The sequence below is a fragment of the Setaria viridis genome, chromosome 8 (assembly GCF_005286985.2).
Source record: "Setaria viridis chromosome 8, Setaria_viridis_v4.0, whole genome shotgun sequence".
Taxonomy (NCBI): Eukaryota; Viridiplantae; Streptophyta; class Magnoliopsida; order Poales; family Poaceae; genus Setaria; species Setaria viridis.
In genome coordinates this window covers 33,470,175-33,538,517 of record NC_048270.2, presented here as the reverse complement: position 1 = coordinate 33,538,517, position 68,343 = coordinate 33,470,175, and the positions used below count along the sequence as shown (strand labels likewise).

General features: G+C 47.8%; 7 protein-coding genes and 2 non-coding genes across 13 annotated transcripts in view; 4 read left to right on the top strand and 5 right to left on the bottom strand.

Annotated features, from left to right (window-relative positions):
* LOC117833273 (ABC transporter F family member 5) overlaps positions 1 to 1,733 on the bottom strand; it is a 4,023-nt gene extending 2,290 nt beyond the window's left edge. The window contains exons 1-3 of the mRNA XM_034712714.2: positions 759 to 1,733; positions 205 to 546; positions 1 to 74 (exon numbers count right to left, since the gene is read on the bottom strand). The exon at positions 1 to 74 is cut by the window's left edge and continues 67 nt beyond it. Of these exons, the coding sequence (XP_034568605.1) occupies positions 1 to 74; positions 205 to 546; positions 759 to 1,610 (1,268 nt within the window). The 5' untranslated portion in view covers positions 1,611 to 1,733. The remainder of the gene's footprint in view (positions 75 to 204; positions 547 to 758) is intronic.
* A 26,263-nt stretch (positions 1,734 to 27,996) lies between these two features.
* LOC140220053 (MEIOTIC F-BOX protein MOF-like) lies at positions 27,997 to 30,296 on the top strand. Its single transcript, XM_072295500.1, has 4 exons — positions 27,997 to 28,164; positions 28,468 to 29,612; positions 29,691 to 29,840; positions 29,919 to 30,296. Exons 1-4 carry the CDS (start codon positions 28,119 to 28,121, stop codon positions 30,120 to 30,122), a joined length of 1,545 nt encoding a protein of 514 aa, XP_072151601.1. The 5' UTR covers positions 27,997 to 28,118; the 3' UTR covers positions 30,123 to 30,296.
* Positions 30,297 to 30,442: 146 nt separating this feature from the next.
* On the top strand, positions 30,443 to 33,255 carry LOC117867057 (uncharacterized). 2 transcript variants are annotated; one of them, XM_072295501.1, is made up of 5 exons: positions 30,443 to 30,983; positions 31,279 to 32,104; positions 32,210 to 32,518; positions 32,606 to 32,743; positions 32,821 to 33,255. In XM_072295501.1, the coding sequence occupies exons 2-3, from the start codon at positions 31,287 to 31,289 to the stop codon at positions 32,376 to 32,378; spliced, it is 987 nt and encodes a 328-aa protein (XP_072151602.1). In that variant the 5' UTR covers positions 30,443 to 30,983; positions 31,279 to 31,286; the 3' UTR covers positions 32,379 to 32,518; positions 32,606 to 32,743; positions 32,821 to 33,255. The 2 variants fall into 2 exon arrangements, with proteins under 2 accessions (XP_072151602.1, XP_034607273.2); XM_034751382.2 differs by having other exon boundaries at positions 31,279 to 32,518.
* An 833-nt stretch (positions 33,256 to 34,088) lies between these two features.
* Positions 34,089 to 35,933, top strand: LOC117867058 (uncharacterized). The gene is made up of 2 exons (XM_034751384.2): positions 34,089 to 34,233; positions 34,534 to 35,933. The coding sequence occupies exon 2, from the start codon at positions 34,542 to 34,544 to the stop codon at positions 35,442 to 35,444; it is 903 nt and encodes a 300-aa protein (XP_034607275.1). The 5' UTR covers positions 34,089 to 34,233; positions 34,534 to 34,541; the 3' UTR covers positions 35,445 to 35,933.
* A 3,363-nt stretch (positions 35,934 to 39,296) lies between these two features.
* LOC117833887 (uncharacterized) lies at positions 39,297 to 40,913 on the top strand. The gene is made up of 3 exons (XM_034713484.2): positions 39,297 to 39,535; positions 39,648 to 40,013; positions 40,609 to 40,913. The coding sequence occupies exons 1-3, from the start codon at positions 39,515 to 39,517 to the stop codon at positions 40,660 to 40,662; spliced, it is 441 nt and encodes a 146-aa protein (XP_034569375.1). The 5' UTR covers positions 39,297 to 39,514; the 3' UTR covers positions 40,663 to 40,913.
* A 199-nt stretch (positions 40,914 to 41,112) lies between these two features.
* LOC117834889 (U6 spliceosomal RNA) lies at positions 41,113 to 41,213 on the bottom strand. The gene has a single exon (XR_004635844.1). It is a non-coding gene; the product is annotated as a U6 spliceosomal RNA (small nuclear RNA).
* Positions 41,214 to 44,426: 3,213 nt separating this feature from the next.
* On the bottom strand, positions 44,427 to 48,068 carry LOC117833398 (disease resistance protein RPM1). 2 transcript variants are annotated; one of them, XM_034712868.2, is made up of 3 exons: positions 45,396 to 48,068; positions 45,134 to 45,302; positions 44,427 to 44,953 (listed from the first exon to the last, which is right to left on the bottom strand). In XM_034712868.2, exons 1-2 carry the CDS (start codon positions 47,899 to 47,901, stop codon positions 45,157 to 45,159), a joined length of 2,652 nt encoding a protein of 883 aa, XP_034568759.1. In that variant the 5' UTR covers positions 47,902 to 48,068; the 3' UTR covers positions 44,427 to 44,953; positions 45,134 to 45,156. The 2 variants fall into 2 exon arrangements, with proteins under 2 accessions (XP_034568759.1, XP_034568758.1); XM_034712867.2 differs by having other exon boundaries at positions 45,134 to 48,061.
* A 1,566-nt stretch (positions 48,069 to 49,634) lies between these two features.
* Positions 49,635 to 49,737, bottom strand: LOC117834888 (U6 spliceosomal RNA). Its single transcript, XR_004635843.1, has one exon. It is a non-coding gene; the product is annotated as a U6 spliceosomal RNA (small nuclear RNA).
* A 4,644-nt stretch (positions 49,738 to 54,381) lies between these two features.
* On the bottom strand, positions 54,382 to 61,041 carry LOC117833573 (peptidyl-prolyl cis-trans isomerase CYP23). 3 transcript variants are annotated; one of them, XR_004635504.2, is made up of 10 exons: positions 60,838 to 61,041; positions 56,952 to 57,065; positions 56,687 to 56,835; positions 56,318 to 56,390; positions 56,149 to 56,238; positions 56,005 to 56,044; positions 55,812 to 55,894; positions 55,671 to 55,708; positions 54,916 to 54,960; positions 54,382 to 54,766 (listed from the first exon to the last, which is right to left on the bottom strand). XR_004635504.2 is itself a non-coding variant. In XM_034713128.2 (10 exons), exons 1-8 carry the CDS (start codon positions 60,967 to 60,969, stop codon positions 55,688 to 55,690), a joined length of 702 nt encoding a protein of 233 aa, XP_034569019.1. In that variant the 5' UTR covers positions 60,970 to 61,041; the 3' UTR covers positions 54,382 to 54,766; positions 54,916 to 54,940; positions 55,671 to 55,687. The 3 variants fall into 3 exon arrangements, 2 of the variants coding, with proteins under 2 accessions (XP_034569019.1, XP_034569018.1); XM_034713128.2 differs by having other exon boundaries at positions 54,916 to 54,940; XM_034713127.2 differs by lacking the exon at positions 54,916 to 54,960 and having other exon boundaries at positions 60,838 to 61,040.
* Between the last annotated feature and the right edge of the window lie 7,302 nt (positions 61,042 to 68,343).

Genomic DNA, 68,343 nt, shown 5'->3' with positions numbered 1-68,343 from the left:
GGGAATCTGATCTTTAGCTGCTTCCGTTGGAAAGGTTTCTCAATCAACCCTTCCTTTTCAAGCTTCTCCAATTTCTGTTCAGATAAAGTCGTTAGAATCCACACAAAAATGTAAGCAGAAACATACAAAATAGCAGCTGAAAATGTAATATGATAGGCCACAGTGATTTGATGCAAGCCTCCACTATGAAATCCAAGCAATTACCTTTTGCTCACTGGAGGCACGCCCCGCGTTAACTCCAGCTCCAAGTCTGTTTATCAGTTCCTTTGTCTGTTCAATCTCCTTCTGCTGCTTCTCCCACGCAGCATACTGTGCCTCGACCGCTATCGCCTTGGCTAGAATGTACTCTGAGTAGTTACCCTTGTATGTCTTGGACACACCAAATTCAGTTTCCACTATCTTGGTACACAACTGATCAAGAAAAGCCCTGTCGTGAGATATGATGACCATCGGCACATCCTGAGTCTTCAGATAGCTCTCCAGCCACTCAATGGTGTCCAAATCGACATGATTTGTAGGCTCATCAAGTAGCAGCAAATCAGGATCCTGCAAAAAATCAGATTTTAGTAAACATAGAACAGAACAATACGCTTGAGAAAAAAAATCTAAACTAGAAGCAATTGCTGGATGACAACTCTATTGGAATTCATCACCAATTGGGTGCCACAATGCAATTCCATTTCCACCCAGCACAACTCTTCACATTGTAATATTGTAACAGCTGCAATTGTGGAATGCAAAAGGTCGAATTCTTATACCTGAAGAAGTATCTTGCCGAGGGACATCCTCATCTGCCACCCGCCGCTGAAGGACGCGACGAGGCGGTCGGCGTCCTCCGACGCGAACCCGAGCTCCGGCATGAGCTTCTGCACCTTGACGTCCACCATGTCGAGGTCGACGTCCTTCGACCGCCGCTGCAGGAGGTCGAGCTCGTCGAGGAGGCGGCCCATGAGGTCCATGTCCTCGGTGGCGCCCTCGAGCGCGGCCTGCACCTGCTCGAGCCGCCGCTTGACCTCCATCTCCTCCTCGAAGGCGCTGAAGAACTCCTCCCTGACGGTGCGGGAGGCGGAGACCTCGAACTCCTGGCTGAGGAAGGCGATCTTCATGTTCTCCTTGGCCTTGACGACGGTGCCGCCGTCGGGCTCCTCGAGCCCCGCGATTATGCGGAGCTGCGTCGTCTTGCCGGCGCCGTTCACGCCGACGAGGCCCACCTTCTCGCCGCGCTGCACCTCCCAGGACACGTCCTTGAGCACGGTGACGCCCTTGTAGGACTTGGAGATGCCCTCCAGCCGCACCCCCGACGGGATGCTCGACGCACCGCTGCTGCCGCCCGACCGCTTCTTCTTGGCGGCGCCGGCGGCGGAGGGGTCGGAGGATGAGGAGAGGAGGGAGGAAAGGTCCTGGTTTTTCGCCTCTTCCGTAGTGGTGGTGGTGGTGGAAGTTGAGGGGGAGGATGAGGTGGTTAGGCGGCAGTGGAGGGGTGCATGGCGGCGGCGGCGGAGGCGGCGGGAGATGGGGACGGAGCGGGACGGAGAAGGAGGGGAGGGGAGGAGGGCGGAATTGAGGCGGAGGGAGCGGAGCTTGCAGGAGAGGATGTCCATGGCGGCCATTGGAATGCTTGGTGGAGGCGGGGCCTCTCCCTCTGCTCTGATTCTTGGCTGGGTTGGGTGGAGGGAGAGAGGCCACACAGCACGAACCCACAACCAGGGGAGTGTATGGGTGAGGAAGGAGGTGGGGTAGAAGAAGAAACGGTTTTTTTTATATATATTAGTCAAATTTATTTGCTGGATGATTTTCAGGGTTTAATTTGACTTCAAATTTTTTCTGCCCCTCAAATTTTCTTTTATCAGTCTAGTTTCTTTCATTTTGTTTTTAAATGATACTATTGTTTGGGTCGAAATTCTATTTTTCCTTCCATGATTTACGGCTTTTTTTATTTTTCTTTTTGCAAAAGATGCTTTTTTAAGTTGTTGTCATGTGGTCTCAACATTTTTGGAGGTGGAGCATAGAAAATTTCTCCAAAATACATGACGTTGATGCTTTAGCTTGCAAACTAAAAATGGTTGCCGTACAGATGTCGCTCATATGACTTTTTTTTCTAAGTTGCTTTTAGAACCAATATTTTGGGCTAAATATATGTAGCGGGAAATGGTTTCTTAATATTATTAAATAGCTCTAATTTCTGTAGTTTTTATTCATAAATTCTTCTTTGTTGTATGTTTTGTTGGCAGCCTTATATTAGTATATTCTTCTTCGTTATATAACTCTTTTTCATAAAAGGGTTTAAATGGTTTTTTTTAGAAATTTCCTTTAATACCATTGGTTCCAGTACATTGGTACAGCATGTAGATCCTTATTATTGATATTGATCAGTTCACATACAAAGAGAGTATGGATGATGAATGAGAGGGGTAGAAGAAGAAAACGACGTTGTATCAAAACAATTTTATTAGATGCATTTTAAGGTTTAGGGATTTAACATTCAACCTTTTAGGTGAGAATGCAAAAGTTTCATAGTATAAGAACGTTCTCAAATTCAGTTTCTTCAGTTCTAGTTTCGTGTAGATATTTGTGTTTTCTATGGAAGCCTAGCATCAATTTCTTCTAGAGAAAGGGAACAAGAGAATAGTTTTTTTTGTTGGAGGTTTCTATTTGCTAATTTTGTGTGGTCTAAATGTTTTGGGCTGGTAGCGTACGAGAATTTTTTTCTCTGCGATGTTCCCTACAAGTACAAAGATCCAAGATATGGTCCCCAATATGCCATACTTTAAACAAAAAGTTGTGATTGTTAGGGAAAGAGGTGTTTACCTCCTCATTGCTCTTCTTGAAAAGTGGATTTCAAAATTTTACATTTTGTTTTGTTTTTGTTTTCTCATATAATTTTTTTGTTGTATAAGCTAATAAGCCCCCAAGTTGTTTGGAAAAAAGGGAGGTACATGCAGTGTATTCCTTATAGAGTTCCCATTGGTTGCTGCTTGATACATTTTTTTTTAGCAAATGCTCGGTACATTTTGGAAGGACACAATGCATACTAGCATCTCAAATTACAAATTTGGTAAATTTTGATAACAGCTAAATAGTGGGAGTATCTAGTACCATAGAGAAAATGACTTTTTCTAATAGGACATTTTGCTTTTATAAATCCTCGCTATACTTACTTGTTTTGGCAGCAATCTCCGATGGGCTGAAAGTCTGAAACACTCTTGTGGCCTAGGTTCATTCGCGGAGTGCAGGAAGAAGACGACGACAAGGCCGCGGTGGGCCACCCATCCGACCGGCCGGGGGGGCGCTGGGCCCAGGGCGGAATCGTGCAGGGGCTTCCCGGCCACTGGCAGCCACACACGTGTCCCTCGCTAGCGCACCGGAGATAAGCAGCCAGCCACCCGGTCTTCTTCTAGCTTGCTGTTTCAGTTTCAGCTGGTGATGCCGTGATGGACAATTGGACATAGCAGTTAGCAGCAATTGGCCAATTGGGCAACCAAGTCATTTGGGGAAAATTCTGACGATGAGAAGGTATCTACAACGATATTCGTTTATGGCTGTACGGATGGATGATCCATGAAAGAGCATGGCTATGGCCGAAAACCAGTTGCAGTCAGCAAAAAAAGAAAGGGAGCCAAAGCATTCCTCAGGCGTCAGTGACTCTGCAGATCTTCAGAGCCGGTCGATTCAGAATTCAGAAAACGAATGAACGAACTGGCAGCGTCTTGCTCACTTTTGTGATGCACGGGGTCCAGGCCAGGGCAGTTTGGAGCTTCCGCGAGGAGGTCGCCGGAAGGAACGGTCTGGAAGGGAGGAACGGCCGGAGCACGCCGCGGCGTGGATCGGAGCGGCGGCGGAGGCGGCGGTTTCTTGCCGGCCCGAACAAGCGGCCGCGCATTGGGGCTCCGACAGCTGGGGGATGAACACGAGACAATGAGAGCTGGGGCGGCCGGCAGGGGAGGAAGGAGGAGGGGACGCCCGGCGTCAGGTGGCGCTCCGGCGAGCCGCCGCGTGGGGGATTGGGTCGCGGCACAGGAATTTCGAAAAAGACCCCTTAATATTTTTAATATTTCCGAATAGGCTCTTGGATCGCGACTATTAATCGCGATCCGAATATTTATGAAATACCCCCTTATTTGCCATATAGCCTCCTGATTTGAATCAGGATCAATAAATCACGATCCGAGTATTTATAGAATGCACCCTACAATTTCCGTATAGCCCCTACTTCGGATTGGGCCCTCCTCCCGCCCATCCTCCGCCGCCGTTGCCATCCTCCGACCACGCCGGTTTGCGGTAATCCAGAGCCCCATTCATCTGACCCACCAATCCTTCGACTCAAAACTTAGCCCCCAAAGGATCCCCATCCATGGGCTCTGGCAGCTCCGTCTGATCGGACGTCGGAGGCCGCCACGAAATTTACGCCGCATCTGAGTTCGCATCTGAAATGGCAACGACCTCACCTATGCCGTCGAGTCCGCGACGTGTTCGTGGTGACTCCAAGCTCCCCAGGATCTAGGCATCTTATGGAGGGCTCCTTCATTTTCCGGAGCATTTGCAAGGTTGATGACAGCGATGAGCACCACCAACATTCTATTCTCGGAGGAAAGCCGACCCCGCATCGCTTGTTGCGGCCAACTTAGGCGGCGCCTGAGCTACCGCGCCGCCAGGCCCTTTACCACCTGCCCCCCTCGCTACTACCTGAGCAGGCCGCGCGAAAGCCCTCACGGCTGCAAGGAAGGCAGCAGCGATGCTTCTCCCGAAGCTTAGCGCCGGTTGCAGGAGGTGCGGCGGTCTATGGCGGCTGCCGCCGGCGTCGGCCCGTCAACATCGAGATCCAGCACCTCCGGGGTTAGATCCGGTGCCTACATGGCCAGATCTACGCGAGGGCGCCCCCCATGGCGGCGTTGATTCTGGCCCCGGGGATAGTAGCGGCATGTGCTTCCGATGAGGCCATGGCCAGATGCTCCCTCGGCCAACTGGTGCGGCGGGCTGCGGAGCAGTGCGTGAAGGGCTGTGTGGAGCGGCGGTGGTGCCCGAGGCCTAATCTGCGGGGGTACCAAGTAAACTGCCGTGGTCCGCGCGGGTTTCAGGGCAGTCACGGCTTGCTACAGTTGGGCTGCGCGGTGGCTGTGGGAGGCGGCATCCAAAAGGAGGATGCGCGCGGAGGAGGCCCTGCGGTGTGGGGAGCAAGCGGCCGGGCTGCAGCGGCGGAGGCGATTTGTTGGCAGTGGTGCATGGGGACGCCTCGGCTGTCATGGGCCACTGCGGGCGGTGAAGACCGCGCGTGGCAGCAACCGCGCGCGCCGACGATGTGGTGAGGCATCGTGGTGGGGCAACCGAAGGTGGTCTACACTGGGTGTAAGGAGGCACGGCGGTGGTGGTGCCCTTGGGAGGGCTTCCATGGTTGTCGTCTAGGGAGTACTGGGTTGTGTACATGTAGTGGCTAGGAGTGGGATGCTCTGGGCGAAAGCCTTTGCTGGCGATCTTGCTAGTGGCGATGGCGTCACCATAGGGTGTCGTTCTCCACGTTGGGGGTGTCATCTTGGAGGTCCATTCTTGTCTGCTGCACGGGATTCTTTGGGTGAAAATCTTATCCAGATTCTGGATGAGCGACAGCAGCGCCACTGGTGTCGACCCCTCCTTGGAGGCGTCGTCTCTAAAGACCCAACTCAACTTGTGGTATTGCTGGTGGCGCATTGACCATGGGAGGTTGCAGCCGGTGGTGGCAAGGTGTCATGGTGTAGGACGGCAAGCTTGACGGGGGTTGCTAAGCTCACGTGGAGGCGATCGCAGGTCTTTCAACGGCAAGGGGCTATCGCATTGTTTGTCGGGCTAGTTGCTTGCAGCGGACCGCGGTGGCTGGCGTTGCTTGGCAACTGTCAGTGCGGCGTGGAACTGCGTTGAAGGACGGCGCTTGTAGCAACAACATCGTGGGACGACTAGGCTTACAATGGACTGTTGCTGGTCGCTTAGCTTTGCTGGGCTACTCCGGTGTGGTACATCGTTAAAAGACGACACAAGCAACTACTTTGGCTTGCTGACACGGTGGCGAAGGCTATGTGCGCGGGTGGAGCAACAAGGTGAAGTCGACCTGCGATGGCGACTTGGATGTTTGATGGGGATCTTGGGAAGCGGGGCAATATTGCTCACCATTCTGATGGTGATAAAAAAATAGATCTGTGACATGGAGTACTGTGGCGGGCGTGGCGAGGCCCCCGCACGCAGTGTTTCTTCGAGGCGACGAGAGCGAGGTGGAGTCAAACGACGGACGTGGCGAGACCTCCGCACGTTTGTGTTATCGTGGTGGCTACTGCGAGGCAGCCTGCGAGAGGTTCGGATCTGGTGGTATCACTTTGTCGGATGGAGTGTGATGTTGCAGTGGCACTACGACGAAGGGTCCCGCATGGCGGTGACCTTCTCGGTACGGTGCAATTTTCTCTCGGTTCCCTGTCGATACGGGTCACGCCTGGAGGTTTCAGCGACTACATGAGAGTGAGAATGTTGGTGGGTGCCGCGATTAGACTTTAGCTTACCGTTGTCGAGTGGAGTGGTGCGGCCGTGTTGATGTCCCAATCCAACCGGTCGGGTTTGACGATTTTTCGAGTTGAGTGGTTGCCCGCGTTGATGTCCCAATCCAACCAGGCGAGTCTAGTTTAGTTTTCCTTTTCTTTTCCCTATTACCTTCTAGGGTCGTAGTTTTGTATTTTTTTCTACTATATCAATTAGAAATTTTTATCTTGCGCAGAGTCGTTAAAAAATGAGCACCACCACGTGCTGGTTGCTCGGAGGTCAGAGCAGAACACAAACTGAAGATGAAGCGGCCGATATGCAGGGTCTATTTTGAAAGCTTTGTATTCGATCAGTTCCTGATTTACAAAAGCGAGAGATTGCTGGGGATCTTGAGACAGGCAGCACGTATGGGGAGAACTCGAAATTAGTGTATAATTTAACTTGCACATTGGTAAATGCCTTTGTATGTTCTGAGCCATGTCTTTGCATATGTTGCTCACAGGGATAAGCTTGAAAATGAGCATGTTATACTATAGTACAGGCCAAAGTTGTATCTGAGCCCAATTTCTGAATGGAGGCCTTATGGCCGCAGCAGCAAGCTGACAATTGCGCATGAAAAACTTGGAAGGTGCAGAGCGTTGGAAAGGATTGTTGCCCCGCTTTGAATTCCCCCATCGAGACTACCCAGATTTGCATTAAACAGTGCATCTGAAATCGGAATTGGTCATAGCTGTGAATTTTCAGTGTGAAGATTGTCATCCAGGTCCTCTGAAAACCCTGTGCATATATGACCAATATGCCTTGCAAGTTATTAAGTATGCTGTGAAACCATTAACTTGAAGTATTGATGAAGGCCTGAACTCCAGCTCAAAGCAGGGGCTTGGCAAGCACTTTCTGCAAAACAACCATTGACATGCCACTCATTAGGAAGTCCTGAACATGTAGGGATCTCCATAGGTTCATTAGGAAATTAAGAATTCCTGCTGACTGCTACGGCCATCACCACCTGAAACTGGAGCGGCAAGTTGTCACAACCATCTTCGTGCACGGGTGATCCGTAGCTTGAGAGGATGACTGGAAACCAGCTGCAATAATCGCAAAAGAGAAAAACGAAACCAAGCATCAGTCAGGCGTCGATGGCTCTGCAAATCTTCAGAAAACGAGGAGCGAACAACTGGCAGTGTCTTGCTTCGCTTTTGCGACGCATTGGGGGTCCACCGCAGTTTAGAGCTCCGGTGAGGACTCCGGAAGGAACGGGCTGGAAGCAGGGAGCGCGGCGGCGGCGGCGCTCCGGGGAGCCGCGCGCGCCCCGCGGCGTGGAGCGGAGGAGTTTCTTGCCAGCTTGGGCAACGACCGCGCATTGGGGCTCCAGCCACCATCGTCTCGCACGAGCTGCGGAGGAAGGCAGGAGGGAAGGAGAGGCACCCATGGGACCCTCCCCCCGGCGTCAGGCGTCGCTCCGGCGAGACACGGCGCGAGGACTGAGCCGTGATCCGAAAGTTTTTAAAAAACACCCCTGGGTATTTTCATATAACTCCCTGATTTCGATCGCGACTATTAATCGCAATCCGAATATTTACTAAATACCCCCTATCTTTTGTAAGTAGACCGCTAATTTGGATCGCGATTAATAATCGCGATCCGAATATTTGCAAATAGACCCCTAATATTTACGTATACCCCCCTGCTTCGGATCAGGTCTTCGTCCCGCCCGTCCTCCGCCGCCGCCATCCTCCGGCCGAGCCGGGAGCGCCAAAGCTCCATTCACCGGCCCACCGATCCCCCCGCTAAAATCTAGCCCCCAAAAGATCGCCACACATGGCCATGTGCTCCCGCAGCTCCATCTGGCCAGACGTACGGCAGAGGTCGTCGCGACATTTGCCGCGCGTCTGAGCTCGCACCGATCTCCGATCATGGCGAACTCCGGCGGCGCCGAGCCCGCGACGTGTTCGTGGAGACGCCGGGCCCGCAAGGCATCTGATGGAGGAGGGTGCCGGCATGCCGAACGCTACAGCAGGTTTGTTGTGTTCTTCCGGAGCATTTGCAAGGCTGATGAGCACCACCTGCAGGTTGCTCAGAGGTCAGAGCAGACCACACAGTGGCTAACTGATTCCAATTTGAAATCGTGAAGTAGCTGGAGCCTGGAGATGAATTCGATCAGGCGTGAGTGATTTTGTGCAGTGAAGACTGAAGATGAACCGGCCGATATGCCGGCCGGGTACAATTCTGAAATGTGTAAAGCCTGAAATCTCTGTTCTGTTTCTGATTTACAAAAGCCAGAGATGGCAGGTATGGACAAGCAAGCTATACCTTCAGATAAGGAGCAAGTGTCGAAATGGGCAAAGACCCTGACAAAATTGCAAGAATCTGAATGCAGTATTGAAGTAGAAAGGGCACATTGCTGGGTTGGCAGGGTGTGCATGGAAGAATTGTGCAGATTCGAAGAAGTTGAGACATGATGGTACACAAATTTTCAGTAGCGAGTAAAAATAGCACTGTCAAAAACATATCTGGTGTCTTGATTTTGGTTGGACCACGTTCCCTCTCTGTTCGTTTTCTGTTATCCTTTTGTCTTGAATGAGTACGTTTTCGTGGTTCAGCTCATCTTATCACACCCTTGTTTCGGTAAAAATCTGAAAGTAGCAACTACCTGTTCTGGGGTGAGATACCTTTTCCATGTTGCAAACTGAATCTTTACTTTGATCACACCCTTGCCTTCACTGCATGTCTTGCCGTCGTGTCGAATCAGATTGTCTGCTAAATTACCCATAGTAGCCGATGATGTCAATGAACTAAATATGAAACGAGCAACAAACTAAACTACTGTAGCTGATACAGGGGCTGCTAGCTAGTGCAGATCATAGGTACACTAGTAACACCCAATCAACATACAATGTACCACTAGCAGAGATGGAGTCACCAAGAGAGCATGCTGAGATGAATATGAGCTCCTCACTGCTCCCAGCCAAGTACAGGATGTCTATCAGTTGTGCAAGAAGAAGCGCATCAGTACTGATCTACCGATACATCTCTGAAACCTTTACCCCATGGTCCATTAGTGTATAATCTAAACTTGCCCATTTCTAAATGCCTTTTGTATGTTCTGAGACATAATACCACAACGGTAAAATCATCCAAAGATAGATAATATCAGAGAAAATTTATATATGAGAAATTAATTTGATCTCAATTGATTCTGTGTTTAGGCACCACACATTTACTCAAATCAGCAAGAGAAGTAGACGCCAGGGTGGATCTTTAGGTATACATTCCTACCGACACAAAATCCACGTGTGGAATTTCCATTTACTCCAAAATGGATATATATCTTAGATTTACACAAAATTGATTCTATAACCTTAAACACAAATTGACTGACCAGGACCTGAACACTGCTTTGATCAGAACAGCTCCAACACATTTAGAAATTACAATGTAGACCCATACAACTTGTAATACAGACCCTTACCAAGACAAACTTGATCGAGTTATCAAGATCAGACAAGCTATTAATTTTTTTAAAAAAACAAAAATTTGTATTCTAGCATCATCTTATATATGTACTTAACCGTTCATTATTACAGTCTATGGATGCGTTGTTGAAAACATGCTCTCAAAAAGTGATACCAACAAAAAAAAATGCGGTCAATCAAACTCTAATCCTATTAGATGATATCCATCCATTACATATGTTTGTTTGCAGTGGTTTGTAATCAATTGACACTGTAATCGAATCTCTTACCTAGATAATATCTATACAAGTTTGTTACCCCTCCTCCCCACCGTAATCAGATACACATTATAATCTAATTATGTTACTAGAGTGCAACCAAACAAAGAGGGTAGTAATCACCCATTCTACCGCCAAATTCATTGTAATCTGATTCCCTTTGCGTTTATGTTACCTTAGCACGGACCAAATACTATCTATATTTTAACCCTTACCGGGTACAGGTAGCCAGTTATTTTCGACAATTTTGTTGAAACCTCTAAATGTAGATAGACTAGCACGCCTCGCCGTGAAGCTTCGTACAAAGGCGCAGCGAGTTTGTTGATTTGGAAACATCGATCAAAGACGCCATCATATCTTTGCAATCAATTAACGTCTCATCACGTTAAGTTCAAACGTTAAACAAACCGTGATGACGGAAATCTAGTGTCAGATTGAAGATAATAGGGTGATGTAGAAGTAGAAGCAATAGTACAGAAGAAAACAACATCATGCCAAAAAATGCAACTGTTTTTCCAACATATTGTTTACCGGTACATTTGAAATGTTATCAACCAAAACTTCATCCTTTTGCATAGATTGTCTGTCTTCTCAAGTATGATTACTTGAATTCTCCCTTTTACATATGTCACTGCTGGATGACTAAGGTATACACCATGCTTGCATGATTTGATTTTTGTATGCTGTGCAAACTAATTTACGATTATCTCAATAGAACCAAATTACTACTTTTTTCAAGCAGCAGCTAGTTTATTCGAGGAAGCCCCCCGCGCCACTGTAGAGGCGGCTCGGGCGGTGACGAGATCCAGCACCACCAGCCCCTCTCTCCGCCTGTATCCCGGTTAGTGGCAAGGATGGCAGTGGCTGGGCATCTGGCTCACTGTTTCTCGTTCCCCTTCCTCTTTATTCCCGTTCGATCAGATCCAAAGTTTTTTATTTTTATTTTTATTTTTTGTTTCTAAACCTTGTGCAGATAGCCTTTCCTTGGATTTGTAATTCATCTTTTTTATTTTATATTATCCACCTTTATTTGTTGTATGATCCAATGCTAAACGAACATATATGAAAATGTTCCTAAATTATTTTGAAATAACATGTCTTGTTTATCAGTTTGCAGACTTGTACACCTTTAACAAGCATTTGTTATCCATGTAGAACAATTTGTTCACGTGCAAGGTCATTTTATTCACTTTGTAGGCTATTTTATTCATGATGTTAAATTATTAATTCATTTTGTAGGATATTTTGTTCCCGATGGTAAATTGTTTGTTTCCAGGCTAAATTGTTTGGCAATGTGGACTCTTTTGTTTGTCCTATATAATCAAATGTTCATAATATTAAATTTTTTGTTCCTAGAAATTAAGTTTTTGTTATTATTGTTCAAGTATTTGTTCATGCTTAGTAGTATATATTTTTCAAAAAAGTTATCTTAACATTTGGCTTTGTTTTTGACAATCTTGTCGTAAGAAAAATTATGATGCAATTGAAATTTAATTTGAATGCTCCCTTTAAAAATTTCTCTTAGGCCCCGTTTGGGTCCCTTCATTTTGAAGGAATTGGAATCTATTTAATGGAGTAGGCTAATTTATGTTGGAATATGGCATTCCACAACTTTCCAAAGTTTAGATATAAGCCTATCTTAAATTCATGGGATGGGAGATGGAAATTGATTCTATAGATTATGGTTATTAGAATGGAATTCAATTCTTATAGCACGCTCTTAGACTCGCTTCTCTATAGTAGAAGTGCAGCATATAAGTATCTCTCCCATATCCCCAACTATAATATACAACTATATTCCACATACAATTATATTAGCTTAATTAATTTGTATCTAAATTATAATTATTAGGATGGAATTCAATTCCAATGATCCAAACGGGGCCTTATAACTTTTTTTTTGAATTTGTATGTATGTGGGTAATATCATCAACTTTATTTTTTCTTGCATGCATTCGCAAAATGTTCTTCTCTTCAATTTAACCAGCCAGCACCGCACGCACATCCCTCTTGAGGTGACGAAAAGTATTTTTTTTTTGTCGCGAAGTTGATATATATGGTCGCGTCTGGGCTACCAATCGACTATACCTAACTGCAAGCAAGGTACGCACAAATAAACGATGAAGAACAATTCACATATACATATAAAAACTCAAAAACCCCAGTGCGAAATGCGACCGATGAACAACAGCGGCGTAGGTCACACTCATGCGGCATGAGCATCATCAACCACGCAAATACACCAAAACCGGTACATGCATGCAGATTGCAGATCACTACTTGCACACGTGTACACATCACAAGCGCTACATGGATGCTCACATCCAAGGCATTATTATCATCTGAATGACGACGACGTACGAATAATGACGACGACGATGCACACGTATGGCTTCTATACGGCCGGCGAGCCTGAGTTGGAGGAGGAGGACGGCCAGGAAGAAGCTGAAGGCGCCCATTAGGACGACGAGGAGGGGAGCGTAGCCAGTAACCGCGCTTCCGGCAGCTGACCAGGAGATGATCAGTGCAGCATCGTCGAGGCAGCTGGCTGCCCAGAGAGAGTGGCGTAGAACGTGAGGGCGATGATCGCAGTAGCCGCGAGAGCCAAGTTCGCCACCGCCATGGAGCTGGAAGGACGTAGCTACAAGCAAGTTGGGTTCTGGAGATGTGCGTGCTCACCTACCTAGCTTGATTGAGTCGTGTGTGCGCTGCTATATATAGGGGGAGAGAGAGGGAGGGAGGGAGGGAGACAAGACGGTTCAGTTTAAAAATAATTTGGTTCAGTTTATTAATATGCAGCATGCTCATAGATGAGTACAAGATGTCGTCTCAAAGATTCTCATAATTGGCAAGTGGCATGATTCGAGTTAGCACCTACTGCATCACCTTGGGGTGTGCAAAGGTATGCATTACTGCTGTCCTCAGGCCCACTAAACCCAAAGCTTTGGATCCTGCAACTTTTATCTCTCTGCCTGCTGCCTGAATAAAATGTTGCTGGAGCATGCATGCCTACTATGCCTAGTCACTAGTGGATGAGTGAGTGCTCTTGTCCTGCACTGCATGCACAAACATTCCCCTGCCTGCCTAGAAAGAAAAGTTAAAATTGCCAAGTCTTTCTTTAACAGCACAACGCTTCAGTTTAGAGCACATGATGGAATCAATTGGCATTAGATAATCACCTTGCATGGGAATTAGCCCTTTCCATGTGAGGAGGGAGAGAAAGGTCCTAATCACTTCTTTTGGTGGTGAATATTATAAAGTGCTGCCTAAGCATGCAAAGTGCACCCAGAATGATCTTTAGGGTACTGCATACAAGACACCCGACTTTTTCTTTCTATCAACTGAATGTCCCCCAACATCACAAGGAATGTTCATTCTTTCCTCCATGAGATCTTTAGAACAATATAAGGCTGGATGATCCAGGAATATTTCTCCAAGGGATTAAAGGTGCATATATGTATCCTTAGCTTTCTCTGAATTTATTTTTCTCTCCTCTTTTCTGCCTTTGCTTTTCTTTCCTTGTTCATGCAAGGTCGGTTCATTCATAGCCTAGACAGGGCCAGATCCTGTACTGCAATTATGCGTATTTTTGCTTCGCCTTTTGGTTTTCTCTCACCGGCCTTGCATATCACTATCACTTTATTCTTCAATGTCTAGATGCTTTATTCTCACTTAAACCTCATTCCAGCTACTTTTGCGGACCTTCTGTGTATTTCTATTTGTTATGCTAGATAAAATTCTCCCTCTTTTTTTTGTCCCTATGTCCATTGATGGTTTTTCGAATATTGATGAAAAGTGACAATAATAATATTTTATTGGGCCTGTATATTTTGAGAATATCTCAAATATATTTTTGTATACTATTGTATTTACTAAGTGATGGTGTCCATCTAATTGTCCAAGTGTCCAACTAGCACAGTTGACAGTTTCTACAGATTTTTTTGAGTCTGTTGGATTTATGTCAAGTTGGTCGGCCGGACAAATGAAAACAAGTTTTTCATGACTTTTGCAGTTTTGTTTAGTATATGTACCGACTTCGTGTGCAGAAGCCTACTACAGGAGGACTTATAGACTTTATTTTCGGTCGGTCCTGAACGAGAAAGAAAAAGTGGTTGGAAAGATCTATATACTACATAGGCAAAGTTGCAGCGTAACGATCACAGACAGGAGGAGGAAGAAGGCGACATTTGCTAGTCGTCGTTGAACCAATGGGCGACGAAACTCGAGCGCCTAATCAGGCCGCAGGTCCCCAACTTTCCTATACGCATGATCGATACACTACGACCATCCCATGTCATATACTGTACATTGTCCCCTGCAATACGATGCACTAACATTCCTGTGATCCTATACATACGTACCCACACGGTTATTTTTAAGCTTCAACTTTAGCTGGATATAGACCATCACGCCACGTACTGCCCAGAAGCTTCCTAATATAAAAGAGCATACAGCGGCTGTATTTTTGTGAATTTGGAATTTAATTAAGGTCATTATTGTTGTGGTTTTGACAATAATAACGTCGGAAGCAAAAACACGCGTGCGTACACATGTTCGGACATCATGCGTCCGCGTCCATGCAGACGTGCGCGCGCACCTGTCATGCGCGTACACGCGTGCATGCACGCGTCTAGCTCCCTGCCTGCATGCATGGAGTAGTAGTATTCAACACCACAACGAACTACACATGCAGAACGAGCCCTAGACTAGCTGGGCCTGGGCCTGCACATATAGCAACGACGACATAGATCGAGACGCGCCGCCGCCGTCGATCAGACAGAGCTCGACGAGGACGACGCCGCACAGCACGTCAGCACGGCGAGGGCCGGTTCGTCAGCGCGGCGGCCGTCCTGCTTGGCCTTTGTGGCGGCAGCGGCGAGGAGAATTCGAGTTTCCAGGTAGTGAGCGCGAGGCGGGGAAGCCAACCTAGGTTGTCCAGCGCTACTACTAGCGAGTAATAAGCTAGTGTGGCGTTACTGAAAAGATTGTGATCCTCCAGTGTCCAAAGAGATCAATGTCTAGGCAGCATCGCGCGTTATAATTCTCTGAACTTTCTGTCTCACTACAAAGAGATGCACTATGTATTCTCTCTTACGTTTTCGATGAAAACCTCACGATATACAAATTGCACTTACAGATACAGTCCCACAAAATAGGTATTTTCATCCAAAAGGACGTACATACTACGTATACCGTACGATGAACGACGTTTGTGCTTTGTGCGTACAGTTGCACTTCTTGCACCCCCACCAACAAGTAAAATATTCAGACATATGCGTGCATGCAGACGTGTGCGTGCATCCTTTTATCTATATGCACGTACACGCGTGCATGCGCGAGTATTAAGTTTCAACACAACGAAGCATTGTACATAAGATTCACAAAAAGAAACCGACGCGTTGTCAATTACCAGAACTGGACGATGGCGATGACAGCGGCGAACAGCACGGCGAGGGAGGCGGCAACAAGGGCCGCCGCCGTCAGCGCGTCGACGACCGTCGTCCTGGCCGCCTTTGTGGCGGCGGCGAGGCCCTTTACCGGCGCCGGGGAGATCAACGCGAGGTGGAGGCGGATGACGGCGACGAAGAAGCTGACGGCGCTGGCGAGGAGGAGGGCATAATAGTAGGCAGAGACGACGACCGCGCCGCCTGCCGCCATGGCCAGCGGATCGTCGAGGCAGCTGGTGGTGATCATCAGGAGGTCAGCGGCCCAGATGGGCGTGTGGAACGCCAGGGCGACGAGCCCGGTTGCGGTGAGAGCCAAATTATGCGCCGCCATGATCGAGCTAGCTGCGCGCACTCCTAGCTAGCTAGTCTTATAGCTAGTTGAGCTTAGAGATGAGCTGGTGGTTCATTTGAATTAATGTTTGTGCTGAGAAGGTGCGTGATGCCTAATATAGAGAGCCCGAGTAAAAGATGAGAGAGAGAGAAGAGGCCAATACAAGCCTTGCAGAGTTTTACAAGTTTGCTACAAAAGTTTTCTATTGCATAGTAAACGTAGAGGATGCAAATCATCCATGGAGCACGGCAAAAGGATTTTAAGCTTCTTTTTAAGCTTTTGGTTATGAGGTGTTTGGCAGCACTCCACTCTAAAAAAAATAGCTTTACTTCACCAGCTTTACAAAATTACCTCGTGGAGTTCCTAGAAAATTCACCAACTTTAGAAAAAAACATCTCCACTCCAAAAACTTCAATTTCTGACTTTCTCATGGAGTTGGAGATTATTTAGCCACCTTTACCACTCGTTACACAAGTACCGATTCGTTTCTAATTTTTTCAGAGGTCAGCGGGCGCTCATCGGGGGTCAGGCAGGGGGGCTAGCGCGGGTGGGGCTCCAGCGGGCGAATTTTTATTTGAAAGTGGAGTGGTTGCGGATAAGATGAAATTGAATACGAAAAACATAATAGATCGCTATGACGTCAAACGCCTTTAACGACCAGAGCAACCTAACCCCTTGATCTATTTGGACTGTGGATTCTGCAAAAAGCTGACGGTGAATACAAATTTATTTTTAACCAGATATGTAGCATCTACCTGTTATTATTGGCTCAACACGTAAGAAGCCACCAACAAACTTCACTCTCAAGGCTTAAAAATCACCACATTATTCATGGAAAAAAAGTAAAAGCCATTGGTTGTTATTGCTAGGCTAACATGCATTGTGTTTGATACTCACCGTGGCCTAAATTACTATTCGTTTTGACTCTAGTGTTGCTCATGTTTCTTCCGCACATGCATTGGAGTACTTTATACATTATATTTGCTTGTGGTAGTTTGGGATCCAAAGTTGAACCAATTAAATCAGTGTCAAAGATTCCATGACCCATGTCAAATAACTTGTTGAATTAGCATATGTACGTTGACATAAGAACAATGCACCCCTTTGTTCCTTTTGTCACATTCGGTACCAAACCAAACCTAATATAGAGAGCCCGAGTAAATGATGAGAGAGAGAGAGAGAGAGAGAGAGAGAGAGAGGATCAGAGCCTCGGAGGCCAACTTGCAGAGTTTTACAAGTTTGCTACAAAAGTTTCTTTTTGGAGAGGAGGCCAACTTGTGTGGAGGGCATATATTGTACTTTTTTTTTGGGAGAAGGTGATGTTCATTCAGTTCTTGCAGAGGCCAACTTGTTGGAGGGCATATATTGTATTTTTTTTTTGGGACAAGGTGATGTTCAGATGTTGTCATTGTTAGATGTATATGTACTGTTGGTGATTTACCTTTTGTATTAGGGGGTTTTCTGTATATTTTCCCCTTCTTGTACCTGTATATATATGGGCCTAGAGCCCCTGTTATGAATACAAGTGCTATTCCTAACATGGTATTAGAGCCGAACTAGGGTTAGATTTCTTCCCAATCTGCCTTAGGGTTCCTTTTTTTTTCCCCGCACGTTGCACTTGCGTGCTCTTCTTCTTCGTCAGCTCCGGTCGCCGCCCGTCTGCCTCTCCACCCGCCGGACTCGTCCTCGTCCCGCGCTGCCCCGGCGGTCTCGCCGCCCGCCGCCCGCGCCGCCCCGGCGGTCTCGTCGCCCGCCGCCCGCGCCGCCCCGACGGTCTCGCCGCCCGCCGCCCGCGCCGCCCCGGCGGTCTCGCCGCCCGCCGCCCCGGCAGTCTCGCCGCCCGTGCCGCCCCGGTGCCCCGCCGGCCTCGCCGCCCGCCGCCCGTGCTGCCGCCGCGGATTCGCCGTTTCCGCCGCCCGCGCAGCCCCGGCGCCCCGTCGGCCTCGCCTTTCGCCGTCCGCGCCGTCCCACCGGCCTCGCCGCTCGGCGGATTTGACGCCCGCGCTGTCCCGCTGCTTGCGTCGCCGCCTGTGCTGTGCGGTGTGGTGCGCGTGCCCGGATAAGGACTCCTGAAGGAGTTTGGTAAAAAAAAAGAGTAAAAAAAAAAAACTGTGCGCCGCTGCTTTGTAGTGTGCACGTGCGTTTCAGAGAGAGAGAAAAAAAAAAAACTTGCGCCGCTTTTCTTCTGCGCTCTCGCCGTCGCCCGCCGCTGTTTTACTTGCGCTCTCGCCGTCGCCATGGCTCCTTCGGCTCCTTCGTCTGGTGGTGTCCCAGTGTTACGTTGCCCGGTCCTATTCAATGGCAACAACTATCGCGATTGGGTTCCTCGTCTACGGATTCATATGCGTGGTCTTCGTCTTTGGGAGTTTCTTACTGGCGAGTTGCCTTGTCCACCTCGTCCTACTGCTCCTACATACCCGGTGCTTCCTGCGAAGCCAGTGATTCCAGAGAAGGCTACGGCTGACGAGATGGATCGGTTGCTTGCTACTCATGATACAGATGTGGCGAAGCTCCTTGCTGATTATGATGATGGCCTTGCATCCTATGAGTCTCAGTTTACTGCATACCGGACATGGGTTGATGAGGATGCTCGAGCTGCTTCTATTCTCGTTGCTAGCATTGACGACAGGGTTTCGGCTGATATTATTGAGCTTGATTTTGCACATCAGATGTGGGCTTTTCTTCGCACACGTTATGAGCCCACTGGTCAATCTACTTTTCTTGCAGCCATTCGTCAGGAGCAGCTCGTTCGACAGGGTGATGGTACCGTTGATGATTTCTATGGTCAGATTTCTACTATTTGGCGCCAGCTCGACACTCTTAGTCCTCCGTTGTCTCCTAGCACCTGTCAGTCCTGCCTGGGTCAGCAGCAGGCTCTTGAGCTTCGTCGCACCTACGACTTCTTGACACGCCTTCGGGATGAGTTTGAGCCCCTTCGTGCACAGCTGCTTGCTCGACATCCCTGTGTCTCCCTGATGGAGGCTCTTGCTGCTGTTCGTAATGAGGAGACTCGCCTTCTTACAGCTGGATTGATGCGATATTCTTCCGTTTTGGCTGTCAGCTCCTCTACTCGTCCTGCGGTGCCTTCTTCCGAGAGTCGAGGGGGTGGTCTTAAATGTGATTGGTGTGGCAAGGATAATCATGTGGAGGCCTTTTGTTACAGGAAGAAGAAGGCTCAGTCTCGTGAGGGTCAGTCTCGCCGCGGTGGACGTTCTTCACAGGGTCCTAGTGCTCCTGCTGGTTCTGCTCGTTCTTCGCTGGGTGCTAGTGCTACTGGTGGTTCTGGTTCTGGCAGTCCTCAGAGGAGTTCTGCTGGTTCTGAGACACAGGAGATCATCAGGTTGCTCAGTCGCCTTGTTACCTCTACGTCACCAGGTGCTGCGGGTTCTGTGACTCAGCCCTCTGCACCTATAGGTTCTGCTGCTGCTTCGCAGTCTTCCGCTTTGGGATCACCTTCCACGTCTACTCCAGGTATTTGTCCATGGATTCTTGATTCTGGTGCTTCGTTTCATATGACTCCTGATTGCACCTGTCTTTCTTCCATACGGTCTCCACCTGGTTCTCCTACTGTTCATACAGCCGATGGTTCTTCTCTTCCTGTTGTCGGACATGGCACTCTTCTATCTGACTCCTTTCATGTCCCTAATGTTTCTTATGTTCCCGATCTGACCATGCAGCTCATGTCTGCTGGCCAGCTTACTGATCATAACTGTCGTGTCATTCTTGATCCTGATATTTGTTATGTTCAGGATCGTCGCACGGGTCAGCTGGTTGGTACTGGCCCTCGTCGTCGTGTTTCTCAGCGTCTTTGGGAGCTTGACTGGCTTCGTCTTCCTTCCGCTGCGCCCGTCAGTCTAGTTGGCTCCGCTTTGGCTGCTTCGTCGACCGCATCTTTTGATCAGTGGCATCATCGCTTGGGTCATCTATGTGGCTCCCGTCTATCTAGTTTGATTCGTCGTGGTCTTCTAGGTTCTGTTTCCGGTCATGAGTCCTTAGCTCAGTGTCAGGGTTGTCGGTTGGGCAAGCAAATTCAGCTTCCCTATCATTCTAGTGAGTCTGTGTCACAGCGTCCTTTTGATCTTGTTCATTCGGATGTCTGGGGTCCTACTCCCTTTGTTTCTAAAGGGGGCCATCGATACTATATTATATTCATAGATGATTTTTCTCGTCATACATGGATTTATTTTATGAAACACCGTACCGAGGCCTTATCCATCTATAAGTCTTTTACTTCTATGATCCGCACTCATTTTGACACTTCTATCCGTGTCTTTCGTGCTGACTCTGCTGGCGAGTACCTTTCTGTAACTCTTCGTCAGGTTCTCTCTGAGCAGGGCACTCTTGCTCAGTTTTCTTGTCCTGGCGCTCATGCTCAGAATGGTGTGGCCGAACGCAAGCATCGTCATCTCCTTGAGACTGCTCGTGCTCTTCTGCTTGCTTCTTCTGTTCCGCCTCACTTTTGGGCTGAGGCTGTGTCTACAGCCACTTACTTGACTAACATTCAACCTTCTTCTGCGCTTCATGGTGAGATTCCTTTTGAGCGTCTTCTAAATAAGGTGCCTGACTACTCTAGTCTTCATCTTTTTGGTTGTGTGTGCTATGTGCTTCTTGCACCTCGTGAGCGCACGAAGCTGACTGCTCAATCTGTCGAGTGTGTTTTTCTCGGCTATAGTTCTGAGCATAAGGGATATCGTTGTTGGGACCCAGTTGGGCGTAGGATGCGGATTTCTCGGGATGTTATTTTTGATGAATCTCGTTCTTTCTATCCTCGTCCTTCTTCTGATGTTTCCCCGGCGTCTTTGGTCGATCCCCTTTCCTTCTTAATATTACCTGATACTTCTATTGCTATCACTCCTTTATCACATCCTCCGGTGGTCCCCCCTGTAGCCTCCTCGCCTACTCATCGTGCTGATGTACTTCCCCCGGAGTCTACTTCTCTGGAATGTCCTACTGATTTTTCTGTGAAGCCCCCGGTGACACATGTCTATACTCGTAGAGTTCGGCCTTCTGATGTGCCATCTTCTTCTGATGTGCCATCTTCTATTGTGCCCTCTTCGTCTGATATGTCTTCTTCTCCTACTGAGGCTTCTTTTTCAGAGGATTCATCTCCTGAGCCACTTCTGCGTCGTAGTCATCGTCTTCGTAGGCGTCCTGATTGTTATTCTCCCTCTGCTTATGCTGCCACTATTCTTTCGGAGCCGTCCTCTTATCGTGATGCTCTTCCTCATCCGGAATGGCAACACGCTATGGCTGAGGAGATTGCCGCTCTTGAGCGCACTCACACGTGGGACCTTGTTTCTCGTCCTGCCAATGTGCGCCCTATTACATGCAAGTGGGTGTATAAGGTCAAGACTCGCTCTGATGGCTCTCTTGAGCGCTATAAAGCTCGTCTTGTTGCTCGTGGTTTTCAGCAGGAGCATGGTCGTGACTATGATGAGACTTTTGCTCCTGTTGCTCACATGACCACAGTTCGCACCCTTCTTGCTGTGGCCTCTGTTCGTGGGTGGTCCGTCTCTCAGCTTGATGTCAAGAATGCCTTTCTTAATGGTGAGCTGCGTGAGGAGGTCTATATGCAGCCGCCGCCTGGGTATTCTGTTCCTGAGGGTATGGTTTGTCGTCTTCGTCGCTCACTTTATGGGCTAAAACAAGCTCCTCGTGCTTGGTTTCAGCGCTTTGCCTCTGTGGTCACTGCTGCTGGGTTTTCTGCCAGTGCGCATGATCCTGCCTTGTTTGTACATACTTCACCTCGAGGTCGGACTCTTCTCCTTCTTTATGTTGATGATATGATCATTACTGGAGATGATTCTCAGTATATTGCCTTTGTCAAGGCCCATCTCAGTGAGACGTTTCTTATGTCTGATCTTGGTCCTCTTAGTTTCTTTCTTGGGATTGAGGTTTCTTCTATGCCCGAAGGCTTCTATCTGTCTCAAGAAAAGTATATTCAGGCCCTTCTTGATCGGGCTTCTCTTACTGATCATCGGACTGTTGAGACTCCCATGGAACTTAATGTTCATCTTCGCGCCACTGATGGTGAGCCCCTTGAGGATCCCACTCGTTATCGTCATATTGTTGGGAGTCTCGTTTATCTTGGTGTTACTCGTCCTGATATTTCTCATGCTGTGCATATTCTGAGTCAGTTTGTTTCAGCTCCTTCTCATCTTCATTATAGCCATCTTCTTCGTGTCTTACGTTATCTTCGTGGGACCATTTCACGCCGTCTATTCTTTCCACGCTCTAGTTCCTTACATCTCACGGCTTATTGTGATGCTACATGGGCTAGTGATCCTTCTGATCGTCGGTCTCTTTCTGCATATTGTGTTTTTCTTGGTGGTTCCCTTATTGCTTGGAAGACTAAGAAGCAGGTAGCAGTTTCTCGTTCGAGTGCTGAGGCTGAGTTGCGTGCTATGGCATTTGTGACGGCAGAGGTGACTTGGTTACGGTGGTTGCTTGAGGATTTTGGTGTTTCTGTTTCTGTGCCGACTCCTCTTTTGTCTGATAGTACCGGAGCTATCAGTATTGCTCGCGATCCAGTGAAGCATGAGCTTACTAAGCATATTGGTGTGGATGTTTCTTATACACGTTCACAGGTTCAGGATGGGGTTATTGCTCTTCAGTATGTGCCTTCCGAATTGCAGCTGGCTGATTTCTTTACCAAGGCCCAGACTCGTATTCAGCATAGATTTTTCCTCTCCAAACTCAGTGTTCTTGACCCACCATGAGTTTGAGGGGGGGTGTTAGATGTATATGTACTGTTGGTGATTTACCTTTTGTATTAGGGGGTTTTCTGTATATTTTCCCCTTCTTGTACCTGTATATATATGGGCCTAGAGCCCCTGTTATGAATACAAGTGCTATTCCTAACAGTCATGACCATATATCAACAAAAGCAGAAGAGCGCAATTATGTGTCAGACTGACAGTCTCTTCCGTCGTTAACTAAAACCTACGGTGTATTTGACCTTAAGGATCTTAGACGGTGAAGCCACAAGTTGAATGTACGAATTTGAAAATTAATCAGCTCGCCTGAAAAGGATGCAAATTATCAATGGAGCACGGCAAAAGGATTTCAAGCTTCTTTTTAAGCTTTTGGCTATATATGTACAAATGGATGAAGCTTCCAAAGCTTAAAAAGGCAGCGAATTTTTTTATTTGAAAGTGGAGTGGTTGATCTGTTTGGAACCTTTAACGACCAGACGTCAGACACCTTTTGCTATATATGTACAAATGGATGAAGCTTCTTTTCAAGCTTTTGGTTATAATAACTCGCTATGACGTCAGACGCCTTTAACGACCAGAACAACCTAACCCTTCGATCTGTTTGGACTGTGGATTCTGCAAAGCTGACGGTGAATACAATTTTATTTTTAACTAGATATGTAGGAGCTACCAGTTGCCTCCAACAAACCTCACTCTCAAGGCTTAAAAATCACCACATTATTCATGGAAAAAAAATAAAAGCTATTGGTTGTTATTGCTAGACTAACACGCGTTGTGTTTGATACTTATCGTGGTCTAAATTACTCTTCATATTGACTGCTGGTGTTGCTCATGTTTCTTCCATGCATGCATTGGAGTACTTTATACATTATATTTGCTTGTGGTATTTTGAGATCCAAAGTTGAAACAATTAAATCAATGTCAAAGATTTCCATGACCCATGTCAAATAATTTTGAATTAGCATCTGTACGTTGACATAAGAACATTGCACCCCTTTTTCCTTTTGTCACATTCGGTACCAAGCCAAATAGTGACGTATGGGTGGTTGATCTGCAGCACCTTTAACATTGCACACGTACGCCGAGCACTTTTGACCATTGCAAACCTGATGGTTCGGTTCACCTTGGCTTGTCACCTTTATTAGGAATCCCGAGGGGGTCGGAAGGTTGGTGGCGTGGCCACACCCGCACTGCCTTATCGGGAGAGGATATGCCCGGACGGCGACCGGCACGTGGCCGCGAAGATGCGTGTCGGGACGCTGGGTTTATCGGTTACTGCTGCGAGGGGTGACTGGAGACCGCCGGTGGGCGCCGTCGCCCATTGGCTGGATCTCGCGGGAAAGGTGGCCACCGTCTGTGTAGCCAATAGGGTTTATTTGAAGATGCATCATTGGTGACTGGACATAGGAGCTGGATTTGCATGATGAGGTGGAGTAGTGGTCTGCAATTTTAGAAGCTTACGAGCTTGATGCCGTGATAGGGAATGGTCTACTGAAACGCTCGAAATGATAAATGTTGGGAGAGTGTACGATTTTTTCTATGTAAAATGGTATCACTTTCGTTTTATGCATGAAACAATGTTCACTTTGTGTATTTGTTTCACACATTTGAGTAATGCTTGCGTACAAAATATTCCATGCAAATAAAAAAACAGTTGCTCGAGGACTTCGTGCTTGCAAGAGTAAAATGATATCACTTTCGTTTTATGCATAAAATAATATTCACTGTCTATATTTGTTTCACACATTTGCGTAACGCTTATGTGCAAAATATTCCACACAAATAAAAAAACAGGTTGCTCGAGGACTTCGTGCTTGCAAGAGTCAAATGTTAAGTCGAATGTTAAGGGCGTTGATAGCATGCAGGCAGAAACCAAAGATTGTGCAAAAAGGCTTTGATCACATATCATCTTGTTTATTCACATTTCTATAGTAGATGTAAGTAATGAGACTAGCAAGGCAATATAGAGTTTCTAACCTTTTCCATCTATTGCCAGCTTTCAATTGTATGGATCTCATATGAGCGGTTTGTCATTTTTTGCTCCACAGCATGCATTTCCTGAATTCGCGCTCTTGGTTGCGCATATCATGCAAGCAAACATTCCTTAAGTTGGATGATTTAAACATTGTTTTGGAACCATCTTCCCTGCTAAACAAACAGAAAGACAATCCCAGCTTGTCCTTAACAATTCAGAAGAAAAATAGTTAGGGAGTCATGCGCCATGGAACAAGACAAGAGTACGGTATTCCAGCAGTCTAGTACCACTATGACGTTCAGCCACAGTTCGGTTTTTCTTTTTCTCCCCTCCGGAGATGCCGGCAATGGCATGCTGCATTGTAGACGCGGGGCACCATCATTTGTCTCGGTTCTGTGGCCAAAAGTGGCTCCACCTCCAACCTCCAGACGCCACATCCACTCACCCCTCTTTGGAGCATGCTAGTTCAGTGTGCCGCCCTTTGGAGGATTTGGAGCTGGACAGTTGTGCATGCCAAGTTCAGTCAATCACCTCCCACTCGCTCAAGACCCCTGGTTCTGAAATATTGCAGATATATGGCGCCATCTTTCTGAGATTGCATCGCCCACACTGAAGACATTGGTCATTGATGGCGGCTCGAATACATGCATATTCTCGTCAGCTGGTTATCTTGGCCCCCGCTGTTGCTTATCTGCACCTGGCTGTCCATGTTTACCACTTTCGTCCCTTGCCAAGGCTTCGATTCATCTGCGTGGTCACAGAAAAATAGAGTACCCTCAAGTAATCTTGGCGGCGATCAGTTCAAGCTCCTTTGCAGTGTATCTAATGTGACAAGTTTAGAATTATCTGGTGTCGGAACGACGGTATATGCCTTTAATTTTCTGTCTCTGCCAATGTTCCATTTTATTTCACCTCGTTAATGTTATGGTCCTTTCTAATGTACTCCAGGTTCTCGGTAAGGAACCTGCATTCCAAGAGTTCAAGAACATCAGGAACTTAAGGCCCTGTTTGGATACATCCTTCTAAAGATTAGGAGTCCGCTTTTAGGATACTTTTAAGACTTGTGCATCCAAACATAGGTCCTAAAAGTGTACTCCTAAACTTTAGGAGGATCATTTTCATTAGGAGGGCCAAGGAGTACTAATGGATCCTATTTCTCCTAAAAGTGATCGCCAAGTCCCCTTTACCCCTATTGCCCTCGCATGCATTAATGACGTGAACAGTGCAGGGGTAGTTTAGAGGAGTAGTTGGAGGGTAAAAATGACATTTTTCCTCTAAGGTCCTAAAGATTAGTAGTCCATCCAAACAGCTCTATGTTTTAGAGCTAGCAATTTGAGGGTCCTAAACTTTAATACACTACTAAACTTTAGGAGTTTATATCCAAACAGGACTTTAGAAGTTTGTATCCACCAGAACATTAGTTCTGGGCAAATGTGATCTCAGGGATGACTTCCGCACATTAGGATTCTTTCTTCAGAGTTCACCTTATCTGGAGAAGCTCACTTTGCGGCACTGCCTGCCAGGTACACTGTAGTTTTGTTTTTCTAACTTCTTACGTAACCAAGATAGTTCATCGTCTCACATCTTTTTTGCTGCACACAGTTCCCAAAATATTCTAAGAAAAACAAGGGAACACCCAAATTGAAACAAGACATCATTCTCTGATCACCGTGGCCTGGATTTCGTGTGTGGGAATCTCAAGGTTGAAATCATATATGAAAATGGCGACGCCCGCCAACTCGTCAAGCTTCTGTTGCGCGCTTCAGGGAGTCTGTCCAAGAGCTGCGTTGAACTCACCAAAGTTAAGTAGTGTTATTGTTAGTCCAGGCCTTGTATGTGGCTTCGCACCATTACGCGGTTCGTGTGGATCTTACGTGCACATTATAGGCTGGCTCCCTTACTTTTGACAGCGAGTGATGCAAGCCTTCGCAATTCGCATTACATCTTCTTTAAGCCCTATGTACTTTGTCTGTGTCATGTTACATGTTTGCTTCTGTTGTTTTCTTTACTGGAATTGACTCCGATTAGAAACCTCGTCAAGCTTTGTATGTCGACGTCTTTTTTCTCTACACCAATTGAGCCTCTGCATTTTGGGCCGGGTTGATCCTTAGACAACGAAGGAACTGCTTGTTTTGATAAACGGAATCACCGGACGCTCAATTTGCATTTTGTTCCCTTTTTTTCCCCCCTTTTGTTTCTTTGAATTGGCCAGCTGAAGAGTAGCTAAGGAGTTCAGAGGTTAATAGTATGATTTTAGTTTTCTTTTGCAAGCATAGTAGGAAATTTTATACTAGCCTAGTTCATAGTTCCTGGACATTAAAGAAATTTGTCTGCAATCAGAAAGCTCAATCTTTTCTGTTAGGTTGAAAAACGCGTTGATTGCATACGTTTTTCTTACTGGTCAAAAAGTTTATTGAAATTCCCAAAATTATTAGCTAGATGCCCGTAGACACTTGATTTAAGAAACAGAGTGTGGTGAAAAAAAATTCAGCTGATTTTTGTTTGGTTGAAAAAAAAAAAGTGATTGGTTAGCAAAGAACACTGCTAGGATCATCAAAACTATTAGCCGAGTGCTATATGTATCATAGACACTTAAAAGTGGGAGTGTCTGCACTATATCCGGCTATTTTTCTTTTTATATTTCAGTTAATTTTTCTATCCAATAAAATTCTGCCACATAATCTTTTTCCGGAAACAATCATATTTTTTCTGGAACAAAATTCCGGTGGCATTCAATAAATATACCAAACAGAACTATTGGGAAAAATCTATTGAAAACAAACCTTCCATTAGTGGCTGTATAGCGCTGCGGCTACCGCTGCTGCTGCCCGTGTTTTATCTACTGTAGCAGCTGCAGCAAAGCAAGCTTGCTCGCTGGCTGCACAGCCGGAAGAAGCACAGCCGAACAGAGCGCACGCGCTTGCTGAAGACAAGCTTGTAAAAACATAATCTCGAGGTTCAAACAAACCATCTGATTACTACTGTCCCGTTTAGCTGCTGCGTCTGTAAGCTTTTTGGAGGAACTTGCCGGGAAAAAAAATCCGCTCCGCTTAAACTAAGTGAATAATAAGGAAAAAATAATGAACAACACAAATCAACATGAACACATCCTGCCCTCGGAAAAAATTGCTCCAAAAATCCTAGCCGCAAAAAGAAAACTGATTGATAAAAATAACAGATTTTTTAGCCGGCCAGCACTTAGAAATTCCGCACTTAATACAAAAAACAGATGGATCCCTCCTCTCTAGCGAAAATTATTATAATTAGATTTTAACCCGGAAACTGGGCCTCTAATGGGCCGGCCCAACCCGAACAGCTCCCCTGCTCCGCTCGGCGGCGCCGTGTGCTCCGCCCTCTTCTCGCATCCCGTCTCGCCGTCGCCGCCGTCGAGGGTTTAGGCCACTCCTTCTCCGCTCGCCTCCGAATGGAGCCTCTCCTCCCACCGCAGCAGGATGAACCCGCGGCGCTCGGTAAGCACGGCCCCAATCCCCGGTTCCCCCGACCACCCTTCCCCTCGCTCGCTCCGCCGCCTCCCGTACCTGTGACTGTTCCGCTTCTGGCCCTCCCAATCATTCCTGGGGTCATGGATTTAATTCAGCAATTCCTCCATGCCTCTTGAGATCCCGCGCCGTCTCCCAAACTAGCACCACGTCTCGTCTTGTAATCGAGCCGGATTCTCTGGTGTTCTTTGTGTATAGATGGAATTGGGGATTTTTTTCCCCGTTCTTTTTTTGGTCGTGTGGTCTGACATATAGGCGAATTGCCTCGAGCAGGGCAATCCATGGAGCCTGCGGAGGCCACAAGGAAGAGGGCCGGACCCGGCGGGGACGGCGGCGGCGGCGGCGGCGACCAGGACCGCCTGAGCACCCTACCGGACTGCCTCCTCCACGTCATCATGTCCTCCCTCAAGGCCCGGCAGGCGGTGCAGACGTGCGTGCTGTCCACGCGCTGGAGGGACCTCTGGCTCTCCGTGCCGTGCCTCGACGTCGACCTCGACGAGTTCAGGACCGAGACGGCGGCGCCTGCTTTCGAGACAACTATTGGTCCCGTGGCGGCGGCTGCCGACCGCAACGCTGGCTCCGGCGGTGAGGACAGTTCAGACTTCAGCGTCGGCAACTCTGAGACCGATGATGACGTTGACCCTGAAAGCTCTGACTCGGACAACTATTACATCTCCTCCTCTTCCTCCTCGGACAGTGACGATGACGGCTACTACGGTGGCGACATGGACAAGGAGTGTCAGGATTTCGAGGATTTCACGGTGAACCTGATGCATCGTTGTAACATTGCACAGTTGGATTCCTTCAGGCTGCACATTGGTAGGCGCAGGGCACCTCAGTTTGCTCATAAACAAGTAGCAGGATGGCTCCGTCGTGCAATGAAGTATTGCACCCCAGATCCTGCCAGTCAGCACAAGGGATTGGGCCCCAGTCATTGGCATATCAAAAGGCTGTATCTCTGCTTTGTCCATCTGGATAATCGTTTTGCGAAGCATGTTACTTCAGTGTGCCGCACTTTGGAGGATTTGGAGCTGCACAATTGCAGTTGTCAAATTCGGTCAGTCACCTCCGACTCGCTGAAGACCCTGGTTCTGAAAAATTGCAAATGGTGTAATCTTTCTGAGATTACAACGCCCACACTGAAGACATTGGTTATTGATGGCAGCTCAAATACTGATGGTTGTGTGCTGGTTATCTTGACCCCTGCTGTTTCTTATCTGCACCTGGCTGTGAGTGTTTACTTCTTTAGTGGTGGTATTTCAACAAATGAGATGCCGTCCCTTGTGAAAGCTTCGATTCATCTACGAGATCACAGAAATAGTGTATCTGAAAGTAATAAACTTGGCGGCAATCAATTCAAGCTTCTTTCTAGTGTCTCTAATGCGACCAGTTTAGAGTTGTCAGCTGTCGGGAAGAAGGTATGGCTTCGCTCTCTCTGCTACTGTTCCAATTTATTCACTCCAGTAACATTGTGGTGCTATTTTAATGTACTCCAGGTGCTCGGTAAGGAACCCACATTCCTAGAATTCATGAACCTGAGGAACTTATTTCTGGGCAACTGTGATCTCAGGGGTGACTTCCGCACATTGGGATTCTTTCTTCAGAGTTCACCTAATCTGGAGAAGCTCACCTTGCGGCACTGCAAGGTATACCGTAGTTTTGTTTCTTAACTTCTTACATAACCAACATGGTTCATTGTCTTACATCTTTTATGCTGCCTACAGTTCCCAAAATATCCTGAGAAAAAGAAAGGGAAGACCAAACTCAACAACACCTCATCTTCTGAGTTCCGTCGCCTGGATTTCATGTGCGAGAACCTCAAGGTTGAAATCATATATAAAGATGGCGATGGCCACCAACTCGTCAAGCTTCTGCTGCACGCTTCAAGGAATCTGTCGAAGAACAACATTAAACTCACCAAAAGTTAATTAAGTTATTGTGTTAGTGTCCAGGCCTTCTATGTGGTTCATGTGGATTTTGCCGAGCACATTGTAGGCTCCCTTCAGATGCATTTATCATATACTTTCTGACTCGTTTCTAAGTGATGCAAGCCTTTGCTCTGGCGACTATTTATGCTAATGATGTTACTCCTTTTTCCGTAAGGATATGATCGTCTCTGGAACGTTCCTGCTTAAGCCTTATGTGCTGCGTGTCTGTTTGCACCTACATGTTTGCTTCTGTGTGTTTTCTTACTGGAACTGTATCAAATTAGAAAACACTGCAAGCTTCAAAAATGGGTCTTGAAATCGCATGTTTTCGTCTGTTTTTTTTTCCCTCCCGGGTCCTTTCTGGGACTAGGCAGAGGTACATCATTGCTTTCGAAAACTAAACAGCAACTCAAATTCATCGTTGTTTGTCATCAGTATGCAGATGACTTTGTAGCTGGATTGATGATGCAGCTAAGCTCCGTTGGCGTTTTGTTTTTATTTTTATTCTTTTTGCTGCCTTGATGCTTTGATCCTTTGATTCAACTTGGCTTTACCCTTTGTCCTCACTGTTTCTCTATTGCTTCTTTTTTCAGCTACTAGTCGCAGATCAATATTCTTTCACATCCTTAAAAAAGATTCCTTTTTTCACATGGTCTGTATTCCTCGTTGAAGTGGGCCGGCCCAGAACTGCTCGGCGCCGTCTGTGTCCTCCTCCCCATTTCCTTCCCCACGTCGAGCCTTCGAGGGTTCAGGCAACTCCTTCACCGCTCGCGCCGGCGCCGGCGCCACCCATCTCACCCCCCGCGCCGCCTCCGGCCGGAGCCGCTCCTCCCCTACGACACGCTCAGGCTGCGACGCTCGGTAAGCCCCATTCCCCCGACCTCCTTCCCAACTTTCGCCCCGTGCCGGTGACTGGTTTGCTTTTGGCCTTTGTTCGATTCCAATCTTCCGATGATGTTAAGGCAACAAGGCTCTAATGCAGCAGCGCCCCTCGCCATTTCTTGAAATCTTGCGCCGGTTCCCGATCTAGCAGCGCGTCTCATCTAGTAATAGAACCGAATCAGTTTGTGGTGTTCTTGGGTAGATGGAAATGGGGATTTTTTTTTTGTTTGTTCGTGGGTTGCTTCGTATTCTAACGAGGTGCTGCTCCGAGCAGGGCATGCCATGGAGCTTGAGAAGGCCTTCAGGAAGCGGGCCCGCGCAAGCGGCGGATGCTCGGCCGGCGGCCCGGACTGGCTGAGCGCCCTGCCGGACTGCCTCCTCCATGTCATCATGTCCTTCATGAAGGCTCGGCAGGTGGTCCAGACATGCGTGCTGTCCAAGCGGTGGAGGCACCTCTTGCGCTCCGTGCCGTGCCTCGACGTCGACCACGATGAGTTCAAGAAGACGGCGCGTGCCTCTGAAGACGGCTCTTACTCCAGCGGTGACCACAGCTCTGACTCCAACGACGACCAGTGGAGGCACCACTGGCGCCGGCCATGGCTCGGCGTCGGGCTTGGTGTCGACCGCAATGTGTTCAATACAGTGATTGCTTCTGACGACAACTCTGGCTCGCACGGGGATGATAACTCTGACTCCGATGATGACATCCATGACTCTGATGATGACACCCCTGATTCTTACAGTGATTCCGATGGTGACTGCTCAGGCTCCAATCTTGGCAGTTCTGATGCTAACGTTGACGACGACAATCACAAGGACAAGGAGAAGGACAAGGACTGGGGGGATTTTGAGGATTTCACTGCAAACCTGATGCTTCGTTGTAACATTGCACAGTTGGATTCATTCCGGCTGCATATTATTGGGAGCAGAGCACCTGAGTTTGGAGATAGACAGGCAGCAGGATGGCTCCGTTGCACGATGAAATATTTTGCCCCAGATCGTGCCAGTCAGCATGTGGGATTGAGCTCCGGCTCTTGGTGTCTCAAAAGGCTGCATCTCTGCCATGTAATTCTGGATAATCATTTCGTGAAGCATGTTAGGTCAGTATGCCACTCTTTGGAGGATTTGGACCTGGACGATTGCACATGTAAAATTCGGTCAATCACCTCCCACTCGCTGAAGACACTTATTCTGAAAAACTGCAGATGGCGCAATCTTTCTAAGATTACATCCACCACACTGAAGACATTGGTTATTGATGGCAGCTCAAATACTGATGACTGTGTACTGGTTATCTTGGCCCCTGCTGTCGCATATCTGCACCTGGCTGTGAATGTTGACCACTTTTGTGGTGGCATTTCAATAACGAGGTGACATCCCCTGCCAAGGCTTTGATTCATCTGCAAAGTCACAGATATGGAGCATTCACAAGTAGACTTTGTGGCGATCAATTCAAGTTTCTTTGTAGTATATCCAAAGCGACAAGTTTAGAGTTGTCGGGTGTTGGGACAAAGGTATGCCTTTTGTCTCTGGTAATGTTCCATTTTATTCCCTCCAATAATGCTATGATGCTATCTAATGCACTACTGGTGCTCGCTAAGGAACCCACATTCCTGGAATTCAAGAACCTGAGGAACTTATTGCTTGACAACTGTGATCTCAGTGACGACTGCCATACATTTGCATTCTTTCTTCAGAGTTCACCTATTCTGGAGAAGCTCACTTTGCGGCACTGCCAGGTATACTGTAGTTTGGTTTTAAACTTCTTAGTTAACCAATATAGTTCACCATCTTACATCTTTTATGCTGCCCGCAGTTCCCAAAATGTCCTAACAAAAAGAAAGGAACACCCATACTTTAACAAGATTTCATCTTCTGCGCTCCATGGCCTGGATTTGCTGTGTGAGAACCTCAAGGTTGAAATCATATATAGACATGGCTATGGCCCCCACTCCTACAGCTTCTGCTGCGTGTTTCAGTGAATCTGTCACAGAAAAAACATTAAGCTCACCAAAGTTAATTAGTGTTATTGTTAGCCCAGGCCTTCTATGTATCTCACCTTATGGTTCATGTAGAATTTATGTGCACATTATATGCTCCCTTCAGATGCACTAGGTTGAAGCCTATACTTTTGACTAATTTCTAGGTGATGCAGGCCTTTTGATCTATTGACTAGATATGCTACTGGCTTTTACTCATTTTCCTTGCTTAAGGAATGATTGCCTCTGGAAAAAGTGTGCTTTAAGCCCTATGTACTGCGTGTTTCTGTCCACTGCCCACTTACATGTTTGCTTCTGTGTTTTCCATACTGGAACTGTCTCCAACTTATGAAACACTGCAAGCTTAAAAATTGGGCCCTGAAATCTCATGCTTTCTTCTGTTTTTTTCTTTCTTCCTGGATCCTTTTTGGGACTAGGCAGAGGTACATACTTTCGAAAGCTAAACACCAACTCGAATTCATCAGCGATCTTTTCATACTGTGCAGATATCTCCTGTATGGATCCCCTATATTATGTATATGCAAACTGTATATGAAAAATACGTTGAGCTACTATGCTTTGACATGCATGCATTTTTCTCGATTAAGTACGCCTTTACCTCCCAGACTTCCAGGCAATAGAGTTTCAAGCAATTAAGCTCCTTTCACAGCATTTTGTTACACGTGTGACGGCAATTGGCAAAACAAACAGATCAATCACTAGCAAAGAAATGCAGCATTTCTTACTTTCTTAATGCTATACAGAAGCACGCGGTCACAATCCAATCTGCTACCATGGTGACTAGCTTATTCAAAAAAAAATGTTGCAAATAAAAAACAAAATGAAATCAGTTCATTTGAAAATCCATCGAATCAGAATCATTGACGCAGGGATTACTTTGGAGATGGTTAGAATTTTTTTTTTGAGTGGAGATGGTTAGAAATTCTTCTTTTTTTAGTGGAGATGGTTAGAAATCCTGTTAAAACAACAAGCAGACGAATCCTCGTAGCGAAAACTACGGGATATATAAAACTCGCTCGCAGAAACTGGGCCACTAGTGGGCCGGCCCAGAACTGCCCGGCCCTCGCTATACTCCTCTTCTTCCTCCCCCAATCCCCGAGTCGCCGCCGTCGAGGGTTTAGACAACGCCCCTTCCCCGCTCGCGCCGGCGCCGCCTCCCTCACGCCCCCGTCTCCTCCGGCTGGATCCGCTCCTCCCCCGCCACCGGCAGCCTCCGGCTGCGGCGCTCGGTAAGGCCCCCCTTCCCCGACCGCCCATCTCTCTCTCGCTCCGCTTCCCGTACCCGTAACTGGTTTGCTTTCGGCCCGGTCGTGAACCCTACTTGATTCCAATCTTCCTATGGGATCAAGGTTCTAATTCATCAATGCTTCCCCATCTCTTGAAACCCCGCGCCGGCTTCCGATCTAGCACCGCGATTCATCTAGTAATCGACCCGGATTTTGTGATGTTCTTGCGCAGATGGAATTGGGGATTAATTTTTTTTTTCATTTTTCCGTTGTTTGTTCTAACGGAGGAGCTGCTCCGTGCAGGGCACACCATGGAGCTTGAGGAGGCCGCAACGGAGCGTGCCCTCGCAAGCAGCGGCGGCGGAAGCTCTGGTGTCGAGCCGGACCGGCTGAGCTCCTTGCCGGACAGTCTCCTCCACGCCATCATGTCCTTGCTGAAGGCCCGGCAGGCGGTGCAGACGTGCGTGCTGTCCACGCGCTGGAGGCACCTCTGGCGCTCCGTGCCGTGCCTGGACGTCGACCACGATGAGTTCAGGACTGCGGCAGGAAGTGCTCCCAACAACCACCCCGCCCCCAACCCTGACTACTCCGACTCCGACCTTGACAGCTATGAGGACTCGGACGACGAAAACAACAGCATTAGCAACAACGACAGGGAGTGGGAGGATTTTGAGGATTTCACCGAGAACCTGATGCATCGCTGCAACATCTCTCAGTTGGATTCCTTGAGGTTGCATGTCAATACGAGCAGGGCACCTAACTTTGCGGACAAACAGGCAGGGGGATGGCTCCGTCGCGCAATGAAGTACTGCAACCCAGATCCTCCCCGGCAGTGTGAGGGATTGAGCTCCGGTTCGTGGCAGCTCAAAAGGCTGTATCTCTGCAATGTGGCTCTGGATAATCGTTTTGCCAAGCATGTCAGTTCAGTGTGCCACTCGTTGGAGGAGCTAGAACTGGAGGATTGCACATGTGAGATTCCTGCAATCACCTCCCGCTCACTGAAGATCATGGTTCTGAAAAATTGCAGATGGCGCTATCTTTATGAGATTTCATCACCGACATTGAAGAGCTTAGTTATTGTTGGTGGTTCGAATACTGATGACTGTGTGCTGGTTATTGTGGCCCCTGTGATTGCTCATCTGTGCCTTGATGTGCCTCTTCGCTTTGCCAGACGTCTTTCTGTAAATCAGAAGCAATCTTTGCCAAGGATTTGATCTATTAACGAGGTCACAGGGGCAGTTTTTTCACAAGTAAACTTTGATGTGATCAATTCAAGATTCTTTGTAGTGTTACCTAATGCGACAAGTTTAGAGGTGTCAGGGTTCTGGATGATGGTATACCTTGTATGTCTTTGTAGTTATTTTTTCAGTGGCTTGGATGTCCAGTACGAGAACCTCAAGCTTACTGAAATCATATATGAAGACAATGAAGTCCCCAACGGTTGGAGCTTATGACTCACATTTCAGTGAAGCTGCCAAACAACGGCATAAAACTCACCAAAGTTGATTAATGCTATCATTACTCTAGTCCTTGTATGTGTCTTGCCACCTTCTTGTTCATCTGAAATTTGTGGGCATGTTTCTATGCAGCCTTCAGGTGTACTTAAAGTGGAAAGCATATACTTTCGACTCGTTTCTAGTAGACGATGTAAATATTTTTCTCTATAAACTATGGAACCAAATACCGATGCTCTGTTTTCTTCACTTGTGATCTTGCTGAAGGTTACTCAAGAAAATATCTTCTTTGAGTCCTATGAACTTATATTTTACTAGAGGCTTTGATGCTGTCTGAAATTTGCATATTTGTCTCTTTTTTATAGTAAGGTAATGCAAAGGTTTAGAGGGGGTGAATCCTCGCAAGAGCTAAATGCTTACTTTAGGAGCTCAATATTTTCTGAGTGCTTTTGCTTGAACACATTTGTCAGCATCTGTTTGTTCCCTGTTTTGGTTGTGGTTCTCAAGAGGTCAGACCATTTCATGTCCAGGACTCCATGTACCTTTGGCAGGAGGAACAAGGTACCAGAAAGTGTTATCTTGTTTAGTATATAAGAAAGTGTGTTTACCCAGCCAAGAAACACCAGGAGTTTACGTATTTTAAACCTTAGCTAGAATTGCTCTTTGTCTACGAATTACGGCTTAAACTGCTGAGTAGTGATGGTTTATGGCAGAAGTTGCTTCTGAGAAAATATCTTAGGGCAAAACCCCTCTGTCAATTGAATTGGCTGTGAATTTTGCATACTTGGGAGGTGGGATTTCAATAAATGAGATGTCATGCCTTGCCCAAGGCTTTGATTCATCGAGGGGGTAGCAGAATCGCTATATTTAAAAGTAAACTCAGTGGCAATTTATTAAAGCTTGTTTGTGGTGTATCTAATGTGAAAAGTTTAGAGCTTCAAGGTTTTGGAACAATGGTATGCCTTCTCTGTCTTTGTCAATGTTCCATTTTTGTTTTCACTCCATTAGTGTTTTGGCTCCATCTAGCATGTGTTTGGTTTTTTGAAACGACGTGGGTTGGATTGGAGCCGACTCACTTTTCTAGGTTACGTTCGACCCATCTCGTATTTGGATAAGAGGGATGGGTTGGATCCAGTCTTTTGTTTGATCGGAGGGGTTGAGAAGGTTGGGATGGATACCATTTTAACACCGTTAGCCACATCTGTTGGTGGACTCACTTGTCATCCATTAGGTCCCACATGTCATCCACCTAATATTTTCTTTTTTTTTCTTTTACCCAACCTTCTCCCCCGCTCGGAGCTGCTCTCGATTCGGCGGCGGAGCTCCCGGTGCTGGCTACGCCTCCCTTCTCCCCGGCCCCGCCCCGGGCAGCGAGGCCCTCCGCCTTGCGCCGCCGTGCAACTGGAGGCCACCCCCACCCCTGCCCCGCCTGCCGCTGCCCCACGAGAGAACGGAGACGAACGATGTTGATGTGGGTCGGGGTGGTCCGCTCATTTTGGGCGGATTATTCCAACCCGCATCTACAGGGTATATTCCTTATAGGGGACAAACTGAATCCACTGCATTTCCACCTAAACGCGGGTCGATGGGGTCAAACCCGTGCTAACCCAGTTCGACTCCCAAACCAAACACACCCCCTAATGTACTACATGTGCTCGGTGAGGAATCCACTCCATTCCGAGAATTCAAGAACCTGAGGAACTTATTACTGGACAACTGTGATCTTACTGACAATTTCCACACATTGGGACTTTTTCTTCAGAATTCACCTAATCTAGAGAAGCTCACTCTGCAGCACTGCAAGGTATACTGTAGTTTGTTTTTTAACCTCTTGTGCTGATAAATTTGGTTCATCACCTTACAAATTATACGCTGCCAAGTGCCAACAGTTCTTGAATGATTCTAAGAAAAAGAAAGGAACGCACAAACCCAACAAGCCCGCATCTTCCCAGTGCCAAAGCCTGGATGTCCGGTGCGAGAACCTCAAGCTTACTGAAATCATACATAAAGACGACGATGTCCGCCAACTGGTCGAGCTTTTGCTGCGCATTTCAGGGAAGGTGCCGAAGAACTATCATAAAGCTCACCAAAGTGGATTAGTGCTATCATTAGTCCAGACCTTTTATGTTTCCTGTCACCATCCGGTACGTCCGAAATCTGCGGGCATGCTCTACGCTGTACTTAAATTGCAATCATATACTTTTGACTCGTTCCTGGATAATGTAAGCTTTTGCTCTGTAGACTATGGTATGGATACTCTGTTTTCTTCACTTGTAGTCTTGCTGGAGGTTATGACTGCTCGGGGAACTATCTTATTCGAGTCGTATGAGCTTACAATTTACTTGAAGCTTTGATGCGGACCTGAAATTTGCATGTTTGTCTTGGTTTTATGGTAACCTTTGTAAGATTCGAAGTAGGTCCATGCTTCCAAGAGCTGAATGCTGACTTCAAGAGGTTATCAGACCATTTCGTGTTCAGGTTCCTTTGCCGGGATGGACAAGAGGCGAGTTTTACCTTGTTTATTGTACATGGAGGAAGTGTGTTTATTTGAGAAGTGACGACGGCCTAACAGGACAACGATGAACTATGAGACTTGAGAGGACGGACTCTCCATGGACTCGCAGAACGCCGATCTCGTCCATTCTTCTTGGAGGAACAAAGGAGACGTGTTGCTGCATCCTGCGGCATGAATGGGACTAATTGGGCTTGTACTGATGGGCCCTAGCCAAGGTACGGGCCTCACCGACCGAAATCTGGCTGCGGAAACTGGATCTCAACTGGGCCCATCCGGCCTGGATGGCGGGCGTTCGTTGTTCGGAGTCGGAATCAGCTTCCAACCAGTCTGAAGGCCCAGAACGCTTGGTCTCTCATGAACTCTGAAAAGATGCCCTGATAATCTCAGGAGTGCGCAACGCATATGGGAGACCGTTGAACTCTGAAGTCTGAAGAGCCCATTGTCTGAACTCTGACGAGCTGTTGTTTCTTTCCTAGCAGGAAAAAAAAAATCATAAACCATGAACAATAGTGGTTTGAAACAACTGTAGATTTGCACACAACAAACACGAGTATAATACACATTTACATACTGGGCGTAGGTTCCTGTGACGATCCAAAAAGAAAAGAACTTCGACAGTTCGGAAAACCCTGCGCGATCGTCGTGACAGCAGGAGAACAAAGTGCCATATCCATCCAGAGCCAGCATCTGCCTGATTGGCACAGGCCATGTCCAACGCCCGGACAGCTCGCTGCGCCACGTACACATCACGCAGCGCTGTGCCAGCCGCGCCGGAGGTCGACGTGGCCTCTTGAACACGCCTCAGAAGTCAGAAACCCCTCGATGACTAGGGGTGTTTGGATCCTGGGCTAAATTTTAGCCCCTGTCACATCAAATATTTGGATACTAATTAGGAGTATTAAACATAGGCTAATTACAAAACCAATTTCACAACCCCTAGGCTAAATCGCGAGACGAATCTATTAAGCCTAATTAGTTCATGATTTGACAATATGGTGCTACAGTAAACATTCACTAATGATGGATTAATTAGGCTTAATAGATTCGTCTCGCGATTTAGCCTAGGGGTCCTGCAATTAGTTATGTAATTAGCTCATGTTTAGTCCTCCTAATTAGCATTCGAATATCCGATGTGACACGGACTAAACTTTAGCTTCAGGATCCAAACACTCCCTAAGCTTGATAATCCCGCCGGCCGGGTATAAAATCAATTCACACAGGCTTGTAATCTACAACCATCAACGGCAAGCAGCTGTCTTTCTTCTCCTGTACTCTCCACTCTCTCGTCGTCTGGTCGACCTTCGTGCCATCGTCAATGGCGCGACAAACGGATCAGGTGAGGGCCGGTGCACGCAGCCTCCGTTACGTTCACTCATGCAGCTCGGTCGGTGGCAGCTGTAACATGCGTGCGTGCGTGCGTGTGTATGTGTGTGTGTGTGTGTGTGCAGGGGAAGCAGCAGCAGCGGCCACCGCGGGCGTCGGTGCCGGCGTTCGGGGGGTGGGAGGGCGGCGCGCTGCCGGACTACTCGGTGGACTTCACCAAGATCCGCGCCGCACGGATGCAGCGACGCAGGAAGGCGCTCTCCTGGTCCAGCTTCGTCGGGAACGCCGCCATCGCCAACGCTGCCGCGGCCGAGGCACCCGGTGCCGACGAAGACAGGGACAGGCGTCATTGGTCCTCGGCGGCCAGCGACGGGGGAGACGACGACCGCGAGCGGCGCCACCGGCACCGGCCACGCCACCGCCGCCTCCGCAGCGACGCCGCCGATCTCGACGACCGCCAGCCGATCCGGCCCGGCCGCGCCGATCCCAAGGTCAGCTCCGTCACACGTCACGCTCCACACAGCTGTGCACCGTCTCATTTGCTGATCAGAGTAGTGCAGAGAACATGCCCAACCTGGTGACTAGCTCCAAGGTCTCATTTTTTTTTTGGTTTCTTGGAGGGTTCGAAAACGAGTTGTTTAGGTGGAGCTAATTGCTAGGAGACCAACACAAACTTCTTTTTTTGTGTGTTGAACAAAAATGGGAGGAGAATTCTAGGCTTGGCGTGTATCGCATTCGCATCTTGTTTCAGTTTACTATAAGACACAAAAGAACAACAATTTACTACCAAACTGCTGATGATGACTAAAGATCATCAAGAAGCGACATACGGTTTTCAACTGATGATTTGCCAATCTGGTCTGCAAATTAAAAAAAAACGAATGCCATAGCATGTTCTTCCATATATATTCATGTTCCGACGTGCTCCCCACTCATCTTCTACTCCCTTTTAACATTTGAAACGTAGCCTATTCCTCCTGCACATGTACATTTAATTTGGAACCAGCATCATTATTATTATTATTCTCTGCTGACTGTTCATCAGTTACTAGTTTTCATATGATTTTGTGGCCTTTGGGTGAGCAGGGAAGGGGCAAGTTCAAGGGCTACCTGTTTGGTTGCGTGGGTGGACTGTGGTGAGATCGACGTGCATGGACTTGCGCTACCAAAAGACGCTAAATTGAAGAAACGAAGAACACACGCATGGATTTGACATGCATTCTAAAACAGATTGTATTACGATACGCCCATCGGAATGTCAACTCTAAGGTCATGCCATCGTGTGGATGTTCAAGGGACACGTAAATTATCAGCCATCTAAGGTCTCTCTGCCACATGCATGTTTGTGTATAAATATGTGCTTTTTAAATGGATATTAGTGTTTTAGTTGATTTTTTGTGATGGAGACAATGAATTTTTATTATTTTTATTGGAAGTAAACTGAGTTATTTTGTTAAAAAGAAAGAAGGAAGCTGAAAGATGACAACAGCGGGAACACAAAATATGTGAAGTCACCTGTAGATCAGTGGAGAAAGATCCAAGGACGTGGAAAGAAGGTGCCATGAGCATGGATGGTGCACGAAAACTTGAAAAAATTTGGACTTTGAACGAGTCCTCAATTTATGCACGTCATCCTTCGAGAGGGGTCATGCTAATATTGTTCCAATTTAGGAGGATGTCTCCGAAGAGACATTGCGAGGGATGAATCTTTGGCTTATAGCTTGATTTACCGCTGTTTGGAGAGGCAATTTGGTAGTAAACATCTGGCTTCCCACGCGTTAGCTCCCCACCCACCCAGCGGGCCGGACCCAGGCGGCGCGCGCTCTCCATCCCGTGGTGGGCTGGCCATCTATTTTCGGCCCAATATAACGAGCTTATTTAATTACCGCAGGTAATTACACGCACGAATCAACTGTGTAGAGACGACAGGATTAAGTTCCAAGTAATTTCTAAGCTTGACAGATGATGGCACCGACTCGCCCCGGGGCATGCTGTAGAAGGTCCCGCCGCGCCTGAGCGCGAGCAGAGGCCGCGGAGGGGGCAGCCGGAGCGCCACTGGGGGCACACGGCGGCGAAGCGGACGCTGTCGAGGTGGCACAGATGATGCCACTGGGGGCACAGAGAGTGGGAGAGGCAATTCGTCGAACACCTCGCGCGCTGCGATGCACGGCAGGGGAGGAGGCGGGAGAGAGTGGGAGACGTTAGTACCAGCAACCAGCGGCACGGGAGGCTCGGATGCAGGTGACGCGGCGGCGCGTGCTCCTCCGGCTCCGGCCGCTGCGGCGGCGCAGGGCGTCGGCGGAGAAGCGAGTGGCCGAGTGGGAGTAGCAGCACACAGGCCGAGCGGCTGGGTGGAGTGGAATATACGCAGCATATGGGCCAAACCTAATGAGAGAACTAGACCGGCCCACCATCTTGGCCCAACCCATAACTCTGCCACCAACCCAAATCGTTTTCTATACAACAAAGTTTCAAACATGAGATGACTTACCTGGAGCAGCAACCTGCACAAGGGGATAACCAGAACCACCCTCTGCTTCAAGGTACCATCTAATGTGGCACACAATGTTGCTAGGCATCTTTGGCAAATATGATACATTACATGACTACATGCATAGTGAATAAACCAATACATCCGGAATTCTCATTCAGTCACGCAGTGATAATTCATAGAGAGGGCCTACACAGTTTTCATTATTCTCAGAAACATGTGGTTGGAGCATCAGTCACCAACCTTTTGAAGCTGTCAGAAACACCAACCATCTCAACATAAACACCTCACTTCAACTCTACAAGATCCACTGGATGCATACATCAAGTGACAGCCTTAGTTCTCACAAGGTTCATGGACATTCCACCTAACATAACATAACAGGAAATCCATACACCTGTCAATTCGTACAAACGATTCAAGATGACAGCGTTCCAAGATAGAACCTACTTCCATAGCTAAATACTGCCCTTAAAGTTAAGCTAACAGAATAGGTCAACAACACCTGACAGGATTCTATCACAAGTTCAAAAAAACTCACTAAGTCGAGCATGACACAATTATCCAACAGTAAGTCAGCATTGCAGACGCCAGCAGGCCACCGTACTACGATCAGAGAAGCACATGATGCACCTAACAGCTTCGATTGTACCAACTTTCAAAAGAACAACATCAATTTGAAGGGAAGAGCCAGGCTGCACCTGCGCCCCCCAGGTAGTCTCTCCACAGGATCATGGGAAGAGGGGAGAAGGGCTTGCGGTGATATGCCATGCCACTGATGTCAGAACTTGAGCTGCTCTTCAGATCCTCCCCCCAATGGTGAAAGTCCTTGTAGTCATACAAGAACCAGACACGATTGCCTGTCGAGTCACACTGAGGCATGCAAACAGGCCTGGAACATGGCCCTAAAAACAGCACCTGATCGTCCCCTAGGGTCGTCACCTTGGCCCACCGTGACTGCGCGAAGTCAGCCACGAATACTGCAACATCAGGCTCACACGGTCCAGCAAAAGTGTGTATATGTCCTTTGCCGTGTTAACATGACTATGGAAAATGCTTCTGCGTACCAACAGCAATGAGCCACCCAATTCAACCAGGTAGAGCATCCTCTTGAAGATCAAGGGATCATTAAATTTGTTCGAGAAGAGATCAACAAAATAGTTAACCTTGATGTCCTGCCCAATCCGAGAAACCTGTGGGTCGCCGGTGTTGTCATCCAGACTGATGTCCAAAGCTAAGAGGTCCTCGCCATAATCAAGAGCATAGAGCTTTCCCTGGTAGAATTAATGCCATGTCAGTAATCCACAATGATAGGTCCCATGCTACTGACCACAAGGACGCCCCTGGATGGCACACTGCGATCCGATTGCTACTACCAGCGCGGAACAGTGCAGCAATGAGGTCAGATGAGCACACGATTAGTTTGATCACTTCAAAGTGATACCCTGACACCGATGGCACAACAGACTTGTAGGTGACGCTAGACTGTGCAGGAAGGGTCATGGTAGCACCAGAAAAGGGGTCCACCAAGAGCAAGCGGTAGAACTGACGGTACACCAGCCAGCAAGGGGTCCGTGGAGCGGCTCACCCGAGGGCATGCTGTAGAACGTCCTGCTGTTCTTGAGAGCGAGCAGCGGCAGAGGAGGGGGCAGCCGGACCTGCCGCGCGGTGGAGCGCCACTGGGGCACACGGCGGCGAAGCGGACGCGGTCGACGTGGGAGGGCAGCTGGCGGCCGAGCACGAGGCCCGTGAGCTCCAGCGGGAGGTTCTTCCACGAGCACGGTGGCCCCGCCATGGGCCGATCTCGGATCCTGGAACCAAGAGAAGGACGAACGCGGACGCGTGTCAGTGAGGCAATACGTCGAACAGCTCGCGCGCGCGACGGGGTACGGGCAGCGGGAGCTAGCTATGGCCGGGGAAGTTGATCGGCACAGAAGGCGTAAGTGGAGAAGGAGGCCGGAGGTGTAAGGAGAGGGTAGTACCAGACACGGACGGGAGCGGGGAAGCTGCGGATTCCGGTGACCCGGCGGCGTGCTCCTGCTCCGGGCGCTGCGGTAGTGGTGTGCGTGCGCGTCAGGGGAGAGAAGGGAATAGCAGTGGCAGGCCGAAAAATACGTGGACTCCTCGGCTCACCGCGTCACATATGGGCCGAGCCCAATAAGAAATCTAGGCCGTTTCTTGTGTTGTTTTCCTTCTCTCTGCGCAAAAATCACTGTTTTTTCTGGGGGAAAAAAAACTTCGAATCGGTTTCGTAAACCTACAATTTTAATTAGTTTCATAAGAATTCGTCCAGTTTATGTAGGATCCATTTGCAAAAAAACAATGTAGGGTCATGGAAAAGATTTCAGCTTTTCAAATGGGCTATACAAAAAAAACATAGAATTTTTAAAACTAATGGATATGAGGGGACATATGATCGAAGTGTCATAAAATATTGGATTCGACAAGAATTCAAATACAAGTGTCTAGAACTCTAGATTGTTAATCAGAGGGGTAAGGCGACAACCACAAAAGAGAAAAGAGACAACTTTTGAAACGAAAAAGGTTTCAAGAAAAGAGACAACTCGCCTTTCAACTTCTGAAAATAACTTCAAGAAGAGCAAACAGAGCTCTCCATTTCACGAGTTCAGATAATGAAATGGTGAAGGCCCTCAGAAGCCAACAGCCTTCACCAGTCTACCGCATTGGCGACTCATTGGGAGGCCGATACTCACGATATCTATGATATTTAAAATTAGCACCATTTGTCATGCCGATACTGGAATTCTGCTGGCCCTGTGATTTCCTTCATGCTGACAGGCAGCAGCTGGCATTCCGAGAAATGTATCTTGCTTGGGACTTCCGAACTCTGGTATGCAGCTAACGAGAAGACAATCTGGAGTATGGAAGTCCGGGAGTGGAATTGCTGCAAGGCAGTGCAGCTTCTGACAGTCATACGGCCTGCCGATCAAAGTTAGAAAAGTCAATCTTCGTATCATTTTAAACGATATAAATGATATATGCTCACGAGAGGATATAACAGCATGATGGATGTACATTATTGGTGGATGGGTACATTATTGGTGGATGGGTACATTATTGCTCAAATTCTATCTAGGTCCCAAAAAACAAAAACATTACCTTAGCAGCAGGTAGTCTTTCGATCACATTATCCATTCCCGGGTGCCCATACGAACAATAACCTTTCTGATGTGGCTAATGTCCATACTATCGTCCTTGCATTCATCTGGTCCTCCCTTCCGCCAAAGCCTCTCTACGAGCTCTTCTGATGTATCCTTCAGAAATAACTCTACAAGGTTTTTAAGGTGTTCAATACCTTGAGGAAGAAACTTCAACATAGGACAGTAACCAAAGTTGAGCTCAGCAAGGTTTGACATCGCACCCTGTTCTATTTGAACTTGATTGAGCTGTGGTGCGTGACATATGAATAGACTCTGAAGTCTTGGGAAACACCCTGCAGTGAAGTGCAGCTTCTTCCCATCAAAAGCCTTGGTAAGGGAAAGCACACATAAACCACTTAGCACCAACAAACTGGGAAACGACTCCTCATCAATTCTGCAGAATTCCATCTGCAACTTTGTGAGGCTACTGAGGCGAGACCAAGATGACAGAACCTTAGGTATTGATTTTTTCTCCAGCTGTCCTTGTAAACCAAGCCAAGAAAAGGTTGGAGGTAAACAAAGTCCCTCTAGCTGCAGCACTTCCTCCTCCCCTAGAGTTGTAATTTCTAGATGAACAAGATGACTCATTTTGTTGACAGCATCTCTTAAGTTACCAGAGTGTTCACTTCTCACATTGCACACATCGAATGTTCTAAGCTCTGTCAAATCTCCAACCTCACGCAGAATTTCTGAACTTGCCTCCACACATTGCAAAGCTTGCAGTGACGTCAAGTGCCTTATGCCACTTGGCACCTTTACACCACTGCCACGGTGATAATCTTCTAGTTCTTCACAAATAATACATGCATAAAGGTATCTCAACTTCTGAAGTTTTACAATGTTATTCGGCAAATACAACAACTGAGCATTAAAAGCATCCAACACTTCCAAGTTTTGCAACCTTCCTATTGTTTCAGGTAGACTTTCAATAGCAGTATGTCTAAGGCCCAAATACCGCAGATTAAACAAGTTGAATACCTCAGTAGGCAACATCTTGATACAAGCACCTTTCAGATCCAACGTTGACAGCAAATTCGAAGATGTTAGGATGGGCCTCAGCAAATCAATATTGATATACCTCTCAAAAGCATGAAGTGAACGGATGTGTGATGCATTTGATGGACTAATTCGGTCAAGGTTTCTACTCTGGATTGATATACGACGTGTGGGCCCTCCAGAAAATTCCCCAGAGCCATCATACACTTTACCAAAGCATTCTTTCTCTGCTTTTCTGAGCGCAACAAGCCGTATGACATCATGCATTTGACAACATTTCAACCGCCCAGCATGATTCCTCTTCACTACCTGTAATAGGCTTCGGTTCACAAGCTCAGTCAAGTACTCCTCCGCCACTTCCTCCAATGTTCGGTTCCCTTTCTTCTTGATGAACCCACTACTAATCCAGTGCCTCATTACTGTCCTCCTGTTGATGCGATAATCTTCTGGGAATAATGCACAGTGTAAGAAACAATTTCTCAAATCACATGGAAGGTCCTCCAAGCTGACTTTAAGAATAGTCTCAACACGAGGCATCACATTTTTAACCAACTGCAGCTCTAACTCATCATATGCTTTTTCCCATTCAGCAGAAGTTTGTCCTTTCGCAGATAATTGGCTACCGATGCATGCAATAGCAATAGGCAACCCTTCACACTTCTCGACAAATTTCAAAGCCAAAACTTTCAAGTGCAATGGGCACTTTCTGTCACCATCGTTCCAAAAGGCTGATTTGCAGAATAACTCCCAAGAGTTATCTTCGTCAAGTGGTTCCAAGTGAATAGCTGAATTACTGGTTCCTAATAATGATACTTCATGCTTTCTTGATGTAATAACAAATCGACCAATACAATTAGATGGAAAAACTTTCCTTATCTCTGACCAGACATCTGCAGTCCAAACGTCATCCAGAACTAAGATGTACCTTTTACCTTGGAGGTACTCGTAGATGATCTCAGCTAGTCTTTCCATTTCCATGTTGGCAACATCAGCTGTGATGCCAACCTCTCCAGCAATTTTCTTCAACAGCTCTTGAACATCATAACTCTGTGACACGGTTACCCATGCAGCAGCATCAAAGTCCATTTTGATGGTCTTGTACACATGAGCAACCAAAGTTGTTTTCCCCACACCAGGCATGCCCCAAACAGTGAATATTTTGCATCTCTGTTCTAAATCATCTGCTAGCCATTGAACCAGTTGCTTCTTGTGCTCGGTAATCCCCACAAGGTCCTCATCCCTTGTGAAATTCAAAGCTTGATTGGCATGAAAAGCAACGCCTCCAGCATTTCTGTCCATTTGTTTCATGGCGTAGTCCTGGTTCCGCTGCTTAGCCTCTTGAAGCCTGCCCTTGATATCATTCAGCTTGTGCGCAAGCCGGCGCCAGGTACTGGCATACTTGATCCTCTTCTTCATCTTGGAAACAAACCCTCCGTGCTTGTCCTCCAGCTTGTAGGTGAACTCATCAACAACATCCTCGATCTCAAAAGCGAAGCCCCTGATTCTGTCGACGAAGAGGCCGGTGGTCTCATCAGTGTCCTTGAACCGCTCTGCTGCTTTCAAATAAGCATGCATACTCTCAAGCTCATCCTTGGCTTCATGGATCTCACCAAAGAGACCCTTGAGGGCAGAGGCTTCGTGGCAGAGCAGTGATGCACTAGAACTTGCTGCCTCATTCACCAAAGCCGCACCGAGCTTGCCAATCAGCAACCCTACAACTGCTTCAGCCATGGTGGTTGTTGCGTGGATGGTTGAGAGCTGAGTTACAAGTGGATGGACTATGTCCGAAACAACACCAGCGCGCACTGGCGTGCGGGATTAGCATTAGCAGGTTATGAGTTGTTTGTGTCATGGGGCGCTGAATCATTCACAAACTCATCCATCATCAGGTCTCTCTCAAAGTCTCATCAACTTTATTTCCAAGCCAATCATGTCTCTCTCAAAGTTTTATCAACTTTGTTTCCATGCTAATCATGTCTCTCTCTCTCTCTCTCATCAATTTTGTTTCCAAGCCAGTCATGTCTTTCTCAAAGTCTCATCAACTTTGTTTCCAAGCCAGTCATGTCTCTCTCAAAGTCTCATCAACTTTATTTCCAAGCCAAGGACTTGGTCTTCCTTGACGCTGTGTTCATTACCTTCTGAGAAATTTCGTTTGACGCGGTAGCTGCAGCTCAATGGCGGATCCCCTTGGCGAAGCTTGACTCTACCTACCTGGTGCGCGCAGAGCCGTGGAGCGCAAGTCCACCAACTGCTGCATGCATGCAGGCTTCGTGAGCGCCATGCGTCCGGATCAAGGAGGTGTGAGGGATGGGTTGATTAGAAAAAAAGTGAGGAACTTTTCTGCAAAACAATCATGACGGTTGGAAAAAACTATGAATCAGTTTGATAAATCTACACAATTTTTTTTCTCATTAGGAACACGAAATTTTAATGGATTTCATAATAATTCGTCCAATTTGTGTAGGATCTCTTCGCATAAAAAGGTAGGATCACGGAAATAGTTTTAGCTTTTCAAAAGGGCCATACAAAAAAAACGCTGAATTTATCAAAACTGTTGATGATGACTAAAGATCATCAAGATCCGGCCCGGCCGCGCCGATCCCAAGGTCAGCTCCGTCACACGTCACGTTTCCACAGAGCAACAATGCACTACGTGTATCGCATCTTGTCTCAGTTTACTATAAGACACAAAAGAACAACAATGCACTACCAAACTGTTGATGATGACTAAAGATCATCAAGAATGATTTGCCAATCCGGTCAGCAAATTAAAAAAAAGAATGCCATAACATAACATGTTCTTCCATATATATTCATGTTGCGACGTGCTCCCCACTCATCTTCTACTCCCTTTTGACATTTGAAACGTAGCTTATTCCTTATTATTTTCTGCTGACTGTTCATCAGTTACTAGTTTTCATATGATTTTGTGACATTTGGGTGAGCAGGGAAGGGGCAAGTTCAAGGGCTACCTGTTTGGTTGCGTGGGTGGACTGTGGTGAGATCGACATGCATGGACTTGCGCTACCGAAAGATGCTAAATTGAAGAAATGAAGAACAAACACCTGGATTTGACATTCTAAAAGAGATTGTCTTATGATACGCCCATTGTGTGGATGTTCAATGGACACGTAAAATATCAACCATCTAAGATCTTTCTGCCACATGCATGTTTGTGTGTAAATATGTGCTTTTAAATGGATATTAGTGTTTTAGCTGGTTTTTTGTGATGGAGACAATGAATTTATTTTTATTGGAAGTAAACTGAGTTATTTTGTTAAAAAGAAAGAAGGAAACTGAAAGATGACAACAGCGGGAACACAAAAATGTGAAGTCACCTTGTGGATCAGTGGCAAAAGGGGGCATAGTTGAGCGGGAACACAAAAATGTGAAGTCACCTGTGGATCAGTGGCAAAAGGGGGCATAGTTGCGAGTAAACTAGGGACCGATGCACGAAAATTTAAAAAAATTTGGATGATTCCTCAATTTATGCATGTCATCCTTCCATAGGTGTCATGCTAATCTTGTCCGTATTGTTCCAATTTAGGAGGATGTCTCCGAAGAGACATTGCGAGGGATGAATCTTTGGCTTATAGCTTGATTTACCGGTGTTTGGAGAGGCAATTTGGTAGTAAACATCTAGCTTCCCACGCGTTAGCTCCCTACCCACCCAGCGGGCCGGACCCAGGCGGCGCGCGCTCTCCATCCCGTGGTGGGCCGGCCATCTACTTTCGGCCCAATATAACGAGCAACGCAGCACGTTAAACTAGTGGCCCATCATCGATGCAATTGAGCATATAGATGGCCAAACGGGCGGCCCAGCCCGGCCTGGCACGAGCCCGATTAGGCCCGGCCTTCTTAGGCCCGGCCTGTTTAGGCCCGCACAATAATCGTGCCAGGCCGGGCCGGCCCACGTGCCGAAGGAGCAGCCCAGGTCCGGCCTGCTGCCTTCTTAGGCAGGCCGTGCCGACCTACTGGCCCGGTGGGCCTTAATAGGCTCATCGTGCCCATGCTGGCCCGCAGCACGGCTCCGGCTCCTCTTTTCCCCGCCGCGGCGCCGCCGCGCCGCCGCGCAGTGGAGGGCCACGGTCCGGCCGGGGAGGCGGCGGCGGAGGGCCATGGGACTGGCCGGGGAGGCAGCGGCGGAGGGGCACGGCTCTAGCCCCTCTTTTCCCTACCGCCACAGCTGTGGAGGGCCACGGTCCCGGCCGGGGAGGCAGCGGCGGAGGGCCATGGGACCGGCCGGGGAGGTGGCGGCGGAGGGGCACGGCTCCGGGGGCAGGGAGAGGCGCGGAGGCCGCGACGTGCGAGCGACCGGCCGGTCAGGTCGTCGGGGGCAGGGGGAGGCGGCGGAAACCGCGACGAGCGAGGGGCCGGCCGGTCGGGCCGCCGGGGGCAGGCCGGCAGGGGGAGGCGGCGGAGGCAGGGGAGGCGCGGAGGTCGCCGGGGGCACGCCGGCAGGGGGAGGCGGCGGAGGCAGGGGAGGCGCGGAGGTCGCCGGGGGCACGCCGGCAGGGGGAGGCGGCGGAGGCAGGGGAGGCGCGGAGGTCGCCGGGGGCACGCCGGCAGGGGGAGGCGGCGGAGGCAGGGGAGGCGCGGAGGTCGCCGGGGGCACGCCGGCAGGGGGAGGCGGCGGAGGCAGGGGAGGCGCGGAGGTCGCCGGGGGCACGCCGGCAGGGGGAGGCGGCGGAGGCAGGGGAGGCGCGGAGGTCGCCGGGGGCACGCCGGCAGGGGGAAGCGGCGGAGGCAGGGGAGGCGCGGAGGTCGCCGGGGGCACGCCGGCAGGGGGAGGCGGCGGAGGCAGGAGAGGCGCGGAGGTCGCCGGGGGCACGCCGGCAGGGGGAGGCGGCCGAGGCACGGGAGGCGCGGAGGTCGCCGGGGGCACGCCGGCAGGGGGAGGCGGCGGAGACGGAGGCAGTGCGGGTGCGGCTGTGCGGGACAGCGGGAGTGCGGAGAGACCGGGGAGGCGGCTTGAAGAAGTAGGAGTAGGAGCGGAGGGGTTCGGTGCGGTGCGGGATTGAGGCAGGCCTGGCAGGCCGTGCCGCCTGTTTATGGCCCACGGGCCAAATGGGACAGGCCGTGCCGGGCCAGCCCACGGGCTGAGGCAGCGGCCCAGGCCTGGCCCGTGCTGTAGGCCGGGTCGGCCCGGCCTGCAAGGCCGCCGTGCCGGGCCGTGCCTGTACCGGGCCAAAATGTCATGCCGTGGGCCGGCCCACGGGCCGCGGGCCAAATGGAAATCTATAATTGAGTAGCAGGCAGTTGCAAGCATGAACGCCAGCCATCCAAGGAAGCAGACGAAACATTTTTCTCCTAAGGGCCTGATTGGACGCAGGCTGCTAAAGTTCAGCAACTGTCTTACGTCGGATGGTTGATACTAATCAGGAGTATTAAACATAGTCTAATTATAAAACTAATTACACAGATAGAGTTTAATTCGCGAGACGAATCTATTAAACCTAATTAGTCCATGATTTGACAATGTGGTGCTACAGTAACCATTGCTAATGATGGATTAATTAGGCTTAATAGATCCATCTCGCGAATTAGATTCCATTTGTGTAATTAGTTTTGTAATTAACTCATATTTAGTCCTCCTAATTAGCATCTGAACATCCGATACGATCCTGCTAAAGTTTAGCGCGTCGTATCCAAACACTTCCTAAGAAAACACGCACGCCAATTAAATCCGGGGGCATTGATAAGCTACTCCGTACGACCTTATTAATTACCGCAGGTAATTACACGCACGAATCAACTGTGTAGAGACGACAGGATTAAGTTCCAAGTAATTTCTAAGCTTGACAGATGATGACACCGACAGAGACGAGCAGATGCTTGCTTATAGATTAGCAACTGACGGTTCGCCAATTTGCATGGTCTCCAAATTGTCATAGCTTGTTCTTCCATATCATATGCATGGTTGCAACGCAATTTGTCGCTTTTCTCTCCTTTTCCGTTCACATACACATGCGCGTGCTAGCTGGCCACTAGCGGCCCATCATCGATCGATTTTCTCTCCAACTTCCAAGCCGTCGTTTGTCGATCGACGACGACATGCGATTGTGTGTCAAAGTGTAGTGCAGTGTAGCTATTATAGCGGTAGTGCACGTGTGCCTGCTGCTTCTTGGGCTTTGTGTAGTGCTCGTCTGTGAGCTGATCGATCTGATTCCGCACTTCATACTCACTGATCTACTGTGTGTGTGTGTGTGCACACACTCCATACTCTATAGTAGGGAGGCTGCTCTTTTGTGCATGGACTGAAGAACGTAACGCGCCCAAGTGGCCAAGTGTACATGTCCTTTTTGGCCAAGAGTACGAGCATGTTCTAATTAAGGAGCGTATATATGTCAGCCGCCTGATCTTTTCCACGTCGTCGATGGATATCCAACCCTGTTACATTTTGTAGATATGATATCTCTGACACTAGCTCGCTTGTTGGTCTCCCGAACGGCGGCCACACACTCTCGCAACGGTTTTTTCCATGAAACCATGGGCACGAGCAACGCAGGCTTCGTCGTTTTGTTCCATGGTTTCACGCGTGCTCGAGAGATCGCACGTCGTCGTCGTCGCAGCATGGCATGGAGCTACTAGAAACGTGATATGCCTGCTCGCCCTAGAGTTATGAGCTTGGTTTTCAGCAGCGTTAGTTAGGGCCACTTCTCGCTCACATGAAGAGGAAGAAGACGACTCGGACGGACACGGCTACCAATGCAGCGCAGACACCTGCGGACGTGCGGTGATTATGGGAAAAGCTTGGCCATAACCCACGGCCCGAAAATTTGGTTCGGTACCAGTCTGACCTAGCACGATCCTAGCCGTGCCCGGGCTGACCCGGTCCGTCCTTAGTGTCCTTAGTGTCCGGTCTGAGTCACTACGTCAGCTCTAGGGTCAGCTCGGTCTGGCACAATTAACGGCCGGCCCGCTAGGGCACGATGGAGGCACGTTTAGACATGCTTAGGCACGTTTAGTTGTAATTTGTATATATATTTGCATGTGCATTACCTCTAAATATATATGTATATATGTTTGTATGTATAATACCTCTAATTTTTGCCTTCGAAAATTAATCTGATGAAGGATTTTTTTTAGCTGAGCCGGGCTAGAATGGGAAGGATGGACCTTCATGGGCCCGACGGGCCACTAGGCTGGCCAGCACGGCTAATAGCCCTTAGTGTTGGGCCTAGGCCGCTGCTTCGGCCCATGGGCCAGCATGGCACGATACGGTTATTATCCAGGCCTAAACGGGTTGAGCCAAACCGTGCTCGGGCCAGGCCGGGCCGCGCCACTCGTTTGGTCATCTATAGTTATGGGTGCGGCTAGTTATCATCAAAGGCAACAAATTCGCCACATGTAGCGTCAAGGTTGGATCAGTTGCATGCACCTATGACATCTATTCTTATTTGGCCCACAAGACCTAAAGAAGAAAAGAATCAAATGCATGTACCCATGCATGCAAGCGAGGACAAGTTTGATGATATCATCGACATGCATGCAGTTTTGAAGTTTAAAAAAAGTCATAACCCATAAACCGAGCATCTAAATTAAATTCCGATTGCACCATTAATCTTATTACAACAAAATCTTCAAAATAAGACTACACTCGACTATGTTTGGATGAAATTTATTTATGGATATTTTTATGAAGGTGAAAATATTTTTATGATATGTATATCTGGAACAAATTATACAAAGTTACAGAACAAAATAACTATACACATTGAGCAAATTATATGAATACATAGAACAGAACAAAAATGTATAGATCTGGAATAAATTGTACAAACTTATGGAACAAAAATTTGTACGTCTGGAACAAAGTATATGAACTCGGTCAAGAAAATGTGCAACCTTGATTAAAAATATGAATAAAAAAAGTTCGTCCAAATATAGCCAAGTGGAGTCTTGTTGTGAAGCTTTTATTGTCAAAAAACCAATGGTGCAATCAGAATTTAATTTTGATACTCGATCTAAGATTTATAGTTTTTTAAGTTCCAAGCGATTTTGCATGTGAAATAACATCAGCAGTTTTGTCTCTGATAGAAGGTGAGCGGTGAAATTGCAGCATATCCGATGTACAGTATCCACCGGGCAGTTACTGCCGGTAGCAAAACTATAGTTTCAGACAGCCTTCGTTCAGTCCACCACTAGTCACTGCAGTTCTGTGTATTATTAGTTCTTTTCTTTTTAACAAAATACAGAGATCAGACAACCTAAAACAAAACGCACTTTGCTTTTTCATTACTGCGAGTAACCTGTGCCAAATATACACAGTTCAGGTCTCCAGGAGGCAGCCATTTCATCTTCTCTGAGAAGCATGTTTCATGACCATATATAAATGTAGGTGTGCCGGTCGTAGCATACATTGTCTTGACAAAACCAAGCTAAAAACAGGAGATGAACTGAGACTTTGTTGCAACTGTGGCAAACAAAACCCACCGAGCATGTATGTATGTAACCACATTTCTATTTAATTTAGCATTATAGCTATAGCATCGACTCATGTAACACTTTTGAGTACATTTAAAGGCATACAGCATGCACATTAAGGGAGCAATTCACTTTCCATACAGTCCGTGCTGTGCCTCAGCCATCAGCCCTGCGTTGCATCAAAGGTAAAAAAAATTATAAGGGCAGGCAGTTTGTATTGAAAATTTCAAAGATTGGTGTTGCTCATGCATGCTTGAGTTAACCAAGCAATATTTCTGGTGCGGTTCAAAAGAAACGATTCGTTTTTGAGGTATTCACCTACTGCACTTGACAAGTTCGTATCCTGGAGGAATAAAAAAGAAACTGCACATTATGATTTAGGGGAACAATATATTAGAAATAAATTATGTTAACAATGTTACATTGGTACAAGGAAACCTCCAAAAGGAAGACGGACGGAGTTACTTTTTGAAAGAAACTACTTGATTATGACCCCCATGTGTTTAAGGTGTAAGTTAATGAACACAGGACATCTTGGATGGAGTCAAGTACAAGACAAATGAGTCTACCTGGGTCACTAACAAGGGCAGCCATCAATCACTAACGTGAACATGGTACACATTGGATGGAGTTCTTGTCAGCATTAATTTCTGCCAGACTAATGCACTCCGTCACATGTCCCTACTCATATTTAGATCAATTGACTATCACACGCCCAGTCCCACTCGGAATGATAAAAAATGAACATACCATTTTGGCAAGCCTAGTAGCGACTAGTGAGACTGGACATCGTGGAATGCAGGTACTACATGAGTGCAAGGATCAAATTACCAGGTCACTTACAACAGCATTAGACACATGACTTTAAATATCTGGATTGTACAAGTCAACTCGGATGGCAATTTTCATACTTGGTAGTTCCATACTTCCACTGGAGGATCCCTTATTGTGTGATCAATACGGAAACTACTAATCCTTTTAAGCATTTAGTATTTTCATTCCAACTGTTTAACACATATATCAAGTTGCTGCCTTGTAAATGTTATACTGAAATCAATAAGCAAGTGTTTCACCTGACATAACTCCAGCATCAAGCGAAGCATTTTCTTCTCTGCAAAAGAAAAATGAAAATGGCATGAGTTGACAACTTTGAATATTTCTCTGAACAGGCATATGCTAAGAAGAATTGTCTTCAATATTTGTAAGATTCTTACCCATCGCTCAACTTCTGATGCTGATTCAGAAAGTCTCCTCCTAAGAATAGATTTTTCTGCTTCGCAGCTCTCCATATCAATATCTGCACAAGGCCGGCCATTGACTATTGAGAACTGCTGGCATTTCAAATCCTAGATCATGTATAATGCTATGTTTGCTAGCTTTGCATACAAAATCTTGGGTCAGTCTTACCATAATAGTATGTTGACAGGATGTCGATTCGCTCGATCGGCTGACAAAAGAAAAAAAAAACACAACATTCACTTGTCACTTTGTCAGGCATACTATATATAAGGGTCCTGTGCATGACACAGAGCTCTTGCAGTTGACACGTACCATCACAAAAATGCCTTCTCTGCGGGTTGGAAGCCTCTCTAGCTTTCTCAATGTATCGTCACCTTTAGTGACCCTCCCAAATACAGCATACTGAAATTCATTATGTATCAATCTCAGACCAGTGAAGTAGCTGATATCGATTATGAAGCTTTGAAGTAGTGTTAAACACCTGGCCATCAAGGTGTGGAGCATCGCCAAGAAGAAAGGAGAAGGATGAACCGCCGCTGTCTGGATCAGAGTGCCTTGTTGAAGGAAAAGAAAGATTTATAAGTTATAAGATAACTATTAGCTAATATGCAAATTCTAAATGCTTTCCAGGGATTTAATAGATTCCTATGGATATGTACATAACTATACAGATAGATGAAGTATGGAAAAACCTCATGTAGTGGTATTTATATTTTTCCTAATAAACAACTAGATAATTCAAGGATGAACTCTTCAACTGCGCAAAAAGATACTATATGCTCATTGTTTCAGGCCAGAATCATAAGAAAGAAAAGTATTAGAAGTCTGCCAAATTGTATACAGAATGTACCTTCCCATGGATAGGATTCCCCTGACATGCTTGACACTACTAAATTCACCGACAATTGTTTTCTCTGCTTCTCTTTTCTGCTCCTCATTCATTGGGGCAGTTCTACCTCCTACAACAGCAGCAACTTGTGCCACAAAACCCTTGTCGACCTAGAAAAAGGCAACATAACATTATATAGATAAATAAGTAGTTTGCGAAAAAAAATTAAGGTTATATTGAGCTATTGACATAACGTTATAAGCAGGCAATTTAAAGCGCTGAATACCCTGAAGATATGATTTGTGTTGTAGCATCCAAGCCGCACGAGTTTGAATATGTGGTCAACAGTCTTAGGCGCAACATGAGGAAAGAAACCGAACTCAATATCACCAAAACTTGTCTGCAGGTACAATTGCAACAGAAGTGTGATGATTAGAGCAGGAGCAAACATTACCAAGAGTTGCATGCTAAAGGTAGCAACTACACATGATCACCCTTGATTTGTGAATTCACTATCTGGGATTTAGAACGTGAAATGAAACAAAATGTAGACGGTTTCCAACATTAGAGCATAATAAATTCTGAGACATCTAGCCCCTCGAAGTTTCCACCCTTTTAGTGACTGAATCAGTTGTGCTCTGCCAGCAGCCCTTGCAATGACACTCATGTAGAAGCTACGTTTATATCATGAAAATTTCCACAAGTGTACTTTGAGGGTTGAGTAATGCTAGGTGAAAACAAAATTAACATAAAGCAAGAGTTAAAATAGCAGCTTAAGTATACTATCCGGCTACTTCCATGAGGTGAAGCTTGGCTAGAAGAAGAGTGGTTGCAGTCACTGTCTAATGGAAGATGACTCTGGTCCACCTTCTTGGACTCGACGAGCATCATGGTGGCGTTGGCCAAGTACTCCAGGGTCTCAGCGAGCTGTATGGCTTCCGTGTCACACTTGTAGGACGTTTCGACATTGCCGAAGATGGAGAGGACGCCGTTTGGAGCCGACATCTTGAGGACGATGTAGGTATGGTTGGGGATCGCCATGAACCTCACTAGCATTGGCCTGCCAAAGATGGCATGGTAGGAGGTCTTGAAGTTGGCAACCTTGAAGGTGAGATGCTCGGTGCGGTTGTTGTCGGGGATGCTGAACGTGACCGGCAGGATGACTCTCCCGATAGGATAGGATCCTTTGCCGGATACTATGCTGTAGAACGGGTCTGCGCAGGGAAGGAGCCGCTCGAAGTTGAAGTCCAAGCGCTTTAGGGTCTCGGTGAAGATGATGTTGAGGCCGCTGCCACCATCGATTAGCACCTCGGTGAAGTCCATGCGCTTCAGGGACATCACCAGCGGGTAAGACCCGGGGTCCGAGATGTGCACCCAATGATCTTCCCTGGAGAAGGTTATGGGCATCTTCGACCAGCGCAGATACTGGACTGGTGTGACGGAGACGAAGTGCACTTCCCGCCTTTGCAACTTGTGCTTGCGATTACTGCAGAAAGCTTTAGGGCCGCCGATGATGATGTTCACCTCCCGCTCGGCGTGCTAGAACTCACTGTTGTCGTTGCCGGCGCCCTGGTTGGCGTCGGGGTTGCACTGGTCATGGTGCTCTTCTCTGTGTTGGTCATCGCGGCGGCATTCGTCGCATCGACGGTTGTCGTGGTCGTCGCGGCGGTGATTGTCGCAGCGGTTGTCTTCCTTGCGATAGTCGTTCCGGCAGGGCCGCTTGTATTCCACCAGGGCGTCGAGCTCTTTCTTGAGGACCGTGCAGTCCCGAAAATTGTGGTGTGTCCTTGTGGAAGGGGCACGAGGTATTCAACGTATCGTCGAACTCCTCTTGGAGGAAGGTTGCCTACCTCATAGGGTCGGCTTCGGCGGCGAGGACCTCGGGGGCCTACTTCCGAGGTCAGGAGGGTTCCGTCCTGGACTAGTGCTGGTGGTCTTGGTGAGTCGGCGGTTCATAGTCATTGTTGTGGCGGTGCTTGCCATCCTAGAATTGGACGTTCTTGGCCTCATGTGTGTCGGCATGAAGGTTGACGATCTGCATCATGTGTTCGACCGTCTTGGGAGCGGCCTGGAACATGGTGCGGAACAACAAACGGTTCTTGAGGCCGGTACGAAAGTACCAGATGATGTCAAGGTCTTCAACGTCAGCCAGCCTGTTGCGGTTGTTGAAGAAGCGGTTGACGTACTTGCGGAGAATTTCGTTTCCACTGACGGACTTGGCCGAGATTTTCCATGTTTCCAGGTCAGGTGTAAGTAGCCTGATAGTTCTAGGTGAAGGCTCTGGCGAGCTGACCCCAAGTGTCGATGCAGCCTCGTGGGAGGTTCTCGAGCCATAAGAGAGGTGCGCTTCTCATCACCACCGGGAAGTAGGCAGCCATCTGGTCATAGGTGAAGTTCCCAGCCTTGACCGCGATGCAGTACGTCTTCAGCCAGATCGTCGGGTCGGAACGACCATCGTAGTTCTCGTTGATGACTGGCTTGAAGGTGAGTGGCCACTGGATAGCCCTGAGGCGGGGGGTGAACGCAGCGAACCGGTCGATGTCTATGTCGTCGTCTGCCATGAGGCGGTACTGTACCGGCAGGACCCTGGGACGTGCGTCGTTGTCGTGCTAGGGTGGATTCTAGGCATCGCCAGGGGCGTCGTAGTGACGGTTGTAATCGTCGCGGCGGCGCAGCTCCTCCCGGCGGTTGCGGGCCTCCTGTTTCGCGTGTCCCGGTGGTAGGGTCTTCAGATTGGATCTGGAAAGACTGCACGAGTTTTTCGTAAGACATGACAGTCGAGTTCTTGATGCCAAAAGGGGCGCGGGGGGAGCCCGGCGCTGACCTCCTGGGGCGTAGATCGGAGGGTGTGGGTGGGTGGGTGGGTTGCTGCAAGGATGCGCGGGATCCTCTCTGAGAGAGAGATCGTCGACCTGCTAGGCAAGCGGCTTGATAATCCTCGGGTGAAGACCTTGCTCCGTCGATGCAGATCCGACGGAGGCTGAGCTGGCAATGGACACCGAGTTGGCGATGGAGGCGGTGGAGTCGGAGTACGTTTGCATGCTCCCAAAGCGGAGCTGGATCAGATTGGCGAGGAATTCCTTCATGCTCTCTGGGAAGATGACGTCGGGGCGGGATGCCATCGAGCTCACTAAGGAGGATCTCATGATCAACCTACCTAGCACGCCAACTGTTAGATTTAGTGACCGACAGTCCACTAGGGGGTTAGCCAAGTGGTAGGTTTGTAGGCGAAGGAGATCGTAAGACCAAGAACCCGAATGGTAACACTGGGACGCAAAGTTTAGATAGGTTCGGACCTCCGGAGAGTAATACCCTACGACCTGTGTTCTGGTGGATTGTATCGCTGGTATGAGACGCCTTCGGTTGAGTTATCCCTAGCCGCCTTATATAGGCTGACAACCTAGGGTTATCATCTTATGAGATCTAATTCTAGTCGGTTGTTACATAGAAAGCAATCTGAGTCAGGTTACAACAAGTATCCCGTGATATCCGAGCAGAATCCGTTCGCCCAGCCTCCGGACTTGCGCTCCACGTATCTTTACGCCTTGGCCCACACGACATGGTTGGGCGGGCCCACTTGTCAGGGCTGACCAGTATCCTGGTCGGTAGAGACCCATGGGTACCCTTATCCCACACGGATGTTCGAAGAAACACGACAGCATATGAATCTACTTGGAAGCCAGTCGACCCCACCATTCTAGGGAAATTCATGCAAGAGTAGCCAGCTGAGCACCACACATCCACTAATTCAATGTTCCTATGTCTGTAAAAATGACATTTTCTAACAAGTATGGAGACAATGAGTAGAGCACTACCACCAATTCACAGTTCTAGGCATTCACCAGACCACCCAAACCCCTCTCTCTACTCGCAGCTCGCAAATCCAACACAACCCCAGTCCCCAGCCACATTGCCCACGCCGAGCCAATTCTCGGAACGAATCTCGCAGCAGCAAGAACAACGCCCCCGATATCCTCGCTCAGATCCTCCCTCGATTTCCCAGCCCCTCAACGAACACGGAGGATCCAAGACTCTCGGACCCGATTCCTCCCCGAGAAACCAGTAAAAATCGCCCCTTTTTGCGCGAATTCCGGGCGAGACATCGCCGGCGAATCTCGAAGCGGCAAAAGAGCGATATCGTGGAGGCAGGGGTTGGAAGGTTTGCGGGTGACCTGGAAGACGACGCGGGCGGATCCGAGGTTGGGGTCCGAGGAGTAGAACGTGGAGGCACCGTCGGCGCAGACGACCGCGACGGCTAGGAGCGCCGCTGCGGCGGCGGCGGCGTGGCGGAGCATCGCCGCCATTTCTTTCCCCCTTCCGGTTTTTGCTCCGTTTGGTTTCTGTTGTGAGTTGTGAGGGCCCAGTGTAGGCGTCTTCCTAACTAAACCAACTACCTTCGCTTTGATTTTTTTCCCAAACACGTTGCAGAAAATTTTCCTTTAGTAACTAGTAAGAATCAGAAAATATGTTTGTCGAAAAAACATCAGAAATAATCAAAGAGAAGAAACAGTAGCCACCACATGATGACAAAAGAATATGTGGCTGGCTTTCGCGTGTTGATAAGTGCACGTGGAGGTTAGCGAGGCTGTTCTAGTCCTGAGTCACATACTCACATTATTCTTTGTTCGGGCGAATATTTGGAGTTAGAAGGATTAAATATGAGTTAATTATAAAACTAATTGCACAGATGGAAGCTAAACGACGAGACGAATCTTTAAGTCTAATTAATCCATCATTAGCAAATGTTTACTGTAGCAGCACATTATCAAATCATGGACTAATTAGGCTTAATAGATTCGTCTCACTATTTAGCCTCCATCTGTGTAATGGGTTTTGTAAATAGTCTACGTTTAATACTCCTAATTAGTATCTAAACATTTGATGTGACAAGTGCTAAAAATAAGCAACCCGAACCAAACGGCCCTGAAATTTCGTTAATTATGTTTCATATTGTAACCAGTGAAGGAATGGGGACTGATTTGTTGATATTCCATCCGACTCAAGAACCCACGAAGGAATTGTGAACTCAAATTTGATGTATGTTTGTTTGAGCTGTAGTTTTTGGAATTTTTTTGAGAAGTTGCTGTTAGGTTTTTCATGAAAAGTTAGCAATAGTTTTTAGAAGATGTGTTTAGCTTTCTAGGTTTAAAAAGTAAAAAAGATCAGAAGATCGAGCTTTTTATCTTTCCATATGAACTCAGCTTTTCTAAGTTTCTGATTTTCCGAAAATTGCATGAAAAGTTCGTTATTTATCTAAGTTTCTAGCTTTTCATAATGAGAAATTGACAAGAAACCCAAACAAATATAATCTTAGTGCATGCGTGCAACTATGAGTAAAAATGTTGAACACCGCTTGAAAGTTTCTTTTTTTCAAGGGAGAGAGCGTATTTAGATGGACGGGCCGTGGATTGCATCGTGCGCAACTACTACTGGGCCTCCTATCTAGCTATCGGAATAGGGAAGGTAACTTCTGGCCCAACTCCAGTCCCATTTCCTCCTCTTCCTTCTTCCCTTTGTCTTCCACCTCTGCCGCCGCCACCTCGTCCACCAGCCCAACCGGTAGATGCCGCACCACCCGCCCACTGTCCACCGCCGCCTCCACCCCTTCCTAACCTAGGGTATGTTCGCTTCAGCTTATTCAGCTGGCTTATCAGTCAACGAACAATATTTTTCTCTCACAACAAATCAGCTTTTCAGCCGGCTTATAAGTCCAGCCAAACAGGCCCCTGATTCTTCTCGTCACCCCCGCCTACCGTCCGCCAACGGTGACCTCGTTGCCGATCTGCTTCCGCCCAGCTCCTACCCCACCGCCAAGTTCTCCACCCCCGACCTAGGTTTCCCGCCAGCGCACACCGCACGAGCCGACGGCGGTGCGCTCCCGAGCAAGGGCAGCGGCAGCCGACGAAGGAGATCGTGCGGCCGAGGGTGGCCGCACAAAATCTCCAACAGTGGAAGCTACATACCATCCGGGCTTCTGGAAGAGATTCCCGACTACTACGCGCCTTAATTGGGTAAAGCCCGCTGGCTTAGTTTCGGCAACTTAATTGGGCCAGAAGCCGGAAGGCCGGAAAGACGACGAGCGCTCGGCGCTTGGCCCGTTTAGCGCGGGGACTGCAGGACGTGGCCCATTCAGCTTGCCAGGCCAGCGCCTTTGTGGCCGCTTCCAATTTTAGCTTCCCCCCAAGCTGCCATTTGAGCTCCCCCAAGCTTCCTCGCGAGCCAACAACGCTCCCATCTCTCCCGGAAATTCAGACGACTTTCGTATGAACCGGGATACAACACTGACGATGACACGATGTATGTACAGGACATGATACTAGCACATACTACCTCCGATTCCTTTTATTTGAAGTTCCCAGGCCTAAATTATTGTCTGAAACATCAAATAAAACGGACCGTAGCAGGTAGCAGCTGCCGTCTTCGTTCAGTCTACACCAAATCTTTCGGTGCATCCGCCAGAAAAACACATGGAATTTTTCGAGACATGTCTAGTTTGCAGAACAAACCACGGGGTGACAGGATCATCTGTTCGGAAGCGCACGCTTCAAACAAATAACAACCATACTGATCGACCATGCCTAGCTAGATGGGCCATGGATACGATACAGTACTAGCTAGATTAAGACTTGGAGCGGATTCCAAGGATCCAAGACATGAAGATAAACCCCCACGCACATATCAGAGCCGTCATAAATCTGTTGAAGGAAAGGCATTTCCCTGCACATCATCAGTGAAACCAAGATGAAGTTAGCAATTAATCAAAAGCCTTTTCCTCTTCGTCGCGGCTAGAACTACCAAAAAGTAAGAACCAGCTAGCTGTTAGTTGTTCATCCCTGAGGAACCAAAGATAATGCAAAAGCAGGAAGGAGCTAGGGGCGTTTTAGCGATCGTAGCTTTCCGACTAGCATCCAAGGCCTCGATTTCTGCTGCCCATGCAGCTTCCCGAGCTGCACCTTCAGCTGCCCGTTCAGCTTCCCAAGTTGCCAGTTGAGCTTCCAATTCAGATTTATTTGGAGGTGTTCTTTCAGCCTCGCGAGCCGCCGCCGCTCCAGCTCTCCGAGAAATCTTGCCCGAACTGGATGAAAAAGGTTCGAGCGCTCGGTCCTCTGATGATGACAGAATCCGCAAACGCCGGCATGCCAGTTGATGGAGAAGTGTTGTTGGTAGGGCCTTGCAGCCTGCAGCATAATGCATACACACCATCACGTCATGCAGGACATCAGGATTATTAGATGAACGTGAACTTGCGATGAATCCATGCATATGCGTACTGTTGGAGAAGATAATGACCATCTCATGGTGATTAACTGATAAGGATTGCGAGTTTTTCAGTAGCAGCTGCGTGCTTGAAATACTCACAGAGCCGTGGATCTCACGGCAACGAGGAGGATGCGCAGGAGCTCGTCGTCCATGGGCAAGATCACCGAGGAGCGTTCTGGCTTCGCCTTCCTGACACGGCAAGATACACAGAACAAGATGATGATCAGAGCTTTATTGATTCTCTGGTTTGGGCGACAGAGATGATCTAAACTGAAATTATCTAGCTAGTGAAATCTGAACCTGCAAAACAACACCGAAAAAAAGAAGAACAGACAGACGGCCGGGCATATACCGCAGTACGGCGGGTGGCCGCCGGAGTGGATGACGGCGACGCACGAGGCCCGAGGAGGCTCGTTGGAACGGACGATAGCCGAGAGAAGAGTCGCCGGAGCAGGAAGCGGCCGGCCATCTCGAGCTGTCAGATTGATGGGGACTTGGGACGGTGGATGGATATGATCATGGTCATGGATGGATTTGTATATATACACGGTAGCAAGGAACTGGAAGGCTAACCGTACTTATGCATCAGAGGAAAGCTTTCAAGAAGGGTAGAGAAGAAGAGGGCACGGACACTTTCTTTAATCAGGGTTGCTTCATTTACTGCTACCATAAACAGGAAAATTATTTAGGCCTCGTTCGTTTTCACCGGATTGGCCCGGAATGAGGTCCATTCCAGGTGGTTTGAAGTGGTCCGATTTGAAATCAGACTTGCATTGAAAGTGTTGTTCGTTTTAGTCTGGCCTGAAATGAAAACCGGTCTGGATTGGAATCCTTCTACATTAGATGGCCCGAATTGAAACCATACCTCCTCACCTCTGGAATAAATCCTGGCCGGATTGAGTGACACTGGTGGAATCACTCAAATCGGACCTGAAAGTAATCCTGGCTGGAATCCAATCCTGATGAAACGAACAAGACCCTAAGGAGGGGTGTATTTTCCAAATCCAGAAAGAAGTAATCCGTGCAGTGCACGCCTGGACTCAGGCGCTGACTTGTGATCCAGAAGCCGTCGAGGCGTGTGCTGATGATCCAGGACTGGAGGGAGTAGTTGGCGCCGCCAGCTGGCCCGCCGATGGAGACGAGCACGAGGACGCCGCCGGCAAGAACCGGCCAGCGACGGCGAGCCAGCTGGCCGCGCACGCGCAGCACACCCATAATGGTCTCTGCCACGACGAAGCGCCTGCAGAATCGCGAATACGAGAAAGAATACCGGAAGAGAGGGTGTCGGAGATCCGTGCGCGAGGAGAGGAGGATGCCACGCCGGCGCCGGGCGCCGTCGCCGTGCCGCGGCGTCGCCACCGACCGACCCAGGGGGCGGATGGTATTTGGTTTACCGTCCGGGGGGACGGTAAATCCGTCCGGGCTAGAGGGATTTTGAGCCGTACGATGCCGTCTCCGCGGCTGGGATCGGACCTGGAGGGCTGGAGCGGGAGCGTTGGGTTGGGTCGCGGCAGGTGAAGGCCCAGCTTCCTGAGCCCATTACCTCGCTGACGCCCGGAGCGCCAGCAAGGCCGGTGCACCGCTGCTGCGGGCGTCGAGAAACAGAGCCGCGCTGCTCTATCGTGCTCCGTGTTCCACACAGTGACGGATCGGACGACGGCGATCGGTCGAGCTCGCCGGCGAGGAGGCAGGGACGACTAGCTCGTGTCCACGCTCTAACACGTACGTCCTCCCTCAGCTTCAGCTTGCGGCTCATCCATCGGTACCCATGCTTTGTTTCAGCTCTCAACTTTGGCAGGCATGGGATAGCCATTCTCCATTTTCCATCACTTAGATAAATGAATATTCATCTGTATCGAAAGGTGGCCATTCTATGTCTTGGTGAATTTTCAGGCTAATATTGACAAATTATGTATGGGCGAGAGAAAGAAGAAGAGGAGGTCGGGGGCGCCGGTTAAAGAGCTGGAGCGCGTGATTGTGGACGGGAGCGCGTCCAGGTGCGCGGCGCGGCAGCTCCGGGCTGATCTACGCGGCCATTCGCGACGGGGACGGTCGCCGGAGGTCGACGGCCGCGTGGCGACGTTGTTCTGAAAAGGTCGGGCGATGGGCGTGTGTGAACTGAATCAGTTCGGTGCCTTGGCTGCGAAACTCAACAACTTCAGCTCGAATTTCCTCCAAATTTTACAATGGCAAGTAACAATCTGCCAAAGCGAGAAGTGTATCTGGATGATAGGAATATAATTTTTGTAAAGGCTCTCTGGTGTTTAGATAAAAGGATTGGGAGATAAATTGGGTCAAAGATGGGGAAAAACAAGAGCAAAAGGGATTACAGGGTTCAGAATTGCAGACTCAGAAAATTTCAGAGTTGGGGCTGGATTCATGGGTTTGGCTGATCTTTAACCTTACATTTGAACTGACCAACAAAGTTTTCACACCTCAAGAGCATACTCATTAGAAACTAGATAGAAAGCAATACAAGTTTTATGTTGACGGAAAGTTGAGTGTTTTGGCAAAATAAATTTTAAAAACCACTCAAACATAGCGACTTTAACAATTTCCCACACTTTCGGAATTTGATTCAAACAACTTGTGAATTTCATATTTTAGTTGGTTTGAACTTGCAAACTTGTTCATGATTCCATTTTTGGTTCATTTGACTTTTCAAGCAATATTTAGGCATAAATTTCATATTTTTCACATTTATGCTTTTTCACAACATTTAATTAGAATTTTAGCATAAACCTTCATTTGAAAAGCCATTTAAAGAACTTTCAACTAAAACACTAATCAAAACAATTATGCATGAATGATGAATGGTAATAACATGCTATGCATATGATCAACACTTAAGGCACATGATTAACACCTGAGGTGTTGCAACGCACGGGTCAGAACCTAGTAAGACAAAAGCGGAGACTGGGGATGATTCTCCTTCAGCCACCCAATCTCTATCAGGGCGACATCAGTGTATATTAAAACGACATGTACTCTGAACTGCAACGAGTGTTCTCTGTGTATGACACGAGACTGATGCTTGTATAGTAACTAGATTAGGATAGAGATATAGTAAATGTACAGATCTATATTCAGCAAGCTAGATGACAATGGACCAATAATTGGCATTGCATTTCACTAGTCGATCGATGCCATCGCATTCACACGCACGTGTTCAAATAGTGCACGCGCACAAGCTACTCATGCTAAAGTGTCATGTAGCACATGACAAAAACGATCTAGGAGTGTTTGACTACGAGGTGCTAAACTTTAGCAGCGTCATATCGGATGTTCGAATGCTAATTAGAAGGACAAAACATGAGCTAATTACAAAACTAATTGCACAGATGGAGTCTAATCCATGAGACGAATCTATTAAGGCTAATTAATCTATCATTAGCAAATGGTTACTATAGCACCACATTATCAAATCATGGACTAATTAGGTTTAATAGATTCGTCTCGCGAATTAGACTCCATCTGTGCAATTAGTTTTGTAATTAGACTATATTTAATACTCCTAAATAGTATCCAAACATCTGATGTGACAGGTGCTAAAGTTTAGCAGCGGTATCCACCCCTACCTGTGTGTTGGGCATAAGTTTCGATCCGTCCAGAAAATGTTGATTTCAAACGCAACAAATATAATATCGACATTTTACAAACTCCGATTTTGGACAATATATCATGTAGCAGTATAGCACAGATCATGATCAGCAAATGCCACAGTAATCCGCTAAGAATTTGTGAAGACATTTTGTCGTGGATTCAGACAAATGTATCCAAATTCGCTTTGTTCACCAAGTTTGAATCCGGAGCCTGAACAGTAGAGACCGTTGTTCCGGCCGGCACAGGCGCACACAGCTAGCTAGTTTGGGCTGGGCTAAGCGTGAGGCCCAACTAGTTGAGCCCATTTACCGACCAGGTTCTTCGGCAACAAAGCAAATGACATTTTGTTTGGGCCGCCTCTTCTTCTTTTGCCTGCTTTTCTTTCCTTGAGAAAAACATTACGTCCCGTTTTGTCCAGGCACACAGCAAACATAATAAGATCACATCATGCACACGCCACTTCAACTCTTCCGGTGAATGCGACACCACAATATGATAACGCAAATGGTAGCCTATCTTGCTGTGTCCCTGGCTAAATGATTGGCAACAAAAGTGTATAGAAATGAAAGGTCCAAGGCTTTTGCTAGTCGAAGCATTCACGGGCAATGCCAACACAACCCTAATGGAAAGTCTCACCCGGCTTGAATTTCTACAAATGCTTTTCACTCGGATTGGAAATACCATGCCTCCCTTGAAAAAAGAAAGAAAGGCAAAGGCCTTGTACGCTTTTAGAGTCACATAACTATAACCTGCACGAGAATCTGTACAAACTTTGCCTAAAGCCAATATGCATTGCCGGAAATAGCTTGGTCCTT

Bases quoted from the DNA above. Each gene is read 5' to 3' on its own strand.
- LOC117867058 (XM_034751384.2), top strand. From the start codon at position 34,542: ATGGAGCTTGAGGAGGCCGCAACGGAGCGTGCCCTCGCAAGCAGCGGC.
- LOC117833398 (XM_034712867.2), bottom strand. From the start codon at position 47,901: ATGGCTGAAGCAGTTGTAGGGTTGCTGATTGGCAAGCTCGGTGCGGCT.
- LOC117867057 (XM_034751382.2), top strand. From the start codon at position 31,287: ATGGAGCTTGAGAAGGCCTTCAGGAAGCGGGCCCGCGCAAGCGGCGGA.
- LOC117833573 (XM_034713128.2), bottom strand. From the start codon at position 60,969: ATGGCGGCGATGCTCCGCCACGCCGCCGCCGCCGCAGCGGCGCTCCTA. The intron at 56,239-56,317 runs GTGTTTAACACT...AATGAATTTCAG, and splicing joins CTCCACACCTTGATGGCCAG to TATGCTGTATTTGGGAGGGT. The intron at 55,895-56,004 runs GTAAGACTGACC...GGCCTTGTGCAG, and splicing joins CCTGTCAACATACTATTATG to ATATTGATATGGAGAGCTGC.
- LOC117833887 (XM_034713484.2), top strand. From the start codon at position 39,515: ATGGCGCGACAAACGGATCAG. The intron at 39,536-39,647 runs GTGAGGGCCGGT...GTGTGTGTGCAG, and splicing joins TGGCGCGACAAACGGATCAG to GGGAAGCAGCAGCAGCGGCC. The intron at 40,014-40,608 runs GTCAGCTCCGTC...TTGGGTGAGCAG, and splicing joins CCGGCCGCGCCGATCCCAAG to GGAAGGGGCAAGTTCAAGGG.
- LOC140220053 (XM_072295500.1), top strand. From the start codon at position 28,119: ATGGAGCCTCTCCTCCCACCGCAGCAGGATGAACCCGCGGCGCTCG. The intron at 28,165-28,467 runs GTAAGCACGGCC...TGCCTCGAGCAG, and splicing joins GGATGAACCCGCGGCGCTCG to GGCAATCCATGGAGCCTGCG. The intron at 29,613-29,690 runs GTATGGCTTCGC...AATGTACTCCAG, and splicing joins TGTCAGCTGTCGGGAAGAAG to GTGCTCGGTAAGGAACCCAC.